Source organism: Pelecanus crispus, chromosome 4 (assembly GCF_030463565.1).
Source record: "Pelecanus crispus isolate bPelCri1 chromosome 4, bPelCri1.pri, whole genome shotgun sequence".
NCBI classification, from domain to species: Eukaryota; Metazoa; Chordata; class Aves; order Pelecaniformes; family Pelecanidae; genus Pelecanus; species Pelecanus crispus.
Window position 1 is genome coordinate 56,285,139 of NC_134646.1, and position 71,903 is coordinate 56,357,041.

Genomic DNA, 71,903 nt, shown 5'->3' on the forward strand with positions numbered 1-71,903 from the left:
GTACGGTTATGTATATATAAATATAAACAATCAAATCTCATGACATCACATCAGGTTTAACAATACAAGAATATTGTAAAATCATAATTTTTCAATATTTTAGCTGCTGCATGGCTACTTGATGTAAAACTCTAGCTAAAAAGAAGAATGGGTGGTTAGGGGAGTTGACAGGAGGGTCAGCTGTCAGCTGTTCAAATCCAGCCCAGGTTGCCAACAGCAATAATGGCAGTAATGGAACTACCACTGCTATTACCTTCCGGCAGGTGATAGACCTAAGTAAAAAGACTCAGTGGACTACTATGATATTTTTAGGTTACCCATCCCTCTGGTTTCTAGACAGTGCCATAAAAGCTCTCAGACTACCCCCTAGAAGAGAGGTGTCAATGCACAAAACTCAGCAAGGGTGTCTTGAGCAAAGGTAAGCACACCCAGAAGAAACTTCAAGCCGGAACCATGAAATCCTCTGAGCCCTAAAAGACCTTCCTTCAGTGCAGGGCTGGAGCAAAGTGGCAGCTTTTATGGTTTTCTGAAGTTCTCCTGGTGATTTCCTCAAGGTCAAATCCTTAATTATCCCTCGAGGTGGTCCAAGAGTGTCACCATTTTGGAGTTACTGGTCTTAGCCAGATACTTGCTCAGTGCTCCTGTGCGAATGGAAACAGAGGTGCTTTGTCCTGGACAATGGTGACTGGGTTTGATCCTTGCTAGAACTGTAGGGTGTGTTATACGATGACATTCACCCTGTTCTAGTGCTTACATGGTCCCATTCCCTCTTCCAACCCGTACAACTTTACGGGGGTCCTTCTACTTCCCTCACCAGCAGCTGATCCAGTGTTGTTGGAGAGGTGTCCTGCACCAGAGCTACTGTTCCCCCACGGCATGAGTCAGACACATTTCAGCAGCAGGGCCAGCAGTACATGTGTGGCTGGGGGACCTCAGCAGGAGCCTGAGGACAGCGTGGTGGACAAGCTGCTGGGGCGAGACACATAGTGTTGGAAGGAGGAGAAGACAGCGAGAGAGGTTTGCCATCAGCTACATCACCACCGTTCTGTAGATATGCAAGAAAACTCTTCCTTTCTGCTGACTTAGCACTCTCACAAGCCCTCTGCTCACCCTTCAGTGCAGAAGATGATGACCTAAGCAGCATTATGACAAAATTCAGCGCTGGCGCAGCAGAGCTCCCCTAGCTGAGATGGTTGCAAGATTAATGTGTGGCAGGTTCACAGACAGAGGTGACGTCTTTTACGAGCTGTAGTGGATTGACCTTTGCAGGACGCCAGGTGCCCACCAAGCCGCTCTATCACTCCCCTCCTCAGCAGGATGGTGGGGGAGAAAATAAGATGGAAAAAAACTTGTGAGTCAAGATAAAGGCAGTTTAATAAAGCAAAAGCAAAGGCTGCACGTGGAGGAAAAGGAAAACAAAAGATTTATTTTCTACTTCCCCTCAGCAGGTGATGTCCAGCCACTTCCCAGGAATTAGGGCTTCAGCACACATAGCGGTTGCTCCAGAAGACAAGCGTTGTAATAACAAATGCCCCCCCCCCCCCCATCCTTTCTCTTAGCTTTTATTGCTGAGCTGACATCATATGGTATGCAATATCCCTTTGGTCAGTTCAGGTCAGCTGTCCTGGCTATGTCCCCTCCCAAAATCTTGCCCACCCCCAGCCTGCTGGTGAGGGGGGAATGTTGGAGAGACAGCCTTGATGCTGTGCAAGCACTGCTCAGCAGTAGCCAAAACACTGGTGTGTTATCAACCTTTCCAGCTACCAATACAAAGCACAGCACTATGAAGGCTGCTATAAGGAAAATTAACTCCATCTCAGCCAGACCCAATACACAAGCCCTGCCCCAGTGGCTGGCAAAACCCAGGCAGCACTGGCAGCATCTCTGACCAGCGTGAAGTTGCAAGGCCATGGTGTGGTTCAGACCCCTCCTTTGCGTTGCTGCTGGGACATAAAGGTGAGTGTCCCGTGGGCAGGCGGGCGGGCAGGCATGTGCCCGCACACAAGCACCACTGTGTTCTCACTCACACATGTGAGCCTTTGCGTCAGCAGCGCTCCCAGGAAAGGAGGCTCTCACCAGCTCCCATAGCTGACTGCCACAGGGCAGAGCAGAGGAACAAAATGCATCTTTCATGCCAAGGCAGGTGCTGCTGCTCCCCTGCCCACAGCCTGAGCGGCACCCCAGCAGGGGCAGCTCTCGTGCCCCAATCCTCTGCAGGCATTTTTTTTTTGGAAGCTGCCAGGAAAAGAAATCTTGATAAATACTTCCCTGCAGTTGCAAGGCAACTTCTAACAGCTGTTCCTATGAAAGGTCCTCGTGGTGGCACAGTCTCGGTCTCAGCACAAGATGTCACAACACACGGGACGGGAAGGGAGGAGGTAAAAGTGGATTTCAACAGAGGAAAAAAAAAGAAAAGCTTGCTTTCTACATTTTCCATAGCGAACATGGCATTTCCAGGAGAAAATTTGAATACCAAAATATTCGAGCCAAAAAATAAAGTTTTTAATTTTTGGCAGCTCAGGACAGGTTTGGGCTGCTCAGTTTTTGACAGTGAAGCAACATATATTCGCACCATTTTTTTTTTCTTCTTCTTCTTTTACAGAATTCTGACATTTTCAAACGCATTTTCTCTCAAAATGCAGTTTCTCGTGAACATTTTCAACGCTTTTTCACGGTATTTAATTCTGAGGGTTTCTCACTGCCAGGGGAACAGCCGAGGATCCAGGGAGGAGCTGTGGAAACGCGTTAGCTGTGCAGACTTTCGGGAGTGACTTGGAGCAGTGCTGGACCCCTCCGACCCTGGCCTTTGGCAGTGGCTGGTGTCATCCAACTCAGAAGCGGGGCAGGGATACAGCAGAGCTCCCAGCCCGCTTGTCCGGGGGGGAAGATGAAAAGGGTGGGTGCGAGGAAAAAGAGCCAAGTCAAATGCACCTTTGAACAAATCGTGCAGTCTTAGCAAGACAGCAGAAAAAAGCAGAGTATGCCATGCCCCAGCATCGTCTCACTACTCGTGCCAAGCCTTGCAGCCAGGGCGAGCATCTCCCGACCAGCCCACAGCTGCAACAGAGTGTGGACAGTCCCCTGTGCTTGCAGCCAAAGGCAGTGGCCCAAACTTCTGTGTTGCTACATTATGTCATAGCTGGGATTGGTATAGAGGGTCCTCTGTCCATTCCTGCTTTTGCATACATAAAAGCCAAGCGCAGGCAGCTCTGACCAAAGCCCTGGCGGGGGGGCAGCAGTGGCACTCCTCCTGCTCAGCTTACAGCAATATCCCTGGGCCATCCAACTGGGAGGCACAGCTTGGAAAAGCATGAGAAGGTCTTGGGACAGAGAGTGAACACGCTCACGTTTAACTAAATTCACCCACATTTTCTTACTAAGTAGAAAAGTTATACCATTTTTTGGGGCAACAGCCATCTTTCCTCTTTCAGGCCAGTCCACCTCCGCCTCCAGCCAGAGGAACTCCTGTTTCATACACAGAGCTTCAGAGTACTGTACACACCTAACCAAAACTGCCAAAGGCAGCCACCAGAAACTACACTGAAAGTGATTGAAATATGTTGATGAAATCCACTCCCCTGCTCATCCAGCCGATCAGACTAGAAATGATGGCTAACAGGTTTCTGAGCTCGTCTGAGCAAACAGTGTGGAAATAGAAGTCTTGGTTTGGTGCATGCCCAGAGTGTTGAACTAATAACACTTGTCTCACATGTAAGCAGCTGCAAAACCTGATATTTACACAAGGATTCACAGAGATGAGAAAAGACTGCTTTTTTTCTAGATGACAGGCTCTGGTTCAAATGGGAATTAATTTGGGAAAACCCTCTGGTCTGTGTCATACAGCATGCCAGGTTAAATGACGGCAGTAGACTCTTTTTATAACTGAAGATTGGCTTTAAAGCATTGACATCGTTCCCACATCAATACAGCAGCATTTTTACCTACCAAAGCACCCATCATTTTGCATGTCAAATAGATTGTGAGCAAAACAAAACTCTACTTTTGAAAGCAATCAATCAATGAGCTCACAAATGCACTTGGTATAATTACAAATATACCCAAATACACTTGCTGGTGGGAGCCACTTTTTTGCAGAGCTGTTGCTGGTAGTGCACACCTGCTTGGCTTACCTTTGACAAGGTGGCTCCAAGCTTAGACACACCTTTAAATAGGCATTTCTAAGACTCGGGCATCGGCTGGCACATGCTACTGCTGACAACACAATGACTGTTGTCTCAGCCACCCAGAAGTAATATGCAGAAGATGTCTTTTGTGAGGCCAATTAGTAGAGCTGGAAAACACAACCCACTTTTTAGATACCCAAGCCCTACCTTAAGTCTTGATGTGAGTTACTTCTCATTCTTTTTCAGCTGTATCAGCTGGTGCAATAAATCACATCCCTCTTCTTATAAACCTTGCATCACTTTTACGAAGAAATGATAAAGCAGGCGATGCTTCTGCTGGCAGAGTGCAGCAGTGCTAATGGCAGGGTGGATATGGCAATGTCTGATACATCAGATTGCTGCAGGATTCGGAATAGCTTACAAACTCAAACTAACCCTCGAACCTGTATGCCTTCTGAGGGCTAGAGTTTGGGGGTCTGGCTACATACATTAGACTGGTCCCAACTCTTTGTTTTTTTGAATACCACAAAGGCACATGGATCTGGTCCTCAGCTCAGGAGTGCTTCTGGCTCCTCATCTATCAGCACAACACCAAAGCAACAAAAGCATGAACACAGAGGAGACAGATGCAGTCTCAGATGAGTATGGGATATCTCAGGTCTAACTCCTCGCCATGTTTAAAATCATATTTTATTCTAAATTTCTCCCTCTCTCCACTAGAGGTAAGTTTTTTGAGGCAAAAGGCAGTGTCCTTCAGTGACACCAGGGATAGCATGGCAGTTGCCAGTGAAGTTTCCAGCTTTGCAGAATTTGGACTGTATGCTGTAACACAAAATGGATAACTGTGGCCTAGAAAAATCCCAGGCAACTTCCTTGACTTCCATGACACTGTTTCAGTTTTCCCTTTGGTAAGAGTAGACTTGAGTACATGTTTCATTCTTAAGGAGTGTCTATGGCAGGTCTCATCCTATGGAAAACTATGGTTATCGTAACAGGTTCAAAGTTCTTCCAAACAAAACATTTGGAGCTGATGGACACCATATGTATTCCTTTACCTCCTATTGTTGTAAAGGCTCCAGCTGCTCTGCCTCTGCAGTGGCAGCACATCTGTGCTGCTGTGGAAACAAAAACAGAAAAGAGATGAAGAAAAGAAGAACTATTTAACAGATTTTTGTCTGATGCTTCCATCTTGTGGCCAACTCTGAAAAGAAAAGTTTGGCTCTTTATTTCAGTAAAGGTCTTAATAAATGTAAGGTAACATTGGAATTTTTAAAGGTGTCCCAAATCCTTACCTCCAGGTATATGGATGGGGATGAATTCGGGTTGGAAGTTTGATGAGTTTTCCCTTTGAAAGGCATTGACCATCAGTGCTGGCAGAGGAAGGGGCTGGTGCCTCCTCTGCCGCCTGCTGTGTTTTGGTCTGACGCGAGCTGGCTGTGCCAAGGAGTGCAGGACAGAGACGGGCCCAGGTGGACAAGCCCACAAGTGCTGAGTTCAACCCTTTGCCTTGCTGTAGGCTCCAGTGGTGGGACTCCCACAGCGTATGGGCTCTGCTTCAGCTGCAGGGTTCATGGGCCAGCCTAGGTCCATGAGGAGATTTTCCCTCTTTTTTATTTTTGAGCATACAAAAGGCTTTCCTTTGCTTTCCTCTGATCTTTCCCCAGATTACACCAGCACACAGCTCCCGTACCACACAACCTCTAATGACAGGTATAAGGTGATGGGACTCGGCTGACTTGCTGAGACAGTTGCCAGGGCACCATGCCTGAGGTTCCCAGAGCCACCGGGAGCATCTTGGGATGGATGGATGACTTGCTCCCCTTTTGCACCACTCATAGCAATCCAGAAGCTTAGCCAATGGTCTGTTTACCTGCATAAACTGAAGCCTTCTGGATAGGGCCCATGTGGAAAGCCATTCCCTACCTTTCCCTTCTCCTCCTGGCCAGGACCCAGCCCCTCTCTGCTGCTCTGGGCACAGTGCCACTCTCCCCCCAGCTCCTCTCTCCTGGGCAGACTGCCTGTGCCATGTGCCAGTGTGCTCCCTTGGTACATTTCCAGCCAAATACTTGCAGAAGCCTTGAGACAGGGAGCAAGACAATGAGCGGGACTCCCGCTACTGGACACCTGGACTGTGGTTATTAGTGGAGTGAGAGATTAGGCTTTTGCCCCAAATGGATCTACTTCAGCAAGAGGGTGAGGCACTCACTGCCCATGCTCCCCAACGTGGACCCACACGCTCACAGGCACGCACAGCCATACCCTACACACAGGAGATTACATTCCCACTCTGCAAAGGGGAAGAAGAGGATAGAGAAACGAATCTGAGCTCTGTACCCAGCTGCAGGCTCTTGCATAGAGAGGAATTTTGCTGCCACCACCCTTTACCATGCACAGAAGGAATAACGAGTCCATCAGTCCTCATGTCTCACACAGCTGCTGAACTTCTAGAACAGCAGGCGCACGGCCAAACAGGACAGACATAAGGACACAAGTGCTGCCATGACTCTTCCCCGAACCCCTGGGGGGGCAGGAAATATTCTGTCTCTATGCAGTGTTGTAGGATAAAGACTCCTCTTCAGCAAGGACACAAAGGAGAGGGAAGCTGCTCTAACTCTTATCTAAGGCAAGGGTCCAGGCTGCTGCACCCTGTTTGAAGTGAGGAGGGGTTTTGCTTTGCAAGGAAGTGGTGAAGGAGAAAGTGATGTTAGATGGAGAGTTCATCTCCAAGCATGTTTTAACAAGTGACCACTCCATGGACAGGAGGTTGCTAACCTACCTGTTCACAGGGCCTTCCCACAGCCAGCCTTGCCTGGCTCCTGCTGGCAAACCAGGATAGGCTTCAGTGCAGGAAGTACAGCTGACAAGTTTAACTCTGTTTTCAGGTTGAAATCTTGCAATTCTTCTCAAATTCACATTCATTTACATCCACTGTGTAAAATTAATTACTGCAGGAGCACAGAACCATAGGACAAAATCTGGTTTGATTCATAAAGAATCATAGAATCATAGAATCATCTAGGTTGGAAAAGACCTTTAAGATCATCCAGTCCAACCATTAACCTACACTACAAGAAGGTGAGCTCAGCATAAGTTTAAAATAACCCTGCAGCCAGAGGCAGAGAAACCATGGCCATTTCAAGGTGGGACCACCTAATCCTCTGTAATCATCAAAAGCTTTAGGCTAAAGACTGACACAAGTCAATTCTAGTCTCTTGTTAAAAGCAATCTTGGCATAAAACCCGTTATTGTACACTGGTGCTAGAAGCAGCAGAGAGCATACACCTCAGCCATGTGGCGCAGCATGTCTGTTTGCGTCTCATGTCCCCCCTTGCCCCAGCGTGTGCAGAGCAGCAGGCATCGAACCCCCCAAGCACACACAGTGCCAAGGTCAAGAAGGGTTTCATCTCATGCAGGGAGCCCAGTGCCCACCTCGGGGCACATGCTCTGCTCCGGGCAGCAGTCGCTGGAGCACCGCATCTGCCATGTTTTGGGGGACAATATGGCTCCCCACAGATGTCACTCGCTAACCAGGTCATTTGCTGCAGGCACTTCCCACTATGCCCACTGGAAGGGCTCAGAGACCTGCTTGTCATTGCTGCCCGATGGCTTTGCAGAGCACTCAGTTGACCAAAAACCTTTTGGGAGAAAAAAAAACCCAGGCAAGACTGATTCTTTATAACCACCTTCCAATAAGTGAGTATAGACCCCTCACATATCCTTAAATTATATATCATTTATTGAAATATAGAGATCTTAATTTACAGGATTTTTTTCAAAGACAAAATATCAACAGGGGCATTTTTGAAATACATTTTGTGCCTACCATCACTCAGGCCAGTTTGCCCTTCTTCAAACATTTCACAACAGCCATCATTTTGGAAACACTTCCTTTTTTATTATTCTAAAATATAATTTTTGGACATTCAAAGTGCAACAGTTAACGTGCCTGTGGAATATATCACAGTAAAAAAAATATAAACAAAGGCAGTGATATAGCTGTCATAAATGTTTTGGCAGTATTCTAGAAGTCTATATAAAAATACTTATATACATATTGATGTATAACATCACCATATCTCACGTCCTTCATCATGTAATAGGACCATTTTGTACAAGTTGCAGATCACACTGTAAGGAATTGGTTGGCCATTCCAAATCAAAAGCTGTGTTTCATAGGCTAATGCTGATTGTCGTTATACAATTACTGTAGTGAAAGTTTTGGGAATATCTCTTCCAGTGGCTTCTCAAAAATTAAGCCATAAAAGAAAACGTCTGTAATACTGATAATATTTTAAAACTAAACAAATCATCCTCTCACACTTCTCCCTCTCTCTTCCTCTGCTTCTCATTCCAGTTTCCAGACCAGCTTATCTGATTCCAAGCCTGCACTGAGCTGGGTTTGGCCAGACCCCTGCTGCGGATGCCGTTCATCTACACCATACTCGTGACAGGATGGAGAATCAACATTACCATGCATGGGAAAGTGAGCCAGCTCTGGTTCACATCCACCATTTGGGTTTAGCCCCAAGATGCGCTGCGAGATACAGAATGAAACCCGTGAGGGGAAGGGGAGACCACATGAAAATGTCCTTGGATTCCAGTAACTGGTATAATAAAACATGCTGGGGCTGATTTTCAAACCCTGAAGAACACTAGGCCATGTGCAAAAATGCAGATGAAATTGCTTGCCTAATTTGAATGTGTAGTTGCAATGACTGCACATGCAAATTCAGGCATGTGTGGTCTCAAGTGGCCATTCAGATATCTGGGATATCCAACAGACAAGTTGTGTTTCCTCAATTCATAGATCATAGCTGGAGGGAGACTTCCATAGTCTCATCTGTCCTGGCTATATTGAGAGTCTTTGTGTTTCACAGTTGTCCCTGTACAGAGCTCAGCCACATACGTTTGGCTAAAGCGTGGCTCCCAGGAAGACACTCGGTCTTGATCTGTTGACTGCAAGAAGTGGAGGATACACCATCACTCACGGTTCCTTCTGATTGTCAGCCTCCATCAGGGTTGAAAAATGTGGGTGCCTCACTTCAGGTCCTGTTTTCACATCTACAGTACGCTTGTACGTGGCCTCAGCCAGGTGATATTTTGAAACCCAGACACAGAATTATTTGCCTGTAACATTGACAGTATTACACTTGCTTTCATTTGATCCACAACTGTCCACAAGTGAAGTCAAGAGGACTTGTGTAGCTTTTCTTAGGGCCATTTCAAGTTAAACTGTAGTTTAACATGGCAGCATGTTCTGTTGGTCACTGCTAGTTGGTCTTTCACACTTTTTAGGAAAAATACTGTAACACAGGGACGAGTTTGCACTGCATTTGCATTGGTTGTGTTGTGCCACAGGCTGAGCATGTCCTGTGAGGCACTCATCACACTAAATTAAGGTTACGTTTGAAAGTTGAGCACCAGAAAGGAGGGGGCCCTTCGCAGTGATGTACCTTTTTTCACATGTAAGTCTTCCAAAGCATCATATCGCAATAACACATTGTACAGTGATAGCAGTAATCATAATGTTTTGTTCATATAAGTGGTGTCAAAAAACAACTATTGCAGGCTGACAGCAGATTCATTTTCATGCACTTCTGAAAAGCACTCTTGGAAGGAATTACCATTTGTTGTTACAGTCTGCAAAGATAATAGTCAGAGCTTTCTGTTCCTGTTTAAACCTGAAAACTAGGACAGGAATATTTGCTGCAGAATTATTTCTGCTTATTTATTCTGGAGTTCCAGGCTGGGAGAGATGTCTTTGTTCCTTGAGCAGTTCAAATATCAAATTGATTCTTCACAGCTAACCCCAGGATAAAATTTCTCTTGAGTACCCATGAAATGCTAATAATGGGATGTTGCTGGTGGTTTATCATAATCTTCCATTCTCAAGCATCTTGGAAATCTGGCATAAATTTATTTTTTTTAAATTAAATTTTTAGAACCTCACTTAATCAGAGGACAATAATTGATTCTAGTATATCTGATTAGAAAAACTACTCAGCTCATGATAGGAAACTGAATCTTAAATTTTTCTCCATGTTAAAGTAGTTTTAGCTAACCAGAGCAGTTACCATACTGTGTACAGCCAAATAAAAGAATTGTTTCATAAAAATTTTCAGGTCATAAATTTTTTCCTTGTATTTAAAAAAGTTTCTTGAGACTGTGCTTTTACTGAAGGACAATGGATTATAAAATATACATTTAGTGTTACTGAAAACAGTAGTAGTATTATCTTGGAAAGAGCTATCTTCTATAGTTAATAAAGACTTACTAGGTTTCTAACACCTATTATAGACTGGTTTTTAATTATTATTATCATTATTATTATTATTCCCCTTTACTTGCATTAATGGTAAAAAGTAACATGTTTTGTAGTACCGGTCAGTCCCTTGTGGTTTTAGACCTTTTTGGTCCAAAAGTGGTTTTTGCATGTTCTTCAATTCACATGATAGTTCAACAGCAGCTGACATTGAGATTGAGATTGAGGGAGGAAGTACACAAAATTCAAGAATGATCTCTTCTTAAAATCCATAGCATATGTTCAATGTGCACCTCAAAAGATCCTTGAGTAGACAGTTATTTACATAATTACAATGGTGAAGTATTGCTGCAGTGGAAATTCGATCCGTTAAAGTCATATGAATGCCCTTGAAACACAAAACTGGTCTGTTTGTGGCCTTTTCCTTTGTCCTCCTACAAGTTCAAATGGCAAACAACACTGAGATGCTACTGAAGTACTGCAAGAAGCAACACTAAAAAAATCCATCTTCAACATGTCTCTCATTCATACTCAGGCTGATTCCTCTGCCCATCTCTGGGAGTTTCTCTGTACAAATCCTCCTCCTCTTCACATCCTTGACATTGCAATAAAGTGGTTTTCTCTGTGGAGCAAAAGTCTGTAGATGACACAGAAAGCTTCCCCGTGTGCAGAGCTGGAAGGTGTCCGTGGGGTTACAGGAAGCTGTCCTCCACCAGGTCTGAGGAGTCGATCCCAATGTCGTCCATCATGTCAATGTCCTCAATGGTCTCGTCCTCTCTCTTGATAAAAGTAGAGCTACTGGAGCCAGTTTCAATGGCACTTTCTTCAGATGTCTGGGAACTGGAAGAGACAAACATCTCAGATAAAATACATGGCAAATGTGGCTGGGTAAGTGCTCCAGTCTCTAGCAGAACTGAACACCATCTCCCCACATGCTTTCTGACCCACAGTGCAATCTTAGGTGACTCTGACCACCCATTTCTCAGGACATGACAAGTCTTATATCTCAAGAGTAATAAACAACCTTGGAATTCAAAGGAGCAGGTTGTTCATATGTCCCTCCAAGAACTTTATGCCAAAGACTTGTTAGAGAAATAGCTTTATGATACTGCTGTGACAATTAGGTCACTTAGGTGAATCTAAGGAGGTCAGGTGAAAATAAGATAACAATAACAGACAATAAGATAATAAGAATAATAACAGAGAGAGGTAATAAATCTTAATCTGCATAGTGCTTCTTAGAGATTTCATTCATCCCCCTCTTGAAAACAGCCCAAAAATATAAAAAAGAAGTGTCTAGGGTGCTAATTCTATATACTACGCATTAAGTGCTGAATTAAACCCCCACCATTCACAGTAAGGGTTATACTGTTGTGCTGTAGTGGAATCGGTCATGCAAACTGACAAGGGAGCAGTAAAAACTCCTGGATACCCTGCTGTCAATGAAAAGAATACTATGGAAGATATTAAAAACAACTCCTCCCAAATTTTGGAGCTGGTCTCACACAGAACAAATGAATCCCTTGAGATCTCATATGCAGCTCCAAGGCATTGAGCTGTAGGGGCAAGATGTGTTGAAAAATGTGCCCAGAGAGCCACCAGACAACTGCTGGCACTTGTCCAAGCTAACAAGGGAGTCCCAGTGACACACAGGAGCACCCTCCCAGCAGTCCCCTTCCCCTGGCAGTCACAAAAGAGGCAAAATTAGGTTTTTTTCCCACTGAAAACACCGTGGCCAGTCATACTACCATATTTACATGGGACCTTCCCAATAAGTAGTTTCAACAGAGCTAAGGAAACCATTTCTGGAGTAGGATGCTAAAAAGTGTTAATGCACATCACCAAACATGACCCTGAATGGTCACTATGGGCTACATGACCTATAAACTGTACCTACCTGTGCCTGTTCCTTTTGCCAAGCTCATCTTCAGAAACAGGGTCAATGTCAGGCAGGGGGATGATGTACCCGCTGTCAGCACTCAGCCTCTGCTCATCAAATCCACTCTCCCTGTCCTTTAACTTGTCTTCATTCTTGTAGGTGACACCAATGTAAGCATTGTCACAGTCTCCTCTCATGCGTGTGACAGCTGGGTGATCACTTTTCAGGAAGTCCAGGTGAATCTTCTCGTAGCTCTGAAAATATTCATTTCAAACCCCTCATTAGATGCTACTCACTAAGGCTGCCTTTCTTCAGGTGAGTAGCTGTGATTCATTAACCCAGCAAATATTCTGCCCCTATGAGCCAGCAGCACTGGATAGAGAAACCCAGCATCTTCCAATGATCTGAAGGGAGAACTGACGCATAAGATTTAGATGATGCAGGAGTGAGTGTGGCAGCACAGAGCAGACAAAAAGATGTGAAAGAGGGGTAGGGAGAGGGGGAAGGAAGTGAAAGTAGGTGGGGAAATGAAACACTGAATGATGGGGCAGGCAGAACTTGTCCAGAGGTATCAGAAGTATGAGGGGAAAACTTGCTAGTGTCAGGGTCCAGAGAGGGAGATAGGGAGATTATATACATGGGCCAAGCAGTCCCTTTTCTAGAAATCTTTCAATGCTAGAAAATCCTGTGAAAATATATAAAAAACCACTCTCCAGTAAAAAAATTGAGTTGGTAGGATTTAATAAGAAATGGAGAGTTCTGCTTTCCAGCTAATACTGCAGAACTGCTTCTCTCAGTAAGCTTGCATGCAGACACTGAACGTGCAATGTCCCTGTCCGAATCATGTAATTCACATAGGTTAGGATATGCCAGTTCAGTGCTTGTGGCTCTGATGGCTGGAACAACACTTACAATTCCCTCTAAAACAGTATATTGAAAACATGGAGAAAATTCCAAAGAGCAAACCTTTTTGTACTCTCCAGGCAACAAGCTCTCCACAATTTCACTCAGATGGTAAAAAGAAGGTCTTTTCTCTGGTTCACTGTTCCAGCACTTCACCATGATCTCATACCTGCAGATAAGATGGAAACTAATTTAACCAGCTGGTAAAGGAAAATGAGTAACCAAACAGAAACGAAAGCCAGAATTGTCTGGAGAACTGGCCAGGTGTGGAAAAGCCAAATGCACACATACACTTCATTGGTAGCATGATCGGGTTTGGCCATTCGGTATCCACTCTTGATCTTATTGTAGAAAGTAGAATCGACCATCATGCCAGGATATGGTGTGCCACCTGCAGAGAAAAGGGAAGAAAAAATACTCCTCTGTACTTGACTAACCTTGCAGAGTTCCCAAATACTGTCTTGTTGTTCATGTCAAAAATTGTTAAAGCTATAATTTGACATGCCATCAAAATTAACCTTTCCTAGCCAGTGTTTCACATCGGAGCTATTGCCTTGACCACATTAAACCCTGATATGAAACACTGGCTGGGAAAGATTGAAGTAGGTACTACTTAGAAAAGATCTCTTTACGGTGTTTGTAGAATGTATTGACTGGGCACAGAGGTTGGATGATACCTGGGTTGAGTCATCAGCCTGCATTGGGCAGATCTGAGGTCACGGCTCTGCTCTGCCACTGACTTTCTGCGTGACCTTAGGCAAGTCACTTGCTCTGTCTGGTTTTATTGGCTTTGGCACCTGCATGACAGCTAAGAGTGACATGGCCTGAGTTACTTGCCTCATCCCGGCTGTAAGGGCAAAGCCTCAGTGTGAGCCAGTCCCCTCCATACACAAGCCTTCCCACTTGGGCAGCTAGCTTTAGACAACAGCTAACATGTCGAGTTCATGGGTTGTCAAAAAGTTTGGACTCGGCCCCTGAACTGACACAGTTAAGCGATCATTTGGGGCCGCAGCATACAGACATTGCTGATGTGTAAAAGGATCATTCAGGCTGAAGTCAGTGTTGCAGCAAGATGTCAAAGTTGACCTTCTTAATAAACACCGCTGAGGATATGTTTTGCTTTCTGAGAAACATCATCTTTCTCAGGCGGAGGAGGCATACTATAATATTACACCAGAAAACTCAGCCCTTTCAAAAGCAGGATTTTCACCTACAACTGGGTTTCAGAACCTTCCTTACAGGTAGGGCAGTGAAGCACAGGCTTAGCTATGCCTCCATTCCCGAGCTATCCAACAGCACTCCCATACCTCCCAGGGATGCTGGTGAATGGAAATTTACAGGATCCTATGATGCTCAGAGATTACAGTAATCAATACCATCAATAGTGGCACAACTGCTGTTTTCTGAGAAGTAGCTGTAAGACAACTTATTCTAGAAAATAACATTAGGCTTGGGGTTGCCGTGGGGCAGTAGTAGATACCATACAGGCAGGATTAATTCTGCTCAGAGTAAATCTGGGCAATGCACTTTTACTGAAGCAGGCCAGCCACCCGCCTGGGAGGCTAATTAATCAGGCTGAGGAATGAGCCAGGCTGTTCCCAGCTGGGAACTGTACATTGTCTGTAACTGCTATACATTGTCATAACCACTTTACGCTGCCATAAACCAACTGTGTGAACAGTGCTGACCTGGAAATGAGAAATCAGTGTCCCAGAAGATTGACATTTGTTTTCATTCTGTAATGGGACTAAGACAGGATCTTTTGAAATTTATATGAAGAGACTGTTTCAAACCAGCCACTGGGCTGGGTTGCAGCCCCAGGCACCCCATTGCAAGGGGGAAGCATGTTCCTTCTCGTATTAGCCAGAAAATCCATCCTGGGCCAGCACACCTATACTTTCCCACAAAGGCTTTTCCAAAAGCTTTTCACTCAGTGCTTTCAGTTTTCTAGTAAGAAAAAAAAGTATCTCGGAAAAAAAAAATCTAAGGAGGATTTTGGGAGAGTATGGACATTTTACTACACACCTAATGGGATTCAAAACCCCATATAGAAGAATAACTAACAGTTGATTTCACACATATATTTTTACTGTAGAATTTGACATACTTTATGTAGAACAGCTTGAACTGAAAAAGCTTAATCACTACACATAAGAAGGTGTTCACAGTACATACCAAGAGAAAATATTTCCCACAGCAGAATGCCATAAGACCAGACATCACTTAATGTTGTGTACAGATTGTCAAAAATGCTTTCAGGTGCCATCCATTTTACGGGGAGGAAAGTCTGTAGCAAAAAGAAAGAAACCCCAAACCGCACAGATTAGTCATTAAAGAAATGCTTCCCATTGCACCTGTCATTTGATATCCAGGATTAACTTCTCTCTAACAAGAAAAGTTGTGTTAACCTGGCTAGTGTTTATTTGTAATTCCATATTATACCAGGATTATAAGGAAAGCTACTATTTGCTCCCCACAAAAACTAGTTAAGCCATAACTGTATTCATTTTATTACTAGCAAATGACCAGACTGGTTGAAGGTATGATACAAAAGCTGGCACTGCTGATCTAGGTCTGATACATCATTGACTGATGTATCACTACTCTACATATCACAGTGACGGTTCCTTAATAATTTATCCAGTCACAAAACTTGCCAGTTAAAATGTAAGCCTGTGAAGTACTAAGTGTGGCCAAGTACTTTTCAGCTTTAAAGCAGAATTAGGAAAGTTACAGGAATTAATGAACTGAAAAAAAAATTGTTCTCAGGAGCATTCATCCCAATGGTCAATTAGTGTAACCAACACTAAATGGCAAGAACATTAAACAGCATTTAAAACCAACACTTTTCATTTCAGTTAAAGCAGAGCTCAGGAGATTAAGAAGTACATACGCTGCCTTTGGAGACATAGTTGGAATCATGCATGATGTCTCTAGCCAGCCCAAAGTCACAGATCTTCACGATTTTTCCTTGAGCCAGGAGGACATTACGAGCTGCCAAGTCACGGTGCACACACTGTATGGAGAGAAATTAAGTTGTTCAAGGACGTGTTAATTCCATGAGGGCCATTTCCCTTGCAAAGATCCCTGAAAAAGGTCTGTTGGCTTTCTGGGCACAGTCTTAACAAGAGCTTCTACAGAACGGGCATCTGCACTAGACGGGCAGGGAGGCACCAGTCCTCAGAACCAGCGAGGGCTCATGCAAATGTACTGCAGTCAGGAGAAGGCAAATGTGATGCCACCCTTTCCCCTTCTACCCATCACGTACTAATGATATGTCTGTGCTTCTGACTATGCTGGCCTGTGGCTGTATGGACCCTCCCCACGGATCCTGCTTAGATCCACCACTGTCTCTGGCACAGTGCCTCCATGACTGCCACAGGCTGCGATGGGAGAAGGCAACTGCTGCTTTGATTTTTCCAACCATGGTGACCTCAGTTGCCAGGTAAGTGAGGAAGCCGTCTACAGCCCCAAAAAGAATATTATATTGTGTCATGTTTTCAGATTCTAAATTGAAACCTGTAGTTGGGGATGAAGATGTTTCTACACTTCCTTATATTTTACTTACATTTTTAGAAGCCAAAAATTCCATTCCCCGTGCAACCTGGTAGGTGAAGCTCAGCAAATCCAGTAGGCTGAGGCCCTCTGAACTGTCATCTGAAAGAAGGTTTTTGACTTCTGATTCTATTGAAAAAGAGAGAAAAATATATTTGTGCTGTGGAGTGTGAAAGCAACATCCATTTCCCCCTACCTATCATGATTCTGAGCTGATGACTTTAACAGAGTACCATGACCAAACCAGTCTTTTCATAATAACTAACCACTATTAATGTCTCCATCCATCACTGACACATACTGCATTCTTAAAAACGCCCAGTATTAAACATAGGTTTTGTTTTTTCTCCTGTCTGTATTTTTTCCCCAGAGAACTGCAGGAAAAGGTGAAGTTAAAAAGACCCACTGAAGTGTTTTACAGGTTGTTTACAATACTCAGTGTGTAGTACAAAAACATTTATTTAGAGGTGATGCCTTCATTAGGTTTTTGTGCATGCATGTACATTCTTATCTGTTTACTTTTGTTGAACACTCTTATGTTTCCCAGCAAGTATGCACTGGGACTAATCCAATACCAGCAAAAAGGGTCAGGAATTCTATGGCAACGGTTCTTATTTTTTTATGAAAGATGTCAGCAAAAAAACCAGTCAAAATTCAGTGATTCATTTACCTCGACTGTTCTAGAGCACAATATGAGTACATTAGTCTGCCATGTAGATCTGGGACTGGTTACCGTTCAGTTTCTGAGGCCTACAGGCAGAAGTGACGGTGCCTATTTTTAAAGCAAAGCATATTTGGTTTCTGAGAACAGAGCCGGGGAATGGGGTGCATTCCTTATCTTCGTTACATAATCCAGGAAAGTGTTTGGGAGTGTTCTGCATTTGGTAAGTGTCAGTTAATGTGAAATGTAAGTGGAAACAGAGCAATATAAATTTACTATTATTATTGTTCATTGCTATTGCTCAAAATGTTGCAAACTACAAGACTGATAAAATTGCTGCCTTCAAAGAGTGCCTACAGCCCCGTTGCAGAGCACAGCTGCTCAGTGCTTCAGCATGGAAGCAAATACATAACTGGACCACTTCTCTTATCCCCAGAGCGTAATGAAGAACACAAGCATACGCTTTTAGCTTATACTCACATGCCCGCAGAACACAGCTGAGTAGTTTATGTCCATATAGAGGGCAAAATAAGATAGGCATTTATGCAATAATTATTTGTATTAATGATGTATGCAGAAGGGACAATTCCGCATTACCTGACATAGATTTCTTCTTATATGAAGCAGGCCGATCATACACAGATCTCTGAATATCAGAGTATTTAGATCCCTCCTTCCTTTCCAGCATTGGCACATACTGAGTTGTATCAGCTTGTTTCATGTCCATGTATTCCCCAGTGTTTTCAAATGATAATATCACATAACTGAAATTGGAAAAAAATACAGGTGTGTCAGCTAGTATTGCCCAGGTGACTTTCCTGCAGATCTAACAGTTCTCTTATGGTGTACATTTGTATTGCTGTGAAATATAAGAGCTGTCTTCTTGATGGGGAATACATAAAGGTCATCTATTACAACATAACCACGTATTATCATATATTAGTACTGGTTACCATGTATCACTGTAGTCAAACACAAGTGTTTCTAACTTATCCTTTTGTCAATAGCCAGGTATGTAAACATACGTTGACTAACTTCCCCAAATCCCACTGAATTCAAGTATTACTGCCTAGGGCTTTTAGTTCAAGGTATTCCAAATGATAGATGTAATTTATTCACCCAGACAGTTTGCAACAAATCCAGTCCTGCTGAGCAAACCCGTGCTCAGATGAATAGTCCTGGCTGTACTCAGCTACCAAGTCAGTTGATCTATTTGCCTGGGTAATTTTATGACATTGCTTTATTGCTGAATATATGATGACAAGCTTCCTCTACCATCATCTGGAAAAAGCTATGGGATGAACATTAACCATGAAGAAACTCTTGAGATTGGCTAAACCATTGGTAGATAAAGGAGAGCGCTTGAGCTTAGAGAATGAATTCTGCCAGACTGTTTGAAGGGAAGGAGTTTTAGACAGTAGAAATTCCCCAAGTAGGGAAACAAGGAAACCAGGCAGTTGTGCTTTACTGTCTATGTTTTTGGAAAGCCCATGGTGGTCCTGAGACTGCAGGCATCTCTACACAGAGGAAACATGGATCTAAGACACATGTCAAGGAGACTGAACAAACAGTGCTGAAACCTTCCCAGAAGTATGGAACCTGCTAAATAAAAGTCTAATGAGTAGAATTAGGGAGGGCTCTAAACCAATGAATGAGAGGAATGGAGTAAGAGTTAGTAATGACATTTCCTTAAGTTGCAGGTCATATTTTTTTTTTCCTTTTTTCCCACCTTCTTGTGCTTTCATCAGCTGGGTTCATCCCAAAGATATCCAAATCTTTCTTTGGTTTCTCTGGGTGTCGGCTCAGGAAATTGTCCCTGTTCTTATGCAGATAGTTCACCAAATCACCATAAAAACAGTATTCAGTGATGATGTAAATAGGACCTGATGAAATAAAGCAAAATAATGCATTGATGAGTCTTTCAAAAAAAAAAAAAAAAAGACTCCAAAAATAGTATAAAATAGAATATAAAACATGAAAATTATTGTGGGTTAATAAATTTTTATTTACTAAGTTATGACTGCAACTACTACAAAATATCAAGTAAGTTTGTGAAACCTTTTATTTGTTTATATTTATTGCTAAATCCTTTACTTGAAATTTGTGTGCTTGTTAAACACTGAATGATGGCTCCACAGCAAACCCCCATTTTGTCAGCCAAACCCACCTGATTTTGTACAAGCTCCAAGCAGATTCACAATATTCAGGTGGGGGCCGAGATGTGTCATTATCTTCAGTTCAGACATGAGTGCCTGTTTTTCACTGGATCTAGCTGTAGCTGTTGAAAAAACACACCAGCCACTCAGTGAGAGCAATTGCCTTTTTCACAATAACAAATGATTTCTCCTTGCTTGCCTCATTAAAGCATTGCTACCATGATTTCTTGAAGAAGACTGTGTGCTTTACTTGACAAGGGGCTTTCTTAAGACTTGGAGAGGAGTCACAAATCACTAATAAAGGACTCATTTGATGCAGCTCAGTAGCTGACCCAGTCTGTTTGTCCCTCTCCAGGGGTACAGTGGATTGCCCAGGTGGCACAGAGGCACTTTACAAGCTGCTAGTTTCAACACAAGAAAGCTCCTCATGTTTCCTCCAGAATCACTGCCTCAGATTCTCAGCTCTCATGAACCTGGAAAACTTCAGTGAACTTAAGATTCTCACACGAGGCCTGTGTCTTTCTCCTTTGTTGTATTGCTTTCATCTGTTCACAAACATTCATGGTTATTTTATCTTTTCTGAGATACTGTGGCTGCTATGGTCCAAACAGCTAAAACCAAACTTGGGATGTTTTCAGAAGCCTGGATAATTCCAGTCTTGAAACGCCATGAAGCAATCTAAAGTATACTTTTAAATTTCAGTTGTTCCACAGTTCATTTCAGCTTCAGATATGGAGATTCTATTTATACACAAGCAATGCTTAAATAACCCTGTAGGAACATGCCCTACCTAGCTTGGGAAATGGAACAGCAACAACTTACGTTTCAGCATTTTCACAGCTACTTTCATCACTGGTTGAGAGCGACTCAATCCATATGCAGTCCCTTCAACTACTTTTCCAAATGCACCAGAACCAAGGATTCGACCTGAACACAAGGGAGAGCATTATTTATCTCAGAATGTATTAGCAATTTGCCTCATTTCCTGCTGCCATTCCTCTATGGGTTGTGATTCTTGTGTGGAAAGAGCACAGTCGCTTAGCCAGACCACTGGTAGTATTATTATTATTACTCTTGTTGTTAAGCAGAAAAGGCAAATATATTTTAAAGAAATGCTGTCATTAAGTACAATTCTTAAATAAAACCAAGCAAGCAAACACCAGGAGCACATCCGCACATGGGAGCTTGTAGAAAAGGGACTCTGAGGAACAACTCATTCAAATTTGTCTCCCACTCTGCCCTGTCTCCCTCACTTTATCCTTGCTAAACATTGATTCTTCCATGATTAAGTTGACTTCTCTGCCTCAGTCAGCACCTACAGTACACTTGTGCCCTTTACTTAAAAATCTGAACTGAACTCCTTTAGCTGTAGGTTTGTGCTGTTATATCAACGCTGGATACATATAGCAGTAGACAGACTGAAGCACATCAGCAGCACATTTAGAAATAGGCAGGACCATCAGTGATCTGCAAGAAGCTCAAATACATGTTGGTCACATATGAGGGGAAGCTTCTCTGAAGTTTAATGTACAAGTGTGTTTCATATGCTTGAATAAATTTTATTGCAAATTTCCAAGTGCTGTAATGAAATGGCTAATGTTTATACACACTTTACTCTTCCCACAAATCAATTTAGACAAAAATTTTGGATTATCATATCCTGTATCCTGATATGGATACAGTGTGCAGAAGAATTGCGTACAGATTGAGCAAGATTTTAGAGAAAAATGAACTACACAAACATACTCCAAAATACTGTATTTCATAGGTTCCATACTGAAAAGCAAGTTCATTAAGGTAACGCTTACTCAGTGAACAAACCTGTATATGAGTTCCAGATGCCAGGATATTTTCATATTCCTGACAATTGCTGTATTTTATTTTATGTTACTTTTTAACTTCCAGCACAGGAAGAATAAGAAGTGACTTCTACTATGGAGATATACAGCATTTTGTCTTAGACGTTCGTTTGGAGTTTGAACTTGCCACCTTTTATGCTTCTGAAGGTGTCATCTGGCATGCAATGCCATATGTTGCCGTTACCCTGCAGCTACAGCCCCCACTTTTATTGTATACACACTTTTAAAATTTCCAGCCAAATGCTATCTGCATCATTAACCAGCACAAGAAACAGTTAAAGTATGCTTAGCTGAGTTACCACTGAATAATCTCTCCAAGACTATGACAGTGTAGTTTGTCATGCATGCAAAAACTATGCGATTTATTTTCAAGATTCCTGTGCTCCAAAGGTTATTCTTCCTAGTCAGGATGTGAGAAAGCTTCCCACTAAATTTCAGACTAATTCAAACAACCTGAGTCTGAAATTTGGCCCCTAAAACTTTTCAGACTGAAGGTCTGGGAGCCACATGGCAGGATGCAGCCCTTCAGAATGTGATGGCATTTGCTAATGCTCCTTGATCTTCTTGTCTTCACAAGCCAATTCCTCCCCAAACCATATTGTCGGCTGAGCACGAGGCACACATCTCCCTCTCCATCACCTCTGCCAAGCCGGGGTGCATGTGGAGACGGTGAGAGCGCTTCCGGAGCGGCGGGGAGCGATCGCTGCTGTTTCCCCTTTTCACCCCTCTCCACAGACATAGCCCAAGCCCTATGTGTTTTACACTTGAAATTTGGAGCCAGGTGGGAGCTGTCTGCTTAAGAGCTGGAGGCATCTGTAATGCCATCACATTCTTGATGTCAAGGCCTTCAGTGGAGCCCAAAATTATAGCATGTTTGCTTTTCTTAGTATAAAGGCACCGCTGTGATTTGCCCACCAGAGGAGCCGTGCAGCTTCTCCACCACAGAGGGACTGTGCAGACACAGCAGCAGCTCAAGGCTCCTCAAACGAGCAGAGGAACAGTGCCTGGGGGTGAGAGCTATTGCACCCTCTGTTACCCATCCACAGCACTTATCTGCTGAGCCTGGCGGAGAGGTGCTGTTTTTCTGCTTGGGGGGGACACAAATACAAAGGTGAAGTCTGTGAGTTTGTTCCAGACATAACCTTCTCAACTGGATGTTTCTTTGGCTAAAATTGAACTGGCATGATCAGCCCACCCCAAATTAAACTATCATTCTCTTGAACTATAACAAAAGCCAAACAAGCAACAAGCTTTATAATCTACATCCAGTTTCTAGAAATTAGGTACAACATCCCTAAATGCTGTGTAACTGGAAACTTAACTAGCCTTTTGCAAATGGGGATGGGTCTGATCCTGTGTCAGACCAACATTTCATTTTATTAAGGTCACCAGGACAAATGGGTGGCTTGCTGGGAAGCAATGGGAGGAATTCTGTCACCTCTTTACAGCCACCCCAAGATCCTGAGAAACAGCAGCACTCGGACCCCGCTCCTCAAAAGGCCCTGCCCTCATCCATCTCAGCCAAAGGAGGAGGTCCAGGTCCTGCTGGAACCTCACCACTTCTAAGCAGAGCCAGGAGAAGGCAGTGGCATTCAAAAAGCTCACTGCATTATCACATTTCTCATTCTGTTATACACCTAGTCTTGTGCTGGCTGCTGAGTGCTTTAAACAGCAGTACACTACATACATTGTGGAGGGGTGATAGCAAAGGGAAATTTGCAGTGTAACCAAAATTTATCAACTGAAGCTTCATCCAGCCAACGTTCAGAGTTGGCTTTTAACGCAGCACTGCACTCCAGGCACTACTAGCTAGAAAAACAAATAAATGCCAGCTGGCTTACACAGCTAGGATGGGAAACACTTATCTGACTGAGCCAAAATTATTTTGTATCCTGCTTCAGAGCCTCCCTGAACTAAAGGTGTAATTGCTTTGCTGCCATCTCTCACTTTGATAAAAGAAAACCCACACAAACCAGAATTCTCAGCCCCAGAAACAAAAGAGGTCCCCACCAGCAAGCATTTGATATAGCAAAACTGCCAGTGGGTAGATGTTAACCGTGGCAAGAAGAATGCTTGTGCAATCCAGATTGTTACAAGGACATATAGCATTAGTTTTTAAAGCACTGACTGTCCTGAATATACTTGTAAACAGGAAGGCATTGAAGTAGGCTGGTGCTCATGAGTCAGAGGGAGACAAAGTCACAGTGGTGGTCTGTTAACAACTCAGATCTGACAAATCCTATTTAGGCATGTAATTAAAGTCTGGGTTGTAATAAAATAGTTCCATTAAATATCCACCCTCCTCTAGTTTTCAATTAGCAACATGAATTTAATTAAAGGATATCGTTCCTGAACCAGAAAATTTTGTGCTGTTCCTTTCAAGAATTAATATCAATTCTTTCTCCATGGTAGGGGAGGGAGAACTACACTAGGGGGGGGGGTGTGTTTCTTAAAATATATCAAACAAAAAGACATCTTTAGTATTGTTCTCCTGTATTGGGTGTATACAACTTGGTGCACAGATACCTCCAAGTGAGGGATGTCTTGTGGATTTAAAGCACTATCTGGATAGAACATTAAAATTGTCTATAAACATTACACTTTCAATCGATATGAATGACAGGTTGGGCCAGCCCTAAAGAAGTAATTACTAACTGAAATCTATATGAACTCTAATGCAGGGATAATAAAGCAAGAAAGCATAAGGGGAAGGAAGAAGGACAGTAGCCACAAAAATAAGTTATGCAGTTACTCAGCACTGATATATGCACATCATGGACTAGTACTTTAAAAAATAATAAAACTGCATAACTACTTGCAGATTTCCCTTGTCCTGTACACATAAGTGTATAAATGTCTTGCAAGTAAAAAATGCTAATGAGCTTCTTGTGGGTGTCTTAGCAGATGTGACTGTTGAAGAGGAAATTTAACACTGGGAGAGGCTGCCTAAGCCATGTGGAGGTGGGCACTGCATGCGGGGCACGCGGAGGAGAGCTGGAACGGAGGCGCCAGAGACGCTAACACAAGGAGCTCAAGGCTGACACCACTGTAGGGGAAGAAGAGGATGTGGTAGGAGAACTGAGGAGAACAGACAGGTACAGAGAGGCTCTCGACTTCATAGCCATGAGTTACATCACAAATATGGGTAGCAGAGACCTCAGAATTGTCCGTAACCATCCTTCTCCCCAGAGAAGGATTAGTCCCTTAGAGGAAACTTACCAAGCACTAACCCATCTCGAGGAAACTCCCATCTGGAGTCATAAGGCAGTTGCATTGGGTCCACATAAATGTATTCATGGCCATCGGGGCTGATAGACTCAATGACTCTCCATCTTATCTCATACCTCGGCTTCTGCAAAGAACATTGAATACAAAACCAACCATTAGTCTTGTGCCTGACTTCAGAGCAGATCAAAACCCAGCAGAGCTCAGCATCCACACTGAAATACTTTTCTACATTACCTGTTTCCATATGATGACCAGGACAATCAATGAAATTATCACAATCACTAACAGCACTAAGACTGCAGCAGCCACTGTTAGTTCTGATCGCAAGGCTGTGGAGTAAAAAGACAGATCATATTTTAATCCTGAGCCATGAGGAACATGACACACACATAAGACACCCACCTCCCCCACCATCGCAGTTCCTGTGTCCTGCAGATGTGACAGGAGTAGTTCCTGGGGCTGGTGACTGTAAAGTCTTTCCAAGCCCAGAGCTGCTCTGCCTTCCTGGTTCAAAACCAAATGCAGAGGTTGTCTACAAGAATATCCCATAACCAGTGGCCATAAAATTATAAAATGAATCATGGAACCACATAATAAGCAAAAAACAGATGCACCATAAAGACCTGTAGAATGCCTCATCCTCAGATGTCTTGGGGTGGAAAAAAATCCATTTAAATTTATTTTTATCTGTAACAATTCATATTTTTACCTATTAAGACTGAACTGGGGTGTGTGTTAGAGAGGGGTCAAACTGGCTGCTGTAATTTCACAGAAGGACAAAGCCAACTCACTGGGAGCCACAAGCTTCAGTTCCCGAGTAACAGCACCAAGGTCATTCCTTGCCACACATCGCACAGCCAGGGTTTCCTCTACCTTCTGGAAGGTCACCTGGCTTTCCACCATGTTTTGCTCATCCAGGTGGGCTTCCATGTGTATATCAGAGATATTGTTAGTCAAAAGAGTCCATGAGGTGTCATTGCTGCACCTGCAGAGAAGAATAACAAGGGAAACAGGAGTTGCGCACAGGTATGGATAAAGAAGAGTGAACAGAAGAGCAATGACCTTTCCCTGTTTCTTCTGACAACAATCATTTTAAAGACCAGAATGCTTAGGACCGCCTCTGTGAAAAGTCTACATCTTTCTTCCCTCAGAATAATTTGCCTTATCATCCTCATTGCTGCTGCCACTTTGAGGGCCTGACAATGCAGCCCAGCAGGCCTGGTATAGATAGACCGTGGTGTGGCTATGTATCTCATAGACTTATAGTAGGAAATAGGATCTCTAGTTCTCCCTGAATCCTTAGTGCTGTACAAGGCTCCCTGGGGCAGGGCTAGGAGGGCAATTGTCCCACCAGGCAGCAAGAGATTTTAGCACTATGAGAGCAGAACACACCTTGGAAGTGCCCAGGGCTCCCTAGCCTTCTTCCATGCATGGTCTTCCTCTCCCTGGTGGATAACCTCCCAGGGAAAACCCTGCCTCCCAGCAGCCACAGAAGAAGCCAGTCTAGAACTAGCAAAAAATGGGAGTAATTACTCCACTTGTCTAAAATACTTTGAAGGTGAAAATTATAACAAGGGGAGAAATAATTACAAGTGGAAATTTAGAAGAATGCAAGAGTGTTAATGAGGCGGACGGAGCTATCTGTGAAATTATAAGAACTCCCTGGCTGGATGGACAGCTACTCCTTGAGATCCTTACTCAAAGTGGGACTGTGAAATCTGCTGAGTTCTCTTACTGAACACAAAGCTTCGATGAGAGAAACTTCCTGAATCGATGCATTGCTCCTACAGGATTCAATAGGAAGGGCACTGACAACCTCTCTTAAAATATAAGCAACATGCCTCTAAAAAGAAAAAATGATATATAGCTTACTGGCCCTTGATAAGAAAAACATGGTATGGTAACTAATAATGCTAAGCTAGTCAAGGACACAACAAGTCATATTTTAGATAACAAAGCACATGCTTTTCTTACTTTTTAATGTCCTTGCAAACCAGCCATTCCACATCAGGAAGCGGGGTCCCCTCCGCTAAACACCTCACCGTCTGCCCCCCGGCAGAGCCGTGGTGATCATCCACAAGGTCTAAGATCAGGGCTGGAACTGGGAAGGAGACAGGAGTTTGTCAAAATACTTATCAGGGTCTACAAATGCAGCCTGAAATTTCAAATAAACCAGGACAGGTATTGTTTTGATGACAGCTTAGCAACAGCTAGAGACCCAGACTTGTCCAGGAGGTCCTTAACTCCTGTAGGACAGATCGGATCCTAGGCTAGAGCCATGAAAAGGAAGTGCTGCGGTTATGCCACGTCTTCATGTCATACTAAATGAGCTATCGTCCTCTCTGTCAGCTGGAATAACTTAGGCGGGAGGATAAAGTTTCTTTTTGGCTCAAGGCCAGAGTCGAAGTGAAAGCCAGGATCAGGGTATGATAGCTCCAAGGACTCGGCACGCACACACTCTTCCGGACACCCCGGTTCACGCCTTTCTCATCTCAATACTCCAGGGAATCTGATGTGTAAGTGGATCGAGTCTTTGCTGTGTGCCATCAGTTCTGGTGGGCAAGGCTTTGGGGCTCCGTACCTTGTATTAGCAAGGAGAAGGTGTATCTCTTAACCTCATCTTCATTTTCAGCAACCAAAGTATAGTATCCACTGTCTTCTTCCTTGGCCCGGATCAATTTTAATATACTCTGAAACCTGTAGAAATGAAAGTTTTTCTTGTATTTGTAGGGCAGGCAGAAAAAAAAAAAATCATTTTGGTCCAATATGTAATCTGGGTATGTGGAAATTATAATGTAGTGACATTTGGCATTTCTAGCATGCCTTTACACTAAAATCATTACTCAGACGGTAATGGTAAATAACTACCAAAATACGACTGAGAAAAAAGTGGGCATAATTATATTTTGTAGGGATCTGACAAAGTCCCTGATACTATTGGAAATAGCTAGAAATTATTGGCGTGAAGACATGTTAGAGGGACTGAAGATGCTTAGCACTCAGAAACCAAGATTTCTATGTTTTGGAGAGGTTGATGTTATGAAGGGAATAAGAAGAGGCAGATTAGGCATCACCCTTCAGAGTGGAAAACAAATAAATGAGTTTTAAATGCCACTGAGGAAGAAGCAACAAACTGTGGTGGAAAGATAGAGCAGGAGCAGTGGTTTCTGGGGAAGAAACTCAAGTCAACATGGCAAAGTAAGGGTCAGAAAAATGTTTTTACCTTGTCTCCTGGACTTTGTTTGAACTAGTAACAATCTCAGTAAGATTTTCAATCAGAGTCACGTTGTCCTTCAACCAGTACATTTTTGGAGCTGGGTATGCCTGCACATCAACGACAAAATTTTTGACTTCGTGTAGATTGACAGCTTCCAGAGGACTAAACTGAGGCTCCAGGTGAACGAACCCTTTGTCTGTAAATGAAAAAGCCTTGCGTAAACAACGCTGTGCAGCATTTTTCAAGAATGGTGTTTTCCAAGACGTTAATAATTTTTGGACACTAAAATCAGACTATACCATGAACTGTAATGACTACTTTCTTATTTTCCTTAACCTCCTTGGTTGCATGCCGAGCAGTACATTCATAATCCCCTGTGTCTTTCACTGATGCCTCAGGAATGGTCAAGGTGTAAACCAGCTTCTGCGATGGGACTTTGATATCATCAAGTTTTATCAGACCTTTTTCTTTCTGTAGTTTGGAGAAGGAAAAAAAACCTTACTTAAGTAACTGAGCTGAAAGCACACCATTGAGGATCTATGATGCCACTGGAGTGAGAGCAACCATCTAAACCCTGTATGGCAGAAGACTTGTTTACTCAGTCAGGGATGTATCTTTCAGCCACAGGCATGAAAGGTGTGTCTATAAACATACCCCTTTTGGGTGCAGGCATAGAAGAGTGAGGAGGTTGAGAGCTCATATTTTGTACACTTGAAACAAAATACCATTCAAAATTTGGGTGAGCAGCCCGAAAGAGTGCTTTACTGCTCACGCACTGCCTTGTCCTCAGACATAAAAGCTGAGGAGTTTTATTTTGAATTTTATTTGTTCAGTTCCCATGAAATAGTGTGAGTCTTTATCCCCTTCACCAGACAAAAAGTAACCAGTTGCTAGATGTTATGTTCTGCCTGCTCTCAAAACAAGAATAATTTATTGGCAAGGAGAAGACTGCTGTGAGTAAAAGGATGGTCAGAATGGCAGACCATGTTATCATGAGAGGCTGGAACAAAAAATATGCTGGGGATAGTTTTGAAAGGTGGCATATAGTAAAGATCATAACGTGTAACTTGGAAAATAGCACAAAACGTCAAATCATTTTTCCTCTTGGGCTCTTAACTTACTTACATAAAATATGGGCTCACAATTAGCTAGTCACTTCAACCACTCCACCCCTTCAGTGACCAGACTTTTTACATGGGATACTCTGAAATTCTCCATTGACTGGGACCAAGTTTCACTGAATAAAAATTTCCACTGCAGAAGGATGTTAAGCCAGTTTGAAAATTTCCAAGGTTCTCCAAAATTTTTAAGATTTTCTTACTAGGTGGTTCTCATTAGTAAGTAATTACATTGACTGCAAAAGTTGTTTTAATTAACACGTGCATAATGAGGAACAATTAAGTCTATGAACTTGATTCTTCATCATCCTCTATTATGCTCAAGAATCCAGGGTTTGAGAGCCATTTTAGAGGTCCAGACCTCCAGCAGCAGAGCTCTATGCAGATGTCTGACACATTCCTAGATGTCTCTATTTCCACAACATTTCTTTTTTTGAACCAGCACAAGACCTGAGAGGCAGCATTCCTCCCTCAGAGGATGGACTCCTAGTCACACCTCACCTTCCTCTCATGCTTTGCATACTTACTCTAACTTTTGGGACTGACTTTCTTTTGTGGTAACCTAAAAGTAAAAGAAATTACTTTGTTTTCTCTCCTCAGCTGTCCTCATTCAGAGAAGAGAAGACTATTTTATAACCCCACCTTCTTCCCCAATAAGTAACTACAAACATTAAAAAAAAAAAAAAAAAGAAAAATAAAAAGAAAAAAGATATATTTACCACTTTCCCAGGATAATTCCACTGCAAATTAACCACCTCATTGTCAAAGACCACACAAGTTACTACGATGGTCTCGCCTGTTTTGTAGACAGTTTTAAGAGCTTCAATTTCAACTGGCAGCTGTGAAGTAGCTAAGAGAAAAGAGAGAGAAAGAGAGCAGGTTTAGTTTAAAACAGTGTGCAGTTTTCACATGGTGCGATTTCAGGGGGAGATTTCCATTTCACTTCCTCTACTGAGGAATTACCTGGAAAATTCAGTGAAAGTACTACTGATTTATACTGACATAAACTTTGTGTATTTAAAGCGTGAAGTATACAGGCATTGAGTTCAATCCCACAAAGAATGATCTATGCTTAAAATGTCAATTAGAAGTTCCTATCTCAAATGCCCCTGTGAAAAGGCACTCAGTATAAAAGCAACTTCCTATTTTACTAACCAGCGACTGTCTTTGAGAATCCATTGCTGGCCAATAAAAATGTTGTTTTCAAAATATTTGAATCACACTGTTTTTCAGATTACCCGAGGTTCTATGATTTGAAGCCACTGGGAAACACCAGTCTTTTAAGCTATGTTTCAGCAAACAGGATGAAAATATATGGATTACAGAAGACTTTTCTTGCAACCATTTGGGAGAGAAGATAAAGTTAAGGACATTTTATTCCCATCAAAATTGTACATAACCACTAAGTAAACTAGCAACTGAATAACTAGCAATACTGCCACAGGAGCAAGGAGCTCATCGTCAGGGAAGTATCTGATATAACCCTGTGATGCTGGTGCTAATACGGCTCTTATCTTACAGTGTGAGAGCTGGGATGAACATTATTATTTCTTTTTATTTTTTTTTTAAATGAATAGAAATAAATACCTCTTAAAATATAGATGAGGAACTCATCGGACTTGAACTCCACACCTTTAACCATTGTTTTGCATGTATATGAGCCCGCAGGGAAATTCCCTATGAAGCCTTGTTTGCTATCATAGAAAGCATAGACAGCCTTGTCTAAACTGTTAATTAAAGTCACTGGAGCATTTGGGTCACTTGTCCGACAAGGGATAACGGTGGGATCACCTTCTTCTACCAGGATGAACTGGTCTTCTGGTATAGAAGGAACAAAAGGCATGTCTGGGTCTGTAAAAAACAAGAGGTAATCAAACACTGTCTTGCTTGTAGTAAGTCCACGTACAAGAACTGGATATCAATGACCGCTTATAGATCATAAATGAAACTAGTACTGTTCATTACTCCACTTTTTCAGAGGTAGGGCATGGTAATGGCATGCAGTATCTCATTTTTGCTATTTGATGTGACATGTAGCAAGGGATTTGACCTAAGCACTGAACAGGAAAGGGCTTGGGCTCCTGTGACAATTCAGAATGCAGAATGAAAAATACAAAACATACCCCCCCACCAAAAAAAACCCCGAAAACCCCACTAAGCATTATTATTTCCCTTAGACCTGGTTCTGAGATATTCCTACAGTGAGGGCAAAAGGATATTAAGTGACAAAAAGCAAGAAAATCACTACGGGGTGTGAAAACATTCATGCAATTGCTGGGGACTAAAGTGAAGACAAATCCACTTTACCGTAGACAATTCTATCAAGATATATGTACAGTAAAGATCTTAGGGAATAATTTTAACTTAAACATTCTATTTTTATGACACAAGATTTTGCACTGAGGTGCAACATTCACTGCACACAAAAATGTATTAAAGATCCTGCCTTTTATTGGCACAAATCACTCATCTTCTTCAGTTAGATTTTTTTTTCCTTTGGTAATAGCTCTTCTCCCCTAACCAATACATAAGCAGCAGGGAAAAAAATAAAAAGCAGAAAAAAATCTAAACACTTTCAATGTCAAAAAGTAGAAATTAGTTTCATGTTGTTTATGTTGAACACCATTAAAGCCACATTTCATTAAAAATAGCACAAGGTACTTATCTTCATGCATTTCTAACATGTCCAACATTACAGTTATGAGACATAGTTAATTATGGTCACAGCATGTGGTTTTCAAAATATGGTATTCAACCAGAAGAAAGCAAACAAACACCTGGTAGCTTTATGTCTTTTACAGTCAACAAAACACATGCCAGGTTTCCTATCCAGCCAATCCAAAGTCTGAGTTTAAAACATAATTGCAAAACATATCCAACTTAAAAAGCACAGCCCTCAAATTATCTCTGTTTGGCCATTTGGAATAAGCAAATAATCCCTGCTAGCCTGAAGCTTCTGTGTGAAGCTTTATAATAAAATTTAACAAATAGCAATCCAAATCCCTCCAACAATAGACTTTCTGCTGCCCTGGCAGTCTCTTTGTAGCAATATTCCAAACACAGCACTCCGTCCCAAACACACTGCCAGGTCCATGTATTCATTTTCCCACTGTAATTCAAAACAGAAACAGGATTCACCTAGTTTGGTTTTCTGTGTGTTGTTAGTGAAAATAAGATATTGTGTGAAGTCGGAACATAATCCTTGTTGGCTAAAGTGGGTTGCTGCCACCCATTGCCCTCCTAATTCATTGCAGGAAAAACAATTGTAACGACAAAGTTTATAGTGGAAACAGAAACATTCCCTATAATTTTGAGAAAAGGATATGTTTCTGCATTTATGACATCTTGATGGTTAGCGAGTGGAAAAAATTACAGAGTGTCTCTGCCCTGCAAATCTGGTAGGCTGATGTCTACAGACATTTAAAAACCAAACCAAAAAGCACTCTTGAAGACATCTTCCGCTTCTTGCCTTTATATTCCTTCACTGACTAAGTTACAAGACAGCTTAACACCAACAAAATCTTCTGGTGATTTGGTTAGACCTGTTTGGAAATCGAGATACATGTGCCAAAGCCTGCAGCCTCTGTTGAAGCATCTTGTCTCTTCAGGAATGAATGCAAATGCTTTACGTTTGTTGTGGGAAATGGAGAAAAAGTCTTGGAAGAATCACTGTCCTTGAATCACACATTGTGAACTGCAAAATTGTCTTTAAAACAAGTCCCTTTAGTGCTTCCTGCTTTTTCCCCTTCCACAGTCTTCCCTGCAGTGTCAGACATCATCTCCTTTACAATATACTGCAGTTTTGCAGGATGATTTGCAATCTCTTCTCCCTTTCATTTCCTCTTCAAAATATTTACTGCAACTCTACTGGCTTGATCTTTTCTGGCCCTGCAGTTGTGCCACTCATCCCCTGAACCCCAGCCAACGCCAAGGAAACATTCAGACAGGGCTTTACAAAGGCAGTCAGACATTGCTCAGCCTCTGCTGCCTATCTCAGATATGATAATAAAGGTCTTCATCCCATGGATAGTGTGGAAAGCCTTTAAATGCATTTCAGGTTGGAACAAGGGGGTGGGAAGGCAAAGCTGGAGATAGGTACTTTAGAAAAGAAGGGATGCCTTTTCTTCTGGGTCCAACAGGTTTTCCACCACTAAAGAGAAAGGCAGCACAGAGCCTGGGAAGGCTGTGTTTGCTTTGCAAATTACAGAGCACTGCATGGCAGCACCATATTTTTAATCTTGCATCAGACTGGCCAGCAGTAACACTTCTCATTTCTCCCTCCCTGGTGAAAGCCACCCCCACCAAGACATCTCCGTTGCTTTACACTTCACAGGCCCTGTGCACACATGAGCGTTTTCCAGTTCTCAGTTCAAGCCTAATTCAGGTTAAGAATGAGATATGGCCTTCCTCATCTGGCAATGGCTTTAGTGCCAGACATGACACTGGTTTGTCAGTACACATCCCAAAACATCCATCCAAGTCACTCCTGAAAAGACCAAAATTGGTGTTAATCCCCTCCCAGGGCCAGGCAAACCTGAAGGCTGGACACGCTCCCACAGCTGAGCTGAGGCTTACTCTAACCACCAAGGTCTACTACCCAGCCCCTGGAGGTCAGAAGACCTCAGCTCTGAAGTTGTGAATTCATCCCTCTTCTTAAGAACTAAAACTCTTACCAAAAAAGTGGAAACCAATAGAAAGAAAGAGGAACATATCCATAGATTCACAGGGGCTGGTCTTGACTTACAGAAAAAAGCCCTGGGGTCATTTATTTTTCTCGGGCAGCAAATTGCCACCAACAATATGCTTCTTCTGAACATCCACGGTTCAGCCCTCCCATCCAAGCCGCTGGGTACAGCTGTGGCATCTGCCACTTACCAGGCACATAGATGTAGATGTCCTTCCCTTCCACTTCCCCATCCTCCACTTGAGTGTGGTTATAATAGCAAACATACAAGCCGGTATGAGCAGCTGAGGCATTTCCTACTTCGAGCACCGTCACGAAGAGGCCACTGTTGTTTTCTTCATGTCTAATGTCTATCCTGTGGCTTCCCTCAGTCACTGGGTACTGCCAGCTCACTTCGCTGTCTCCAGAGCATTTGAGCGTGAAATTGGAATTCAGCTGTACCACCATTTCATTCCTATTGGGAACAATAGTCGGCAGAGGAAGCTGGCAAAATGTTAGGAACGGTCCTGCAAAAAGACATGAATAAATAGCATATGAACACACAGAACAGCCTCAGTGCAGGGATGTGAAAGAAAGCAGAGGGGATCCAGAGCAGCTGTTTTTCTGACCATTTCAGACGTGCTGATGTCCCAGGAAATTTGCCCTTGTTAAAAGCCAGAGCTTTGCCCAATGGATGGCAAACGGCTTCCCTTTGAAATGCTAAGTGTTTGCTTGCTGACTTCTGTTTGTCAAATCAAGAGGTGAAAGACAGAGGTGAAGTTAGAGATGGCTCCCAATCCACGCCTCAGCTTCCCAGCCCCAAATGTGGGCACGGCTCTGCTGCAGACCAGTCAGTCCCACACCCTGGCTGCTGGGTCACAGGCATCTTACAGGTCCTTACAGCAATGGTCAGGAAACCAGCAGCTCTGTCAGCCTTCAAGTACTCTTGCAAATGAAAGTTAGAAACCTCTTCCCAAGACCAACACCTGCATTTTACATCTGGCTTCTATTTCTGCAAAGAGCCGGAGCAGGGGCTTAGATCCAAAATTTGTGCATCAGGTCTAACTTTAGCCAAAATGTACAGAAGGTTTATGGCCAAATAAAACTGTAATTCACTGAACTAGATGTTGTAGGTGGCACTGGTTTTCAGATGCAATCTACAGTTAGAGGCTCAGATTTGCAAGCATAGGTAATTTGTAGGTGGGCTGGTGCAAGTCCAACTCCCAGAAGGAAAATTAGAGGATCCACACCCTAAGCCCCACAGAAAAAAAACAGAGAATTCACCGGGGAAACAGATTTGCTGTTTCAGTCTATCCAGTAACCTGTACAAAACAGATAGGCTAGTCCACAACGAACAGGCATTTAGGCCCATGGCGTGAAAGTGGGCCCTGTGCAATAAACCAGCAGCAGGAATCCAGACTGTCTTTGAAACCAGTTTCTCGCTCCTGCACGTGTTATCTCAGTCTACAGACCCTTTCTATATTTGGCACCCTGTGGCAAACCCTGCCCTCCCCTCCCAGCACCATTCACTCAGCAGATGTTTGGAGGCTCGGCAGGCAGCCCCGGCGAGTGCGGTTCGGCGGTGTGGCGTGGGAGGATGCGGGGAGCCCACACAGGCAGCCTCGCCTGCCCCACGCTGCTGGAGACAGCTGGAGGTAGGCAGGCTCACTTTCCCTGCGCAGGCAGACAAGCCAGGCAGGGGGTTAGAGCAGCTGTAGGGGTGCCAAAGTGGCCGGCACAGGCTAACAAAAGTACCGTCTTCTAGGTAGTTCTTGCCTTAGCCTAATAAAGGGACGGCCAGAAAAATCGAGCCTGTAGCCAGCTGGCAACAATTTGGCATTTGTTATCGTGGGCACAATGAAAGCAAGCTTAAATAACGATTTATGAAGGAGTAGGGGTGGAGAGGCTTAGAGGACTGAGGAACATTACCTGTGAGAAAACATCCCAGGATCAGGAATGTCCATGGGGAAGTACCCATAGCTACCAACAACTGAAACAGAAAGGAGAAAGCAAGAGGGAGCCAGTTAATAGACTGAAAATTGTATGAGAGTTTGCAGGAGCCCTCTCCCGCAGTGCCCTAGCGCAGCTTCCTGGCACTCCACATGGTGCCACGGAGAGAAAAAGCCCAGGGACCCCTGCTCGCACCCACAGCCCGTTGAGATGAGGTACGTGGGGCCACAGCCACGTCACCGGCACGGGGAATGCAGCTAAGGCACCATAACCCCTTCTCTCCACTGGCAGGGTAAGGAGCCAGGTCCTGGCGCATCCCTCCCTCCAACAGCCTGCAACCAGCTCTGATGCCCACTGCAGGCTCCGGGACTGAGCCCACAGAACCCCCCTGCACAGAGACAGTACCCTCACATACATCGGTGAGGATGCAGTGGCTTTGTGCATTAGGTTCTGGCCTTTTAGCTGCAAGCAGGTTTTTGGGGGAGAAAAAGCTACTTTCACTACAAATAGTACAATCCTGAACGATATCTTTGTTTTGCCATTGTACATATGTATATATATAGCTTACTGAATACAATGCAATACAATAGTGTTTATTGCTTATTTAGCAAGAATTCCCTTGATCAAAAGACGTGCAATTTAAAACATATGCTGAAATTTTCTAATGGAATAAATCCACGACAGACTGTAGGCCAGCACTGCCATTCGCAGAGCATCTCTTCTCCTCAACCGTGTGGAGACTCACAGATCACATGCAATAATTTTAGCTTTCAAATACATAATCCTAAGGCATCAGTCTTGAAGAGGCAGCAGTGGCATTAAGCATCTATGTAATTTTTGTGCCATCTAATGACATTTCCGCTTAAAATCCTCAAGCAGCCTGCTAGATAATTTCCAAAGGAGGAGCTCCTACAACCCCTGCTCCCATTGAAATGAATGGACGTTTTGTTGGTGACTTTAATAGCAACTGGATTTGGCCCAAAGCCAATATAGATTAAAAAACTTCGGCACGGAAGAGCCCCTAATCTGAAACACAGACCAAGGAGTAAAATAAAGGATGATGTGCCAAGAGAGGGACTACTTTTCAAAGGTTCTGGAGCATTTCTATTCACCCTCTGGTATTCAGCTCCTGGTGCTGAGATAGGAAAGCACGTAGGTACATCCAGTTATTACGACTATGCCAGTGCCATATGGGAGTTAAACGCTTACAACATGCCAAGGAGCATTTCTGAACCAGTCCCTCTTTCCTCCCGCAACGTGTGAAGCAGACAACATGCTTTTGCAAAGTAAAAAGTATTTGATACATGAATCAAACGTAAAGGTCTCAGAAGCAGGATTAGAAGACTTATAAACTACCAACCCCCAAAAACATGTACAAACAACTTAGGAAATTCAGCTGACAACGTTCCAGCAGAGACAAGACATTTTGCCTGATTCTTCAATTAGCAATAATTGCCATGTGTTTATGTATCTGTCTCCCATTGATAACAGACTCTTGGACATCAAAGAAGTCCCTTGGTCTCAGCCTCCTTACTCACTTTTATCACATTTATATCCTACAATTTTTTTGTGATAAAGTAACTCACTCTAAATCTTGAAAGACTTACCATGGTCTGCTTTATTGATCTGACTCCTAATCTCCCAAGATCCACAAGACAATGTTACCCCACTGTCTGCCAAGTTTCCTTCTGCCTTTTCTCTCTGAAAAGGCAGATCTCTCCCCCTTTTGTGTTGTATTTGCAGACTATTCAGTGCAAGTGATGCAGCACAGAAGGAGAAAACACAAAGCTAGCTCAGCTCTTGCACACCAGTCTGCAGAAGCTCTGCTGAAGTGGCCTCACCCTGTTGCAGAGCTGTGTGTGTGAAGAGTGAAGCCCCATGACTATACTGATGTAAATATGGGTGATGGCATTTGCAAAGTGCTACTTCGAATTTGCTGTCTTGGTTGGGCTGCCATAGAAATCAATAAGAGCTGAATGTCTCAACCTACTGTTGCAGTTTAAAAACACAAGGACTTAACTAAATTTGCATTTTCCAGCTGGCTATTCTTTCACAACCCAGAGCTTTGATCTTTCCTGAATGACCCATTAATCTCATCAAGAGCCAGAGCAACACCTCCTCACTGTGAAAGACAGAATAACGTACTAAGGATTCATCATCATCTGTACTCAAAATCTATTTGAATTGGATTAAATTACATTGTGCATCCAACTTGAGCGTGCTGGAGTCCCATCTCCAACATACCCTCACACATCAGTGCTGGAGTCAAGGATTAATGCAGGTACAATTTCACACAGACAGAGCAGCCGCCTTTGTCCTAAATCACCCAAATCTCAGCCTTGAATAAATAGACCAGGTTCAGTTTCTAACACCACTCCATCAACAATAAATTGGTGTAACTTCCCTGAAGCCAGTAGATTTATGCAAGCTGAAGCCCAGTATTGACAGCACACATACAATGCAAATTTGAGACAACCTTAATTCCTTGCATACCTTGAACACTGCTAGCTAAAATAGAAACATGGGCGTGTATAGTGGAAGTTACACGATGCCATGAAGGGTTTGCCAAACTCCCTGCAGGAGAGACTGATTGCCCAAGGTAAAACAGTCATTGCATCTACTTTAACCACTGGGTTTTGGAAGGATCTGACTGAAATTTTGATCTGTCTCTTGTATGCTTTAGTGACAAAAAAATCAGGAGAAGAACATCTGAAGAACTGTTATCAGCAAGGAGTCAATCTTCTAAACACTCACTGCCAAGCACTGGCTTTCTACCAAGAAGGGTTTCACTGACTGCACTGTAGAAGGCAAAGTAAAAATCAATATCCAGAAAGCCGATGGGAATATGCGTTTAGAAAATTATGCTATTCCTAGGTGATTGCGCTACATGACCGAGAGAGAAAGCACCATGGTCGACCAAGAAGAGCCAGCGGTATATATTTCTGATACTGCTGTAAATCAAACAAAGACCTCTTTCAAGACTGAAAACTAGCCCATCTACCAGAAGACTGGAGACTAACAGGCTTCTCTCCTGCCAGCTACCCAGTCACTACAGTTCATCTTCTTGGCCACAGGATGGCAATGTTGATCCACATTAATGAGCCAAACGTCTTGTCGAGCAGAAGGACGCACTAGTCTCCAACGTAGCTGATGGAACCTAAACTGGGTCTCCTGGATCAACTTAAAGTTCAAATTTCTTATATTTTAATATTTCGTGCGAGTTCGCTAATTAAAAAAAAAAAAAACACAACCAAACTGGTCCCTTTTGCTCTGTATTTACATAAGGGATACAACAGTAGTTGGGTTGCAACTCTTGGCACGTAATGATGTGATTATCCTTGTTATGAGAGGGCTGGATAATTTCAGTGGTGATTTTGTAAGAGTGGCAGTCTGTCCTTCTGGGAAGATTGATCTTTTCCAGGAAGAGCTAAGGCCAGCCCAAGAAAAGAGGGGAACATTTCCTCCTTGTGGTATATGTCACTAGCTGAATGTAAATGTTCAGACAGGACCTCCTGAAACATTTCTTGGTTCTCAGTTCCCAAATTACAAACTCAATTCTCCACAAGAGCAGAGCTGCCCTGCAGTGCTAACAGGCGGGTCTGAAGGTTTCACTGGGTAAAGGCTCAAACGACACAAGAAAATTTCTTCAATGAAAAAGACTGGCATAAATGTTCTCCTAAAATGATGCTTGTTCCACATGCCTTTCCAAGTATTTGCACCCAGCATAGCCTGTATGCAGGAGTAACTACACACCAAGACTAGCCCAGTGTTGGGCTCCTGCAGTGCACTATGGGCTCTGCAGGACACACAGTGATGGCCGCTACCCAAGGAACCTTCCAGGCAGCCCCGATTCTTCAGCTTAACCCTCAAGGACAGAGTCCACCAGTTTAGAAGCTAAAGGTGGGGGAAATTTGCAAAGTCTAAATTCCACCACTCAGTCCAAAGAGGATTTTGCAGACTGTCTCAGGAAACAGACAAAAAGACTGGCACTTCCAAGGAATACATCTCACTTAGGTTCTCAGGATCAGATCAAAGAACACCTCAGAGCCCAACTCAAGTGCTCAGAAGCATTGCATGGAAAAACCAATCCATCTCTGTTGACTTCAGGAGCTAGGAAGCCTAGCTGTTGCAAACTTTTTCCTCGGCTGCCCATGCAAAGCTTTATTGACTTGAAAGAGATGAGTCAAGCAGGAGAGCAAGGCAAGAGGGAGAGAAAGGATTGTTTGCTTACTTGCTTGCTTTTTTAAAATTATCAGCAGTTCTTGCCACCACCAGGAAAAACAACCTCTCAGAAGACATTCCCTGGTCTTTAAATCAAGTGAAGCAAACAACTTCTATTAAAACTTTCAGAGTTCACATGCAGAAGCAGTGCCGTTGTGGCCACGACGGTCTCAGGATGGAAGCGAGGCGAGGATTGTATAAGGTTATACATTTCACCCTCGTTTGTAGACCAACTGGTATAGCTGGAAATAACCAGCAAGGTCTGGGGTATGCAAGACTTTTTCTGTCTATATACATTGTACTCAAATCCTAGCTCGATACTGTATTACTGTGGAGAGGTATTTTATTAAAATATTTATTACTTCCTGCTGTCTTGAAACCTAATACCTATATATTACTCTCACAGACGCATGAAGATTTCCCATACATCAACAAGCAAATAAGAGCAAAGGTGGCCCCGGTGGCTGGTGGCAGACCGACTGGCACACCTCCTGCCCCTTGGTGCCTGCAGAGGAGTACCAGAACAAGGGGTCTCATTTTAAAGCAGCGGGAGAGCGCCTGCAGGCTGGGAGAGCTGGTTTGCTTGTGGACCTCTAAATCCCAGTGCTTTGTGCGGTCTCATTTTTCTTCAAACTTTTTTTTTTCCCCCCAAGCTTTGAGGTTGGCTAAACCACTGTTTAGCTGAGCGCCTTTCTAAAATGTTCTTTGTTAACTAGAAGCTAAAACCGAAGTCCCTTGCTGGGAGATCTTTCCCTAGCATTTCTAGACCCAGAGTTAAAAGTGGCATCTCCACAGTTTGTATTTTGATCAGCCGATGACAGAGGAACCTTTGATGCCTGTCTCCTTGCTTTCATCCCGTCTCTTGCCCCATCCAGGGACACGGAGTTAAGGCAGCCGAGCTGGGACCCCAGCTGGGCTCTGCATCGGCCCTGGGAGATGCCGAGGGCGTAACAAGCCGCCCCAATTCCCCCGGCGCGCCCCGTCGGGGAGAGAGCGGGCCGCCCGCAGCCGGCCGGGACCGGGGTGGGGATGGTGGGAGGGGGTCACGTTCACACCCGCCAGCCCCACCAGGCTGCAGGCGCTCGCCAGCCCCTGCCTGCCCGCGGGGAGCCCGAGCGGCAGCCCTCGGGCAGAGGGGAGCGGCGCTGCCGGGGGTCCCCCGCGGTCCGCGGGCCCTCGGCGGGGCCCGACGGCCGGAGCCGCTGCCGATCAAAGGCTGCCCGGGACACCGAGCAAACCTAGCGGAGATGGCAACTCCCAGCCACTTCGCTGTTTGTCTGGGAAACAATAGGAAAGCCTTTGCCAAGCTGGAGCGACTTTTTTTTTTTTTTTTTTAAATGCGAGGTAGCCAGGAAAAAGAGAAGCCGGGTAGGGGAGACGGAGAGGGGCAGAGCGAAGCCGTGTTTCCCTCCGGGGCTGGCTAATTCTGCTGGCGCTGCGACCCGGGGCTTCTTCTCCAGCCCTCTCCCTCGGGCGAGGCACGGACCCCGAGGGCGCGGGGCCCGGAGAGGGGGTGGGAGTCTTGGCGGGGGGGGCAGGCGTTGGGGACCGGTCTGTCGGTCCCCACCCGGGCCGAGGCGATGCCCTGTCCGCCCCGGGCGTGCAGCCTTGGGCCCCGGAGGAGCGCCAGGCAGCTGGAGCATTTGCAAGAGACGCGCCGAAAATGCCGTCGAGGGGTGCTGGAAACGTGCCCCCGGCGCGGGCGGGAGCCAGGGCATCGCCCCCGCCGCTGCCCCGCAGCCGCCCGCCGGGGTGCGGACAAGCCCCGGGGGCTTGCGACTGCGCCCCGGGGCTGCTGCTGCCTCGCTAGATCTGCTGCTGCTGGCTCCAGAAAAAGCTGTCCAACTCCTGTTCTCTGGAACGGCTCCTGGGCTGCGGGATGCGCGTCCAAAAATGTTGAGCAATGCCGCGGACAGCCAAAAAGCCATTTCCTACTTGCTCTTAGGACTTTTCCAGGGGACTCCAGCCTGGCAGAGGCTGGCAAGTTTGCAACCTCCGCGCTTGACAAAATCCAAACGGTGGCCGCGAAGACTTTGCCTTGCCCCGGGGTAGGAGGCGGTGGGCTCCAGCAGTCCGGCGGGGCATGCGGCAGGGCTGGCGTTCCCGCTGCGAGAGGGGGCTGTAAGCTGGAAAGGCTCCAGGTACCAAGTCCTGCCTAAATTCAGCATCTTCTCTTCCGCTGAGACGTGTTAAAAAAAAAAAAAAAAAAAAAGACGGGGCGCGCAGGGATGGAGATCGGGTTGCCTTGGGGGGGCGGGAGGGGGGGGTGCCTGTGCCCCCGCCCGGGATCTCGGGGCAATTTAGGCTACCCGGTCAGGGGGAGTGAGGTGGGGAAGGGGGATCTGAAGAGGGGAAGGAGGTGAAAAACAAAGGGTGGGGGAAGGGACGGGAGAGCAGCGGGGTGAAGGCAGCAAGAGATGCGAGAAGAGGGGGAGCCACCGGGTGCGACCCTACCTCACTTTGTCGGTGCGCGTCCCCCCGTCCCCCCGGGCGGGCACCGCCGCTGCCAGCGGAGCCCCGGCGGGTCGCCCCCGCCCCCGCGGCAGGAATGCGGCGCGGTGGCCCCCGCCGTCCCAATGTGTTTGTCATTAGCGCTGCCCGCGCTGCTCGCCGCCGCGCCCCGACGGCCCGCGGAGCGCCGGCTCCCCGCTCCCCTCCGCGGGGGCCGCCAGCCCCCGCCGCCCCCCGCGCCCCGGGGGAAGGAGCCCCGCCGCCCGGCTGAGAGCGTCGGGAAAAAAGGGGGAAAGGAAAAAAAAAAGACCCGACAACAAATAAATAAAGGCGAAAAAAAAAAAGAAAAGAAAAAAAAAAGGGGGGGAGAAAAGGTGAAAAAAGAAAAAGGTGGGGAAACTGCCCCTCACCTCTTACCTTCTCCTTTATAATCCGCAGCCCCAATCCTGCAGATTGTAAAATATCCAAAATAGGTCCACGTCTTTTGTGACTTTCCCCGCTCAGCCGCGCTCTTTCCCTCCCGCTCGCCCTCCCTCCCGATCCGACTGTAATGGTCTCACAAACCGCGTCCCGTAATTGATTCAATGTTATAGTCCATCCTTCCAAAACTAATCATTTGCTTTAAGTAAATAGCTGTCAGGAAATGAAGCCCCCCTCCGGCCCCTTCAGAATAAGAGCCGCCCTGGCTCGCCCGGCGCCCCCAGCCCCGCGGCCGGAGGCGGGCGCGCCGGCGGGAGGCTCTTACGCAGGCAGGGGGGCCAGTCTCTGCCTCCAGATTTCACCAGCCTTGCAGGGGAGGGGGGAGGTTAGCCATATGGCAGGGGCGAGGGGGAGGAAAGGGGGAAGCGGAGAGTTTTGCACTGCAGGGGGAGAAAATAAAAAAAAAAAAAAAAAACCCAACTACCCAAAAAAACTTTCATGAAAACTCCGAGTGCTCCCAATTTCATGAATGAGCCTTCCCTCCTCAGACCCTCCAGGACTGTGGGTCGAGCGCCGGGCTCGGTGTCCACGCTCACAGTGTGAGTTTATGGATGGGAGTTTGATCTGGAAACGAATTTGCGGCTTCCTCGTGTCCTTTGTACACCACTGAGCTCGGGCTCGGGCTAGAGAGCTGGATGGACGGCCGTGAGCCAGCCAGGAGCCGGAGGACAGGAGAGAGGGGGAGAGGCGAGTCACTAGCGTTTATGAATGAAAGACACAACGAAAGGTAACCTTCGCCCAGGAGCCAGCCCCCCCAACCCCGCTGCTCCGACGGGACCGGGAAAGCTCTGCTCTTCCTCTCCGCCTTCCCTTTGCCCAGCGCAAGCCGACCCCCGTAACAACCAAGCCGGGGGGCACGGCGAGGGCCGGGGGTGCCTGCGGAGGCGAGGGACACGTCCGAGTCCGTCCTGTTTGAACACGCTCCGGACGGAGCTTTGATCCCCGCCGGGGAGCCAGCACCGGGTATCTCCGCTTTGTTGGCCGTCGCTATCTGCTGGCGATAAGGGGTGGCCGGGGGAGCTGCCGGGGAGCTGCCCTCGCAGCCCTTCTGCCGCAGGCTCCGTGCGGGAAGAGGCGAGCGGGGCCGGCGGGGCGATGCGGTGGCCGCGGGAGAGGGGGCACTGCAGCCCCAGGAAAGCGGCGGCGCGGCAGGCCCCTGCCTGCCTGCCTGTCCTGCTGCCTGCCCGTCCTCCTGCCTGTCTGTCCTCCTGCCTGTCCTCCTGCCCGTCCTCCTGCCCAGGGCACCGGCCCGAGGGCCGCGCCGCGGGGCTTCTCCCGCTTCCTCCCCTCCCGAGTCTGCCCCCGCACCTCTTTTTTTTCCTTTTAGTATGAAACAAAAGAAAATTTGTCCTCAAAGTCAAGCGCCAGGATCCGGTGGTTTTTCTCTTTCCTAAGCGAAGGAGAATTAAGCCTCTGAACCGAAGATGCCCCGAAGGGAACAGGGGCAGAAAGGAGAAGCGGCTCCCGTGAAAAGCGCGCTGGGGCTGAGTGCCCCCGGCTGGGTCCCCGGCCGTGCTGCCGGCCCCTTGCACACCCCTCCACTAGTGCATCCTCGGCCCGGGTGAGTGCACAACCCCGCTATTGCTTCCACATGTTCCTCCAGGAAATCATCGGAGTCAGATCTGCGAGCAGCCCCTGGTCGGAATGCTAACAGGATACCGTAATGCTTGTGAATAAACAACAGGCTCCCAGTGACTCAAAAACGTGGCCAAAAATAAAAAAAAAGGGAAAAAAAAAAAAAAGAAAAGAACCCACAACGACCAAAAACAGCCCAGGAAAAAAACCCACTGCACCCTGGAACTCTCCACCTGGGGAGGGCGAGAGCACCCAGCAGCCTGAACCCCTCAATTTGTGGAGGGAAAAGTCCTGTCGTGACTTGGGTGGGAGCGGCGGGCTCTGGCAGATTTAAGCCCCACGAAGATGTGCTGTTCAGAGCGGCGGCAGCAGCCGCCTGCGAGCCCCGAGGGATCCCGGCCGGCCCTGCGGGTTAACCTGCGGCGGGGTGGAGGTGATTCCCGGCGAAGCACCGCCGGGATGGGATGCGATGCGATGCAGGAGTTACTCCTGCAAAAAGAAAGGAGCAAAAGGAAGGGGAGGAGGCGCCTTCTGGTTGCAATTACCTGCCTCATTTGAATAATGCCTTTGTCATGATCATTATCGAGCGGTCGTTAACGGCTTCCACGTGGGATCTCACAAGACCCAGCGAAAAAATAAAAATTGCAAACGCGGGGACTGGCAAAGCTGCCCGCCAGGCCAGCCTGGCGCTGCGGGCGGGGAGCGGGGACCGGCGCCGGGGCGGCGGTGACACTGGCCCCGACGTGGCTTCCCCCTTCCCCACGCTAAGGGCCGGGCCCCGCCGGCCCCACGCCCGCCGCCCCGGGGGGGACCCGGCCGCGGGACCCCCTTGCGGGCTCTGCCCCCGGGGCCGGGGCTGGGGCCGGGCAGCTGCCGCTGGGCCGGTCCCCCTCGGCGGTGCCTACGGGCTGGCCCCGCGCAGAGGAGGTGGTAGCTAAAATAAACCCTCCAGGACGGCTGCTGAGCTCTACCCCCCGCCCCGTGTGGCGCAGGGGGGGTCCCGTCCAGGGAGGCGCGGGGGAGTGGGGGTTAGCGAGAGGACAGGCGGGGGGTGGGGGGCGATTTTCACCACCGCAGCCCCCTTCCCCTCCCCCCGAAGGGCCGGAGCATAAGGCGTCCCGCTAGCGTGTGTTTATGCGGCAACAGATGGAAGCCGCACATCTTAGAACTGCGGGCTAGGGCTGCTCTCGCCTGTTTATGCTCCCAACCTGCCCCCCCGGGGCGGGGGGGGGGGGAGGTCCCTGGGGGGTCCCTCCTCGGGCCCGCAGCGCCGGCAGGGTCCTGGCAGCGGGCACCGACGGGGCGGGATTTTGCAGGGCGGCTCGCTCCGCTCTCGGACGCTCCCAGGGGGGCTGGGAGCCTGCGAGCCGCCCCGCTCAGCATCCCCCCACCCGGGAGGAGTCCCAGTTTGCTGCAATTAATGAGCCCTTTCCTGCGGCTCTCCCCCAGGGGTGAGCCGGGCAGCCTTTAGCTGGCTGGGGCTATTAGGCAGCCTCAGAGGTGGCTCATGTGGGGTCCGAGAGATCTCCTGCAGCGCAGGGGCGGCTGAGAGGGGGTGCCCCGGCTCGGGGCCCGCGGGAAGCCCCGCCATGGGGCCGCAGCCTTTTGTCGCGGTGTGAAGGCAGGTCTGGGTTTGATTATCGTTACCCACGCTGCAGCAATGCACGGTGCGGGGGTCAGCCGCAGCCTTGCTCACCCTTTTTACCTTTTAGAGCAGAAACCCCTGTGTGGTGAAGAGCAGCTCCAGCCTGGAGCAGACCCCTTCAAACCCCTGAGAGAGGGAGAAAGCGGAGCGGCCTCTCATCGCTCGTCGCTATAAATCTGTGCTTGTATCTATCGTGGAGGGAGGAGAACACAGCGGTGAGGGCTTCCGGAGACAGAAGGGGAGCAAGTCAGGGGACCGCCAAGCCACCCCCCAGCCCCCCGGGAAATGTGCGCTGCCCGCAGGAGGGCCCTGCGTGCATTTACAGTCCTACCCGTCTGGGTTTTTCCTTCCCCTCTTTCCACAACACCAGATTCCCTCATTTTGTTTGTTCAACAGACTTTGGCTCCGAATAGCAGGGATCCCGTGTCACCGGCAGCGCAGGGAGCCAGACAAAAGAAATTAATGTTGCCCAGTCTGCCCTCCCCAACCTTTATTTTGCTTCCCCACATGGCTGGCTAAGGTAGTTCCCCGTGCCCGTCGTTTTTCCCACTGCCACAGCGTCGAGCTGTTTTGCTTTCATTGTTGCATCTGGCTCTTGACATTAAAAGATGCCAAAACAGCCGTGGAAGCCTTATTCTTTGAAAAACAGGCTTTGTTTTTCCTTCTGCTCCCGCCCTGACTTTTTGACTGGGGCAGGATAAACACGCCGCTCTGGTCCAGAAGCGGCCCAAACCCAGTTTGGGGGTGAGGCAGGGCAGCCCAGGAGGAGAGGGGAATAGGGGTTGTTCCTCCAGCTAGCCCTTCACCGGCGCCTGACTTCGCGCTTTGCCCTGCCCCGGCCCCCCCAGCCCCCGGGGCGGGGGAGCCCCGGCCCCCCCACCGAGAGCCGCTCTCGGTGCCGGCGGCTCCGGAGGTGCCCGGTCCCCGGGTGCCCGGGCAGGGCCGGCGCCGCCGCCGCCCGCGACACTAGAGGGCACCGGAGCCCGCCGGGCCGGCCCCGCCAACCTGTGGCCGCCCTGTTGCTGCTGAAGGCATCGCCCGGGTTTGGATAGGATGGGGAAGCGGGGCATCCCTCCCATCCCCGGGAATCGGGGGGCTGCGTCCCCGCAGGTCCAGCCCTGCGCAGCCCCGGGCTGCCCGTGGGCCGGGCTCGGCAGCTCGGGGGATGTGGCGTGCTGCAAGTAAAGCAGGGAGAGCAACTCCTCCCGCGCCACAGATGAGATTTCCCTCTGAAATCAAAGGACCTCCTCTGCTGATTCAGCCCAGGTTTGATTTCGGTTCGTAACTCCCGAAACCGTTATCTCTGCCTTTGTTCTTCCAAGCTGCAGCAATTAATGGATTACAGCAGGACAAAACCGCAGCCAGACCAGGCTGCTTTGGTTCTGTGTGTGCTGACTATTAGTACCAGCTTTGCCCCCTCGGGCTGCTGTGCTCGGGGACCCAGCCCTGAGATCTGCACGGGGGAGCTGGCTGGTGCGCAGACCACCCCGGACATAGTGGTGACGGCCACCCTCGACGGGATGGGCATAGCCCAGCCCTCATCTGTGTCCGCACTGGTCCCCGCACGTGCCTGGGCTGACCACGTCCACTACACATCCCTCCCACGGGCACAGAAGGGCCAAGGTAGGCTGAGCATCACGAGGGGGCAAACTCAGGAGCGACTCAACATGTCTGTTTACTGACTACCCTGAATTGCCCAGGCTCCAGACACGGGATGTCATTTTTCTGCTTCATCCCACAGTAGGTTTTCTTCTGATGCTTAGTGCTTAACAATAAATTCCTTTGGGATGATTTGCTGTAGAATAACTGGAGCTATGGCCAAGGTTTCTGAATTGTAATTGGCTTCTAAAAGGATCCCTCTCCTTCCTGGATGTTTCATGCTCAGAAATACCATGACAAACAAAACACTACCCCTCTGTTTCTGTGGCACGGAGAGATTCTCGGCGTGGATCTCACTAACCCCAAGGATAAAAAGGAGGGAAGGCCATCAATGCCTCCTAAGAGCCTGCAGAATTGGGAGGGGGGGTGGGTGGTGGTGTGGTGTGGAGACAGTGGAGGTTACAAGTTTCACCCAATACTTTCCAGAACAGGTCAACCCCTAGTCCACCATTAGGAATTGCAAGACTCAGCATCCATGTTAACACAGTTGGCAAAAAGCTCCAGACCTGGAAATTAATTTAGTCAATTTTCTTAGTCATTGAATTCAGTCATCCGTTTTACATTTACTTAGCAGGACTGTGCTGGAGGTGCGTTAGCAGGAGGTGTGAATCACGTTGTCATTCTTCTTGCAGCACGGTGTTTCCTCTGCTCAAGCACAAACTTGAGGTTAATCCTATAAACCCTAATCTGTGATGGAAGAAATCAAGCCGGTGCCAATCGCACCCAGGGCCATTCCAAGAGGTACCAGTGACTGAAGCCCCCACATTCAGTTTTCTTTCTTTATCTGGGAGACAGGAGGGACTGACGCACTGAAAAGTCAGGGGAAACCATTCCTCTTTTTTCTGTCACTTCTAGAAAAGACTGCTTGGGCTTTTCCGTTTGTCTGAGGTAACCAGGTTGTAGTCTATACCTCATCTAATTCTGCAGGGAGCACTTCCTGCTTGTAACATGTTTATGTGCCTGTCTGTTGTTGATAGTCCTTTAGAGTACTGGGTTATACGTACTTCACTTGGGTGAGGTGATTGCAGAGGGAGAAATGAAAAAGTGAGATGAGAGGAAAATGCAGGGACAGGTCCCCTCCCTGCAGCCACAGATGTGAAGCTACAGCTCGGGCTTCATTCAGGCAGGGGAGCTCTGGCATGGCTCAAGAACAGGGGATACAGGAGCATGGAGGTAGGTTTTGATCCTTGGTCTGCTAGCTGTTTTAGTTAGATATGCCAGTTTTTAACCTAAATTATCTTTTGAGAAAGTGTCTAATGTGGAAACTGGGCCAGATTCTGCTTTGTGTAAATCTGGTGTAACTCTAACTTCAAGGGAAATATTCCAGATTGAATCTGGTATAATTAAGATTAAAAATTGGCTCTGGAAGTCTTTTCTTTGGCAATAAAGTTAGAGAAGCACTGTGAAGAAAAATAATTCAAACCAGAACATTGTTTCAGCGCTCTTTTAAATAACATATGCTATAGGAGCTTTGAAGGCATTTGTTCTCCATGGCAGCAGTATTTTAAAACTTTCGCTTTGGTTCCACTAACCAAGTTAACCCTTGATAACCAACTGTGTTTAAAATATGTTACATACATAAACTTATCATTTTGCAGGACATTGTCCAAATAACAAAAGATAATATTCTATTAAAATTATATGATTGCTGCTGTGGCAGTAGCAAGTTTCCTCTTGCTGGTGAACATTTCACTGTTCTAGCCACAACACAGGCATTGCAATGAATCTGAATTTATACCTCACTTGTCAACAGTTTTTTTTTCATGGTGAAAACCTTGTTATCTGAATGCTACACTCAGCACACTGAGAAGGAGCAATTTTCAGAAGGTGGTAGCTTAGTATCCCTGGGAAGCAAACTCTGAAAGGAGTCCCTGAAGTGATGCTAAGATACTGAAGACCCATAAATTACTAGACATTTTTCTAGCTCCCATGAATCATATGACAAGATGTCCTTTAATAGTTTCTGTGTTGGATATCACTTCATTTTTTAGGCCCATGTCCCTAATAGAAACTATTTCACTATAATTTGATTGCAATTGGTGAGAAGATGCTGGCCGATTTTTTCCAGGTCTGGCATTCAGCCATTCTCTTTAGTGGTCCCAGACTTTCACCACAGGTTAATCAGATCTTTCTTTAGGGTGTGTAGGAAAAGAGCGGGGAAAAAAGAATCAGCTGTCTTTGATTCCATGTGCTGTATGAAGAATACAGACTTGGAAAATGTGTTTTGCTCTTTTTAAGTGGGGTTGGGATGTAGGAGGAGTCAAATCTTGTTTGTTATTTCAAAAGTACAGGGATATCAAGCCTTGCCTGCCTTCTTTTTGCTAAAGGGCTCCTTGCTGAATCAGTGAACAAAGACATCACGATGAAGCTGACTTTCACAGAGCAATCTTTTAAGCTGTTTGTTGAGCAGGTTTGTAGAGCTAGGGAGCAGTGAGACACACATCATGCCCCAGCGTCCAGCTGCGATGAGCTTATCCACCACCCTTCCACTGCCCTGCGCGAGTGCCTTGGAGGGATTCAGGAAGCAATGTGCGAGAGACTGCAGCTCTGAAAGGACCTGCACTGCCAGAGCCAGGAAGATGGGGCCCATTGTGATTTTACCTCTTTGAGGTTTCTTTCAGAGAAAGGGAATCCCTCACCTTCCTGGCCCCTATTCCCATCCATGTTTTGCTTCCTTTGTCCCACATTAACAGGCTAAGTGCTGAAGGAATAGCAGTAAGGATACAAAAAATGCCCAAATCGGAACAGTGCTCTTTGCTGGCATTCTTTGTCCATCAGTTAAGGACACCGCAAAGAAGGAATAGAGTAGGAACAGGTCACTTTATCCCTATTTTCTATTTTCATAGTCAAAGGGAATAGAAACCTGCTGTCCTTATTGTCAAGAGAATACAGAATTTCCTTTCCCTCTCTCTTTGTGATGGGAGAAAACATTTGTAGAGCCAAAGTAAATCCAAAAAAATTCTTGCAATTCCTATCCATCACCAAACTTATAATTTCTCTTCTCAGTTACTTTCTTCCCAATGTGCTTTATACTACTATAAGAAAAAGGTATTATTTAAATCCATACCTCTATGAAACTTTGTTGGGAATTTCTTATTAAGAAAGTTGCAAGCAGTCTCTGGTGGTCTGAATGAATCCATGAAGCCTGCTCCAATTATCTTTTTCCAAAACATAGTAGGATTTAGTCAACTTGACAAGATGAAGGGTTTGAGGAAATGCTTTACTCCAGAAACATCAGCAGCTGTACAGCTGGGGGCTGATCAAGACAGCACTCGGAAGTATAATTGTAGCCTCTGCCATTAACAGGGAAGTCGGAGGCACGCAGTTCTGCCTATGGGAGGCTAAAATATATAGGTAGCTAGACAGTTTGAGTGGACAGAAGCCATTGTAAATATCTGAAGACTTGAGTGGTTTTTTTTTTCTGGGAGACAAATGGTCCCCCAGCCCAATTAGCACCTGCCAGTGCCTCTCCGCTGCCCTTTGCCCTGTGGGGCTGCTTGTTCTGACGGCTTCTGAAGCTCTCCCGACTTCAAATTCCTTCTCCATATGTTGGCTTTTTTCATTGCTGCCTATCCCAATATTGACTTAGGAAAGAAGGAGAGTTAAAAATAGCTAGCTCCCGTACTGTCTACAGACCTTCTGCCTAGCTTTGCTTTAGGCCTGTGATTCACAAACATTGGTTTAAACCATCATTAGCATCTGAATGGAGATAAGGGGGACAAGAGGAGCTAGGGTAGGCAGTCACCTTGTGTAAGTATCACCCCTCAATTATTTTGAAGAGTAGGAGAGAAGCAGGATCACAGTAGAGGATGTTTGCATCCCATTTCAGCAGCAGGGATTACTTGGAATTAAGGATGTAACAAATTTGCTTTCAAAAAACCATGTTGGATCTCTTAAAGAGTCCACTGGAGCCTGAGTGAAGCCTGCTGTCACTCATGGGTAGCTTTCTTTCCTCCCTTCTCCTCGCTGCCATCCTTGCCTCTAAACTGCTCTGCCTGCCCAAACCCAGGAGAAGCAAGTGTGAAGTCCCAGGTCACTGGGGTACACAGTCCAAAGGGGGACGTGTGTGGCATGGAGGGGGATCTTACTGCAGCGGGTGGCACAATTTTATGAAGGTCAGTAAACCTGGGCTGTATCAGACCAGCAGAGAGAGTGGGTTTCCCAGCTGGAATCACTCAAACATGTGGCCCTGCACTGAAAAACACCCTCGCTCCCATCTCCAGGAATGCATCTCTGCCATCGTTAGTAAAAGTGTCCCAGAATATCTCAGTGTAGCAGTGTAACACAAGAAGAGAGCCAGACTCCGAGAGAGACACATTCAAATTGGGATTAAAACCAACTGTTGGCTTCCCACCCAGAAGCAAAAATAAAATGAGCAGTGGCTGTAAGCACAGGCACCACAGGCTCCCTCCACCCAGCTCCACAGCCTCACTGGCTCTGCAACTCCTGTGGCATCTCCAGGAGCTGCAGCAGAAAGGAAACCCCACAAAAATCAAACCCAGAGTAGGCTGTGGTGAGGTGTCCTTCACGGACAAAAGCTTTCAGATCTCTACAGAGGTTAAAATGTGCCGGGAGTGACTGTTTTGACCCTGTTTGGATTCTGAGAGCAGGTGGTGAATCCAAAATATCCCAGCACTGTGGTTTTCTTTGGTGTCATGCTTTAACCCCAGTCGCCAACCAAGCACCACACAGCCGCTTGCTCACTCTCCCCCAATGGGATGGAGGAGAGAATCAGAAAAGCAAAAGTAAGAAAACTTGTGGGTTGAGATAAGAACAGTTTAATAATTAATTTTTTTTTTTTTTCAAATGTAATGACAAGGAAAACAATGAGAGAGAGAGAGAACACCAAAACCCGGGAAAAACAAGTAATGCAACCGCTCATCACCTGCTGACCAATGCCCAGCCAGTCCCCGAGCAGCGATCGCTGCCCCCCCGGCCAACTCCCCCCAGTTTATATACTGAGCATGATGTCATATGGCATGGAATAGCCCTTTGGTCAGTCTGGATCAACTGTCCTGGCTGTGCCCCCTCCCAGCTTCTTGTGCACCTGGCAGAGCACAGGAAGCCAGGAAGCTGAAAAGTCCTTGACTAGTGTAAGCAGTACATAGCAACAACTAAAACATCAGCGTGTTATCAACATTCTTCTCCTACTAAATCCAAAACACAGCACTGTGCCTGCTACTAGGAAGAAAATTAACTCTATCCCAGCCAAAACCAGGACATTTGGTAAGGAGTCAATGCTGAGAAATCTGATGTCATCCTGATGTCAGGACTTGGATGTGACACATTGATATGGCAATGTAATGACTAACGCATGTGGACTTTGGTCTCTGCCATTTGCTGGGGAGGCCTGAGGACCAGTCCCACCACACAATGAGCCTGCAGATGTGGCCAGAGGGGCAGGACAGTAACACACTCAAGGTCACGCTTGCTGGCACACCCTGGCAGCAACCTGGCAATCCTTGAGGCAGAATGCAGATGGAAGGCATGCAACCGCCAACCACACTGGCCACGGGCTGCTCGTGAGGCCACTCTTTCCTTGTCATGTCTTTGTGGCTTTGGAGCCTGGAAAAGAACATCTCTGTGGCTCCAATTCTGGAGCATCAGGAAGGTTCAGCTCTGGGGACCACGGGAAGGAGGGAGGAAGGAAGAGGGATTGTACAGAAGCTCTAAAATAGCCAAGAAAATGTTTTATATTTATGCTTTGAGTCATTCTTCAGTGGAGGCAGAGCCGAGACAAGGTAAGGTTGGGTGGTTTTACACATGTATGATGCCTCCACAGCAGGATGCAATGCCACTGTTTCACATCTTCGACAGGAAGAGGGACTGAGTTTCCTCTGTGTGGTTAAGTGAAATGGAAGCACTAATGATAAAACGGTAAAAATCCACCCTCCCTCGTTCCTGTGTTCATTACCACCTGAAGCTTTGGCCACTTCCAACACCTGGTGGAATGCCCCTGATGCCAGAGGTGTCCTCTGGCCTGACAGGCATCTCCAAAGCTGAGCTCTGTTGGGAAAGATCTGGGCACAGTCTGTGGTCTCCTGAATCCAGGGATTATGCTGAGACCTGGAACCTGAACCAGCCCACAGTGCAAGAAATGCCACATGCAGAGGGTATAGGCAGAGCTTGCATCCTCCTAGTCTTTATGGTGGTGGTGACAGGTCTCCAGGCTTATCGAAATGTATTGATGCCAGTCCTTCAATTCTCCATTCGGATAGGCAGTGTTTTTGCTGATGATTAGAGCAGACATAGTGATTAGGTCCACATGAGTTTGTCTGGGGCAGGGAAAATTCAGGGTAGAAGGAACAGCTAAGCCTGTGGAGAAAGCATAGGCAGAGGCTTGTGCCCTCTTGCTGGGATTTAAGTTAATTATGCACTTAGCAATTCACTAAAGCAGCTACAAGACTACAATGGTGCAAGTTTAGACTGCCTACCATTTCTGTTCACATTATTTTGGAAACCTTTGGGCCCATGTATATCACACATGACATACCCGTCGGAGTTACAGTCCAGGAGACTGGGTTTGACCAAGTAAATGAAAAGGGTCAGCTTGCGTTTAGTGCTAGTTGTACAGGAGAAAAGGAGCAGTCACTTTGCGGATGCAGTGACTTCACTCGTGTAAATGAGGGATAACTCTTAAGATCCACAAAGTTACAATGAGCAAAGAACCGGATCAAGAAGGTGAGTCTGTTTTCTTTGCAGTCACAGTGTTCACCTGTGATGTTTTTCACTTTTGGAAAACTGAAATAGTAACAGAGAAAATCTGTGAGGACAACATTATGTGTAACAAACTATGTCTACAGGGGTCTGCTAGATGTTACTCAGAAAAAAATCAGTATCCTAAAGGTGGGGTTCTAAGAAGAGTTTCTAGTGTTTTCGTTTCACTCATTCGATCTATGTTAAGAATACCACGAAAAGGACTTTGTTTTGGAAACACATAAAAACCAGAGCCAACTTTCCACTTCCAGCATCTCCCATTCAGAAGGAATGTGCAGAAGACCTTGATATGATATGAATTAAAAGGATTCTGTCTTTGCCAGCCCTAAATTCCAGGAAGTGAAACACAGCATCCTCATCTGCTCTTGCAGGGAACATTTGTTTTTACTCTAGCCTAAATACCAGACTGTTTCCTAAATCTCAAGAAGCTGACCGTTTGCTTAGATTCCTCAACCTCTCACAACAGAGCAGCAGGCTCTAACCAGGCATTCATAGCGCTCTTGCATGCCGTCCAAAATCGGCTCCTGCCACTAGGGACTTAGAGGCGCCTCTGGAAGAAACACAATGGGATTCCACTGCCTGCAGAGCTGGTGGGTCAGAGCTAGTAGGACACAGGCTGCCCAGAGGCCCCGCGGTGGCAACACGTAGAGTGATGGGGCTGGGAGATCCTTTGCTATCTAAAGCCAGGCTCACATGCCAGCTCGCCACCCTGCAGGGGAGTAGGTTTCATAAAGTAGGTTCAGAGCTTCATTAAATCCTTCCATAGCCCTGCCAGGGCTGCTTTCAGTTATTGCTTCTTTCATTCCTCTCTGTAGTGTCTTCCATTATTCTACTTTCTGTGCGTAGGCAGTGGGCATCCTACCTGTCTAGCACACATACTCCCAAAAATGTGAAGAAATTCTCTGGCCCCAGCTTCTGAATTAGCAGATATTACCGAACCAGTCCCTCGCTCCCTGCAGAGCACTGGGCTGATGCTCTCCAAGTGTGGAGTGCATCATGCTAGCAACATCTGACGCTCTTCAAAGAGGTTATACATTGCATCTGGTGGAGGCACTGGATTTGCTGCTATCATGTAGAGGAAGGATGCAGATAAACAGGCTTCTGCAATCACCAGACAGCTATTAAAATTTAGAGGTCCTGATCCTGGGGACAATTGGGTCAAAAAAAATCTTAAATTTGTCAGGATGCCTATGCCTGCTCTATGCTCGTAAACCACCACCCTGCCTGCTTCCCCATCCTCTCACCAAATTCTGCTGATGGTGGCATCCCAGCAGCACAGGACTGGTGCAGCAGAACAAATAGTCAAGCATGTTGAAGTATGTGGGGTTTTCTCCTGCTTTACACTGGTGTAAGATAACAATAAAAAAAAAACCTCACAAAAAAGCTGTAACATACTAAATATTTTACTAAATATTTTCTGAGGTTGCTGAGGGATTTAAGTAGTGAGCAACATTACTCAGAGGTAGTATAGTAGCTTTTAATCTTGAAAAATAATGAATTAGACACAATGGCATATTTTGGCAAGCATTGCTCTTTCCCAAACATTAAAAAAAAAAAATTATCGTTGTATTATCTACATAAGAATTAATCAGGGATCCCATAAGCATTTGGTCAAACCCCATACCTCTGGATATTGCATATAAAAAGTCTTTCTGTTCAGCCATGCTACTTGGGGCCTGGGTTAAGACCAGTGTTCCCAAAACTCGCTATAACGTGGTTAAAAAACTTCACAACATGCTGTACACATATATAGATCACCTCACATCAGAGGTCCTCTTACAGCATCACTATGGAAGAAATTTGGGACAGTGAGTATAGCTCGGTAGGGCAGCTTCTATCCAAAATCCCTCTGTGGCTAACAGCGCAAAATCCCTGTTCCAAATGAGCTTCTGGCAGCTGCTAACGTAAATGAAAAAGCTTCAACTAGCCAAAACAGGTCACTGCTTTTTGCTGGAAATTTTTAACAGATGCTTGCGGGAGCTTTTTTAATTTGCTCCAAGAAATCTCTTCTTTTTTGACAAAATTAAGAAGGCCCAAATGCTAAGATAGCAAAATCCATTTAAAACACTGTCAGGTTCTCATCTTCTGCATTGCTTTATGTATGTCCCAGAGTGTATAAGAAAAAAAGGGGGGAAAAAGAGCGACGAATTACAAACGTCCCTGCTGCGTGGTGACTCTCCCCAGCTTGAGAGCTGACACTGAACACCCAGGGTATCTCAACTCCGTACTCCGGTTGGGCTTGTTTACTACTTTGTGCAATGATGCAGTCACGTTGGCTCGCTTTCAAGCTGTTGCAACAGACAGCCACATCCTGAGACTCTTCCTCCGTCTGTCTGTCTGCAGACTGAAGCACGTTCCCATTTACTGGACTGCGGACAGAGAAAAACTGGGTCAAGAGAACGACAGGTCGATGCTTGCTCCTCTGTGGCAAAATCAGCGCTGAGGCTTTGAGCCGTGCTGGTGGCACAGGCAGAGCAGATGCTTGCTGCACTTCTGGACTGAGTCAGGAGATACGCGCCCGAGAGAGGAGATTGTGATGGGTTTGGTTAATCTGGGGATCCAAGACTTCTCTAAACAATTCTGAGAACAGAGAGGGGTGAAAAACAGAACAGGACCATTTATAAATGCAAATAGCTCCTTTCTAGCTCCTTCTCCCTCTGCCACCAGAACCATCTGGTTAGAGCGGATGTGGCTGGGTATGGGTTCAACAGGCAGAGTGACTGTAATCCTAAGTGTTCCTATGGTACATCAAAAGACAGGAGAGTTTGAAAAAATATATAATTTTATTAAAATATTGAGAAATGTATGGTATCCTGCCTCAAGAAAATCAGATATGCAGTATTTTCAGTAAAGCAGATAACATTCATACAAGAAACACTTAGGAGAATGTGACTACACATTACATTTACACAGTTTTTAGGCTGATTTTTACTTTATTTGACAACTGCTTTGAACAGAAAATAGCATTTTAGAAAGATTTTTCATTTCCTACACTCATATCAAAAGGATTTTGAGATGCAAAGGTCACTCATTTTTCTGAAGGGTGTGGTGATGTAGATCAAAAAGTTATATCATGGCATTAAATTTGCTTCATTACAAACTTTGATCATTATCAGGGGGTTATGATTCCAACTGGAGAAAAACTTTTAAAAAATCAAGTCCCGATAGCACAGTTCTGAAATGCTATCTCTGGGATTTCTTTTGAAATGCCTTTGAAATATTTTTGTTGCATTATTTGTTCTTTCTAGATTGTTTTCTCAATCTTTGAGTTTTATATTTTCACACGGACTTTTTAGGAAAGAAAAAAATCTGAATATCTCCCTCATAAGAGTGTCAAGTTTGTTTAGTATATTATATATTACTTGTCATTTTGATAATTGCCTATTTTGCAGGCATGGGCATAATTTCAAGTTGGCAGTGTCACCTTAAACTTTGATTTCAAGGATGCTGTTTTATTAACATGACCTGACAGATTCCCATAAACTAGCAAAGTTGTGCAATGCTTCTCCTCTGTTTTCATCCCTTAGCACAGATGGTTTTTTTTCTCAGAAGAGGAGGGCATTGCAGCATTTCTGGAGCAATACAGATAACTTTACAAGACACCTCTTCTAGAGAAAGGTTACCGTAATCCATTATTTCCTCCTCTGACTAATCCAGGAAGTGTCAAAAGCAGCTTGATTTACTGTCTAGAATAAATGATGGAAAAATAAAACACAGGGAAACATATGAGCAAGCTACATACAGAAGCAATTTATTATTGTACTTTTCTATGCACTTGTATTGCAAGTGTACTTTTTTCCTGGCAACTTTCTTCTCTACATTTTCCCTTCACACTTGGGTTTGTTTCCAACAATTGTTTGTTTGCTCTTAGTATTTTGTCATTTTTTTTTTATTGCAGTAAGTACCAGCCAAGATCAGGGCTCTGCTGTGATGGATGCTTTATATACACACGCGTACACATTATATACACACACATATACACATAAATATATATATATAGCCTGTCCCAGAGCCTGCAGTCACATGAGTGTGACAGACCAAGACAGTGACAGTCCTTGTCCCCAGCTCCTGTCTCAGACCTCAGTGACAGGGGCAGTCAGCAAGGCTCAGCTTTAGCTCAGCCACCACATGGAGGTGAAGCTGTTCTGGTCCTGGTTTCAGCCAAGACAGAGGAGATACCAAGCAGTGAGTGGCACTGAACCACGAGCACTGAGGGGGTCTGCACACGAAGTGATGCTGGTTCTGCACCAGGGAACGCTTCAAACAGACACACCGGGTTTCACAAGGGGAGATTTCAGTTAAATGAGAAGCTTCTCAAAATGTTAAAGTTAAAAAGAAATCCGAAAAGGCAAAATCCAGGATTTCTGGCCAAGATAAGACTGTAAGAACAGCTGTACTGAGTCAGACCACAGGCCCATCTTGTCTCTGACCATAGCCAGTAGTGAGTAACACAGAAATAGAGGCAAATGCATAATGTTACTTTCTCAGAGTATCAATCTAGCCTGGAACAACTTGCATCTCAGAGGGTGTTCCTTCATATTTAATGGTTCCCAACGTTCATGAATTTTTCCAGTTGCACTTTGTACTACCCCAGCAGATTTTTAGCCTCTGCACATCCAGCATCAAGGAGTTCCTTGGAAAGAAGTGTCAGCAGGGCGTCAGGAGAGATGAGTACCACTGACAACAATATGGACACCAGCAAGGTTGGAGAGATTCAAAGACAAAGTCAAAATGGGGAAATCAGATTTTGGGGATGCCAATAAAGAAAAACATAAATCACAGCAGGCAAATAATAGGCAGAAAATTAATAGGAAGGGTCATCATAAATTTCATACAGAAAAGCACAAAAAGTTTAAAACAAACAGTAAAGGATTCTTTACCTACATTGGAAAGAGGGTCTCATGGAAAGAAGCCAGGGGCCCACTGCATCACTAAGGATAAAAGGAAAAACTCAAAATAAACACATTGCTAAGAAGCTAAGTGATTTCCCTTCACCTGTGTTTATCATTAGAAATATGGAAAGATGCCTGTCCTGAACATGGTCACCTACTTTAAGAAACATGAAGCTATCTTGAGGATGAAAATGTCAAAAGAAACCTGAGTTTACAGTGCAGTAAGTTGCCAGTTCCAGATGTCGTGTATCTAAAAGCTGTGACGAAGCTCAAGGTTGGAGGAGCTGAGCAGCCAGCAACAACATGCAGTCCCTGCGGAGACTCTTCCAGGAGGCCAAAAGACTGTGAAGGCCACAGCTGCTCTCCAAAAGCCTCTCCAGGGCAGCACAGCAAGGAAGAGTCTGCCAATAAAGTCTATTGACATCAAGTTGGGAAGCACCACTGGTAAGCAAGAGGACCAAGACAGCAGGCAAAAAAGAAGTTAAGGACTGAAGTGAGAGAAATCAGATGAAATTCAGTGTGAGAAAGTGCAAGATCATGTGCCAATGGGCTATGAACAGCTTTTGCTGTGGAATAAGGAAGACTGTAGACTGATGGGATAATTTTGATCTCCTAGATGTGTAATGGCCAAAATAAAAAAAAAAAATTTAAAAAAGCAAACAGATAACAGGATATATGAGGATAGGAACTGACATCAGAGAGAAGGAAGAATAAATGCCGTCGTAAAAGGCACTGGGTAAAATCTCAACAGGAATACCCTGTACAGCTATAGCCAAGCATACCCAGGAAAGGTAAATCTTTGGTAGAGGATACCTTGAAAGTGGGAGCATAAGAGGACACCTAAAGAGCTTGGCTATGTCAACCTGGCAAACTGAAAACTGAAGAAGTATAAATGTCCTGTAAATGTATCAACAGAGTAAACACCAGAAGGGAAAAGACCCATTTAAGAAAAAGCAAAAGAATAAATGTGTTAACAGATACTGGTAAATAAAATAACAGTAAAGAAGTAAATATTGATCATGCACATATTGAGGCTGGTAATCAAAATATTTCCAAGCACCAGAGTGATGAGGTTAGAGACGGTCCTCTAAAATGGTGGGCTGGTCACCAGGAGCCCTGCAGCAGCCTGAGACCAGTAAGGACAGAGCTGTGCCTAGCTTCACCTGGGAGGTGAAAGACCTCTCGTGGCCCTAGTCTCAGAGGACCATAGAATCATAGAATCCTAGAATGCTTTGGGTTGGAAGGGACCTTTAGAGGTCATCCAGCCCAACCCCCCTGCAGTGAGCAGGGACAGCTTTAACCAGATCAGGTTGCTCAGAGCCCCAGCCAGCCTGACCTTGAATGTTGCCAGGGATGGGGCCTCTACCACCTCTCTGGGCAACCTGTTCCAGTGCTTGACCACCCTCATTGTAAAAAACTTCTTATACAGACCAGGCTCTGTGTAATCCTGAAGAGCATTTATTTTGCCAGAAGGATGGGACAGCAAAGGCAAGTGGGCATTGAAACTGCTGTATCCTATCCCCCACTTGGGAACCAAGCTATGAGCCAGTGGCTCCTGTTATGGGGAGGAGGCATCTCCCTCACCAGTAACCTCCCCTGTATACACACTGGTTCTTCCCTTGCTGATGGCTGCAGTAACTGCAGTCTGATTTTCCGGAGCTTTTAGATACATAGAAGAGGCAGAGATTTGCCCGTGCTGAGAATTAGTGCTGAATTATGACACTCCACAAACTACTGCAGTGCAGAGAGGAATAAATCTCTTTATTATGATGTTTAAAGATCCTAAATAAAATGAAACCATTAATTGCACTCATAGTTCATTAATTGGCTTGTTAGAAGCTCAGTGTTTGCTCAGGATTTCCTAGGTTACTGGGCAGGTCATCAGAAAGATTACACTTTTCTGAAGCTTGCAGTAATTAGCTGGTAGTTATGGTCTCTCCCCAGTATTGAGTTAAAATGCTGGGGGAGGAAACAGAAAAAAAACTAGGACTGGAACCAAGACTGCAACCTGTTAACTTCACTGAGACCTGGCACGCTCCTCAGAGCAGCTCCGCACGTTGTTAGTGCATCGGTTTGTGAAGTCTCTCTTCTCACCACACAACCCTTCAGAAGTTGGCTGGAGATGACAGCGTATCGCAAAATACCTTGGCGATGTGCTGAATTGTCTTATTACACTACCACGAGTAAAGGAACGCTATTGAGTCAGGCATAGCTGGAAGCTGTATTTGCAGAGCGATCTGGACCTCATGTTATTTATATCTGTAAAACAATTAACCCTTGCACTCTTCTTTCAACACATCGGTTCTATTTTCTTTTTGAAATGATACAGGGAATGAAGTTTGTGGGTATTTCTTAAGTAACTCTGTATGTAGCTGCCATCATTGCTTGCTCTTGTGGGTTTCTCTCTTCAGCACTCACATCTAAGTTGCTCCAAATAATTGTATATAGGGGCTGGTACTGTGCCAATCTCCTCTCACTTGTGTATACGTGTTGCCTCTTGGTTGCTGAGAGACACAGAGTGGAGATTTCCTCAAGGTGGAGGGAAATATTTCCTTCTGCTTGAGCAGACTCACAGGGCAAATGCAACCCTTGATTTGTGAGTTTACCTTGTCATCTCTCTGTCTCTCCTTCTCTGCTGCTTCCAGAAACAAAAATGTTTTGCCTTGGACCAAACTTTCTGCTTTCCACTGTTATTTTTGTGAATGATTTTCTTTACTCTAGCAATCAGCCAGATTTTTTTTCCCAAAGCTTTGGGAGCATGTACCTGGACAGGGATGCTGGTTCACGTCAGTGGGTGTATGACTTACCCTCCACCTCTGTGGACATCACCTGTGGCTCAGGGGGCAGAGACCTGTATTCTGAAACTGAAGGATGACACTTCTGTTTCTATGCTCACAGGTCTTTGAGTTTTAGAAATAATTTATGTCAACCATGTCCTGAGTCTGTGCCACATGGCTCTGCTAACGTACCCACAAAACCTATTAGAAAAATACACTGGTTGACTGCATCGATTTAAAATGTTGCATGTTTCCTGCAGAGTGACAAATTCCAGCATTAACCAATGGAAAATGAGGTCTCTGTATCAGCACACATGGAGGCAGGAGGGGATTAGAGTCCTTTCAATAATCAAAAATGTATAAAGTTAAGGCTTGATTCAAAGCCTGAATCGGAACCCATTGAATTTGCTGGAATAATTCCAAAGGCTGCAGTAGGCTTTGGATTAGTTCCAGCCTGCAGAAAATAAATAGGTGAAATTTAATATCCTGAGATATATGGGAGCCCACATTAGATGAGCTAATAATTTCATTTTGGACTTCAGCTCTGTGCATCTTGTCAAGTCTGAGGCTTTTTTAGCCTCTTAAAAACAGTTGTAGCGTGAATGGTCTGAAGAAAACACAATGTAGACGTCTGCACTACACAGCAGGGCATGTTACAGAGATCCCAGAGCCACTGCTGACTGCACGTTGTCCCCTCAGCTGCATGGCACCATGCCCAGGCTAATAAGACCTGCTGAGCGACAGAGTTTGTTAGCATCATAGTAGCTTGGCTTTTAGAGCTTCTCATCCCCTCTCCTCCTTGCACCCATCCGCACATGGAGACTCTACCAGTTTCTGTCCTGTCTGCTCAGCTGCTTGTGGGATTGCTGCCCGATATGTTTCTCTCAAAATGGGTCGGGTTAGCAAAAATCTCCTCTTTAAACCCATTAAGTTAACCCGGTCCATCTCTGTTGTTTATAAAAAGGGAAAGGGTTTGTGGGAGCAGTGCCATGGGCAGATGCAAGTGGTAGGGAGCTGGTGGGAGGGTAAGGACAAACAGCTGTGCCAGGATGTCTTCCACCACCCAGCTGCCACCAAAGAATTTACCCCAAAGAGTTTTGCCCAGAACTATTACCATGGTCTGTCCTCTAAAAATGCCTGTACCTTTTTCTCTCTTAAAAACAGAATATTTTATTCTAGTGAATGTTTGCAGCCTTCTGTAACCCAGACTCTCAGACACTGACACAAATGTTTTGCCCTTAAGCAGAGCTGCAGCTCAGCTTGCGGTCAGGAGTTTGGGATTCACTATGATATTGATAAACAGGCATCAAGTGAATGTAGAACAGGTACAAAGAAAAACAGAAAAATCCTTCACTGATTTCTTTTGTCACACTTCAGTTCTTACAGGAGAGAAAGCAAATGTAGGAGAATGGTATTATTCCACCTGCTATTGGTTTTAAAAGAGAAAAAAACTTTTCTATCATCATAAACACACACACACTGACATGGTAGGATAATATTTTTCCCAGACTTTGGTTTCATCAAGTCTTATTCCCTCCTGAGAGAGTTGATTATATTTCTATGCAAGAAGGAAGACTATGATTGCAGGATTCTTCCTAGTGTTGCGCTTTCTAAATATTAAAAGGCAGCAGTGGCAATTTCACTGAAAGGAGATGTGGTATGTAACATTTTCCCATCATGCTTTAAAGCTGCTTTTAAAGTGGAGCGAATCAGCACTGTTTTCTAAATTATGCCAGGAAGAGGCTATAACTCTTAAGAACTCTGGAGGAATGGAAATAACAGTTGGTCGTTTTACTGCAAAAAGCAGTAATACTCTAATAATGAATCATTTGAAACCTTCACACAGCCCATTATAACAATATTTTAAATCAAACTGTAAGGGAGTTAACCCCATAAATCTGAAAATGGCCTAAGTCCTCTGGGAACCACATTACTTTCTTGATAGGACAGATTCTGCACCACTGAAATCAAGAAATATTTTGGCTTTCCTGGGAAAAGATAGGAGGAATTTATGTTGTCAAAGTTCAGCCCACTGTTTTAAATGACAGCAACGCCAACTGAACATATTGAGTGCTGTATTATAAGCATTTTGCCTCATCAGTCAAAACATTTTCCTGAGCTGTTTAACAAAATGTTCATCAGCTCAGCCTAAAGAGGTCCCACTCTTGCCTACATAGGTCTAAATCAGGAGGAGTCCCATTGCACTAACACCACATGACTACACGCCTTATGTATGAGAGGAGAATCAGATAAAAGAACGAAGCAGGTGTATGTTACCTGCCATTTAATATAAACTACTCCAGGAAATTTCTATTCACTTGAGACACTTCTCAAACTAAACACCTGTTCACATTAATTTTATTCAGCCATAAGTACTTGAAAAAAAATCTGTATACATATATACGTTTGGCATTTTAAAATATAGTTTCCTTTCCATTTAAAAAGGCATCAGTCTTTCTCACCCATCATAAGAAAGGTTCTTTCATCATCCCAGCCCTGATTTCTGGTATACAGTATAGGTTTCTCAACCTTGTGGTACGGCAGAAGTGTTCCATGAATTAGCGGTGTTTAGGAAGAGGAAGCAAAGAACGCCAAGAAATCCTTCCAGTTTGGAAAATATACCAGCCAATTAACTGTGGGCCCAATACGGAAACTTATAAAGATGACCTGAAACTGCAGCCACATTAATATAAAGAAGTAATGTCATTAATAAAAGCGTATCTAACTCTTTATGCTGTGTGTACTACCTCCATCTACCCTATATCATGTGTGAAGGTGCTTCTAGATAAAACCTCACAGAAGTTAATGTGTAGTTACCAATATCACATCATTCTGGTACTACTCCCTCTTTTTTTCTTATAAAGCTGTCAAAATAATACAGTAGATATAAATCAAACCTCTTTGGTTTTGGCCTAGTCTTTGCCAAGGCTGCAAGTCATTCCCTCAGCAGATCTTGACCTCGTAATGAGGACAGCAGAAAATCCTATCCACTACTCTTCCATCACATACTTGCCGTACAGCAACCAAGCACGAGCCACTCTATGAGCTCTCTCTGAAGCACACCTCATGCTCTGACAGCCATGGTGCAGGTTGGATGGGGATGGAAGAACTGGGAGGAGCAAGGGGCTTGACCCCACTTATCCCATGTTTCCTCACCCAGTGGGTTTCATTTCTTGCCTACCAAAGGGCTAATGTCAGGTTACTAGCCCAGACTGCCTATGCATCTGCCCATAATTGCTATTCCTAAGTCAAAGGTATTTCAGATTTCCTCTATTAGATCCCCCAATTCAAAATAAAACCCCTTTGAAAGGCTACTACTCACTCTAAGGAATAATCTTCCCCAGGAAGGACTATAAAAAGTTCACAAGCAGAGGTGAAGACAAAGTTATGGAGTGAGGAGAAGGCAGGACTGGAAATTAGACCTCTCACTCACAAGAGAAAAAAAATCACGTGAAAATTCTCCCACCTCTTAATACACTATCACCCTGTGCCCAAGTAAATCAGGAAAAATCTACAAAAATCTGGGAGAATGTAGGAAAATCTCATCTATGCCTTTGTATGTCCCTCTCAGAGACAGGAAAGTTCTGAACTGGCAGGGAATATGTCTACAGTGGTTTTTCTCCTAAACGTTAAGGGTTAACATTTAGTAGTAAGAAAACAAACAGGGGGGGCAGACAAACTTATGAGCAGAAGGCATCTGCTGAAGAAGCCTGCTGTAACCTTCAGAGCTATAATATAAAGAGCAGCAGAACTTGCCCGAGAGTCTAATGCCAGTTGGAATGAGCTTTTTTATGCTGCGAGTCAGACCTGGAGAAAAAGACACTGGCTGATGGAGCTTGACATATGGGACGGGGAAATGGGAAGCTGTCCGACCTTATTTTAGAGCTATATCCACCAAGAAGGAACTTAGAGCAGACAGCTCTAGTCATCTACATGCAGGTACCTAGGCCGAGCTGGTTGTCTCTGCATTCAGTAGAAAGAGAGAGGTGTCTCGAGAGAGTGATTCAGGAAAACACTTAACCACATACTTAACCTTTGAAGTGTGCTTAAACAATATTGAATTCTCTAATTAAAAGCCTGGGTACGTTTCGAGTGTATAGCCATAGTGATGAGAGATGAACCAATGGACGCAAAATACTGAGAGCATCAATCTACTGTTCCTTCCTGTTATAAACTATTTGCAAGATATCTCTTTAGACCACATGCCTGCAATGCCTTTAGCTAATCTGGCCTACTGCAGAAGTGGAAGCAGGGTCAGAAGTCATCAAATAGGAAAGTCTTCTGATTCAAAGGCTTGTTGGACTTGGTTCCGAAGAGGAAATCCCTGTACACTGATGAGTGGGATTAACAATAGCACTGTCAACTTGTCTTGTAAATCCACTACAGTACCTCTAAAATGATTCACTTGAAACACTATAAACAAGACGGCTCTTTGTGCTCCAAGCAAGAGAAGTGTTTGCTTATAGTGAAGTGTGTGTGTGTGTGTGTGTGTGTGTGTGTGTGTCTCTGACGATCTTGAGTATTTCAAGCTGAAATCCTCCATGCAGTATAATGACTATGTTTCTCAAAGAATTTGAGCACACTGTTGGGTATTCTAGGCACCTTAAAAAAATAAAAGTAGTCCCTTGAGAATGTTGTTGTATACTTAATTTCAGTAGCAAAGGATAAAAAAAAAGTATGTAAATGCCGAGGCATACTTACAACATTTTATAATCGTTATTTAGAGCAGAGGGTGGGAGTTTGTCTTGTCTTTGACAGTTCTCACATTTCTGCAGTCTGAGTAAATGTGAAACAACAGGAAGCTCTGACACCCTGTAAAATATATAGCATAGCCAATTCTTGTACTTTCATTTTCTTCCGGCCAGTGAAGGTTCATTTTGCCTTGCTTGAGACATCCAGTCTAAGAATTTATTTAAGCAGGCTGGGATACAGTCCACGGAGAAAAAATAAGTACGCTGAAGTGGCCTGAGCCTGTATTTTTTATATGTTATTTTATTTTTCCTTGGGTTGTCATGCTTACAGTAAAACAGTTTTCAAATGTGTTTTATCCAGCATTAACAGAAAATAATCTGTGTACATATTTCAGCTTAAAAAGCAAAACAAAACAAAACAGATAACAATGAAATTTCCACCCAAGGTGCCTTACAATCTAAAAGTGCATTTGTATTTCCTTTCTTTGCAATAAATAGCCAGTTGTTATAGAGCCTCACCATCTTCAGAGTGAAGATTCCAAGTTTTCACACCGAATACCAGAAATATATTTATCTTTCTGGATTTGCAGTAAGGTTTTGGTATTGTTCCTGGATCTCAAAGCCAACATTCTGATGGCCACAAAATGATAGTAAAACCTAGTGTGCACAGTAATTCAACGTAAAAATTCTCTCACTGAGCATTTAATAAAGCACATTCAATTTTGTTGTTTGAAAATGTAGGTATTTGGGGAATAATGTATGATTGAATGCATAGAAAATATCATAGGAATAACTGTCTTGTGTTATACTACAATTTAGGTTTTATATGTTGAAAGTTCTTATGTCAGTCAGTATTACCTTAGGAACTGACCCTGCAGTCAATGAAATCAGAGAGTACTTTGTCACTGATTTCAGAAAACCATACTCTAAAAGAGTAGGCACTTCTCAAAGTGAGACATGGTCATGATTTAACCCCAGCCAGCAACTAAGCACCATGCAGCCAATCGCTCACTCCCCCTGCCTCGGTGGGATGGGGGAGAGAATCAGAAGAGTAAGAGTGAGAAACACTCCTGGGTTGAGATAAGAACAGTTTAATAATTGAAATAAAGTAAAATAGTAATTATAATAATAAAAATATAATAATAATAATAACAACATACAAAGCAAATGATGCACAACGCAATTGCTCACCACTCGCCGACCGATACCCAGACAGTTCCCTGAGCAGCAATTGCTGCCCCCAGCCAACTCCCCTCAGTTTATATACTGGGCATGATGTCATATGGCATGGAATAGCCCTTTGGGCAGTTTGGATCAACTATTCTGGCTGTGCCCCCTCCCAGTTTCTTGTGCACCTGGCAGAGCACAGGAAGCTGAAAAGTCCTTGACTAGCATAAGCAGTACTTAGCAACAACTGAAACATCAGTGTGTTATCAACAGTATTCTCATGCTAAATCCAAAACACAGCACTATGCCAGCTACTAGGAAGAAAATTAACTCTATCCCAGCTGAAACCAGGACAGACACTTTCTTCTTCCAAACCTTTTAGGTAACCTATAGGAAGATGTGGAAGACTGGAATGGCAATCTGTTGAATGCAAAAGTGGAGGTGGCTCGAGGGTATAGACAAATTCACCAGCACTCACCAGCACTCCTTCATATTGGGCTGATCTTGACCAATGAGTAATATAGCCAACAGGATTTCCTAAATTTGGTCTTTGTCCAACAATCTGTACTCAGTGGTCCATTATTTTCATCCTCCTCGCTCAACATAAGAACAAGGAATGTCAATAATTGCTCTCTAAGAAACAGATCAGGGAAAGCTCTGACAAGCAATACTTTCTGTTATTGTAAGAAGCTGAGAAACTTAAATAAATAAACAAAACCAGCTAAAGCAGTGTAAAGGCAGTGATAGCTTTCCATTTGTTTTTAGCAGAGAACTATTTTGAATCAAGGTGCATTACTATCCTAAGGGTTTGCTCTGCGTTGTGAATGCAGCAAAGTATTTTGGTTCTTTGAGGCTTAACAATGGGCTAATAAAACCTTAGAAAAACAGAAAAAGGAAGCCGATGGAAAGTCTCCTGCACTGCTTTTACCTTTGGGTTGCCCACAGCATTGCTGATGACGTACTGCAATGGCTCTATAAAAGCGTTACCTCCTTTTCCTGCAGGTATCTAAAAGCAATACAAACATGAGTCTCTTCAGATTTGCATTTGAATATAAAACTTCAGAGAGAATCCATTTCATTTAGACAACAAATTAGCACCTCCTGCCATTTTATAACCTGCATATCTGGAAAATTATTTTGCCTTAACGTTGCTGAGATGCATGAATGCATTATGACCCTTTCAAATAAACAGTTGCATCTATTTCAGTGCATAGATCTTCAAGTCTACTCCTTTTGTTCAAAATCTATTCCTTTCACTCAGAATACTGATAATAAATTTAAGATGAGATCACTGACTATAGATACATGGTGGGTGCTTTCCAAATACCACAATAGCAGAAGGACAATAGGGTCCTAAAAAAGACAGCATTTTTAGATTATTAAGTACCAGAAAGTATTGAAAAATGCAAATGAGGGAAAATAGCTAATTCTTCTGGCATGGATAATTAAAACGCAATTATAAAAATATTTTTTGTGTTAGATGGAAAACCTAATTAAGCCCTAAATGTGAAGCCATCACCCATCCCATCCTCTTATCTGTACTATGAATCTTTTATTAAAAACAATGTAAAGTACATTATAAATTTAGCCTGGGTATATTTTCCTCCAAAAGTACCTCTCAAAGTTGTCATTTATTGCTAAATGACACATGAAGTTGGGATTTCCTGAGTGTTCTGATAAGGTGCCAAGTCTACATCTATATAGGAGTCACACATCTTTTAATCAGGTTAACAAATTCTGTTAACGAATTCAAGGGTTCTACAAAACATATACCATGAAGACTTAGAGGACCACCTAACTGGAGAGACTTGGCTTTCATCCTGGCCAATACTTACTCTCAGTCCGCCTCCAGCCCTGCTCCGACTTTGGCTTTAAGACTTAGCAGCTCTCTAACAGCCCCCAGGAGTTTTTCCTTAAGGACCTGTTTGACCCTCGCTGTCATTCACTCCTGAATTCCTGTCCCGCCTCTCTTCTAGCTGGATACAAACCCAGCAAGCTGTTCCTACAAGCCAGCAAAGCTTTCCCAGTGCTTTCCCAGGCGAGTAGGAAATGGCTAACAACATGAAGTGGCACAGGCAAATATCACCATCCTGCTGCACTTTCTAAAACAATTAAAGCAACATTTTCATGCTGTTTTCTGCTCCAGCTAGTTAGTGTGTGTGAGCAAACTTCCATTTACATATACATCCTGCTTTACATGTGCAAACGTATGCCTGGACAGACACCTCAAGGTTTCTTTGTGGGTCCAGTTGTGTTTGCATGTATCTGAGCCAGGTGCAACAGTTTGAAATGTTTGTCCCTTGACTTTTTCTGCTGAGAATAAGCACAGCTCATTTTAGACAAAAAACCTCTACTTTTGGAGTGTTCTAAGTGGCTGGAATAGGCTGATACAGCAAGTATTGCCTTAGTCACTGTAACATCACTTTCATGATGCTACAGAACAGTTCAAAGACATTTATTGATTAGCATTAATGTAATTAAAGTGCAAGCTTCTGTTCTTCAAAGATGAAAAAGTATTTGCTAATGCACTGCTCCAGGGCTACAAGCATGCAGTCGTTCTAGCAAAGAAACCAGCAAATTGCACAAAATAGCAAGCCAAAGGGTGTTAGGACCACACAAGTGTACCTTGTTAGGACTGAAACGGGTTACCTTTGTGCTATTCCCACTCTCATTTGCGATCGTTGCCCCTCGAATGGATTCATGTTGTGCCATTTTCTCCTCTGGCTACAATAGGAATGAAGTTTTCAAATCCCCATCCCCTCTTTTGTTTGGTGGTCATTCCTGTTCCCCCTTTTACACAGTCTGGCAGCTTGAACAGTAAAATTACCAATGAATCAAAATACTCCTTTTCGTAGGGAAAACTTTTGTTCTCCACTTTCTCTTTTCAACTTTCACTTTTTGCCTTCACCATACCTTCCAAAGAGGGCCCGGGGGGATCCACCACCCAGCTCCCCTGACCTGACCCCATACTGCAATCCTCTCTTCTGCTGCAGTGGTTCCCACTCTCCATTAGGTGGCATTAGTTCAAATTCCCTCTTGGAGCACGCTGCTCCAAGGACTGTGCTCCCCACCAAAGGCCCTCCTGGAGTTGGCTGGGCCATGTCTTCTTTCACTCCTTTTCTCAGGCCTGGATGTCGCCCATCCCCAGAGCTGTTAATTCTGTAGGCTTGCCAGCGTCCCCTGCCAAAAACATGCCTTTTGCAAATGTATAACATTTTTATGGGTAAATAATCTTTTAAAATACACGATTTATTATGAGTTTCTATAGCTCCTTTCAGTGTATAGAAAGAACTGCGCGTGCACTTATGTGTTTAATAGAAAGCATGTGTATAAAACCAACAAGTGAACCATAAACTGATATCCAATATTATTCTGCTTGCTTCCAGAGGGTAAAGATGTTAGAAGGTGAAAGGGAAGCAAATGCTTCCTTATCTCATTCCTAAGTGACCTCCAAAACAGAAGAAGGGAATTACACAAATCCAGCAAAACAAGTTGTTCTGTGTTGTTAGTTCTGTGAAAGACGGTGTTATATAGTAGAAAAACCAGGGTATAAGGCACCCTGCTTTCTTATGCAAAAAAAAAAAAAAAAAACCAAACAAAAAAATTCCTTTCTGCAAAAGATGAACTAGGAGATTCCCAAATTCCCTCAAGATAAGCTGAAGCCTGAATAAGATGAAATGGGAAGGCCAAGGTGAAGATACAGAGGGGGACATGCTGGCCGAGGACTGTGGCTTGCTGCAGAGCCTAGGGAAGCTGAAGCTGGCGGTGCTAAATTAAGGTAAAACAGAAATAGCTTTCGAACATTTGTATCTTCTATTTACTTTTTACACAAAAATTGCTCTTTAGTTTCAAATGTCAAATTTCTTCATATGCCCTTGTGCTTGTCTCAAGGGGGAAAACACTAACATAAGGAAAAAACAAGTAGATCTCTTCCACTTCCCTTTAGAGTTATGGGAAGAACTAAACACAAGACTAACAAGGGAAAAAACAGTTATGAAAACACCAGATCTGTGCTGTCCTTTGCTTTAAACATGTACTATGTTTACTCTCTCC

At 44.9% G+C, this 71,903-nt stretch overlaps 1 protein-coding gene across 1 annotated transcript; it reads right to left on the minus strand.

The window, feature by feature from the left end:
* Positions 1-11,078: 11,078 nt before the first annotated feature.
* Positions 11,079-42,385, minus strand: PDGFRA (platelet derived growth factor receptor alpha). Its single transcript, XM_075709076.1, has 23 exons — positions 42,251-42,385; positions 35,555-35,615; positions 33,838-34,152; positions 30,550-30,813; positions 29,682-29,812; positions 28,144-28,315; positions 27,851-28,040; positions 27,209-27,324; positions 26,602-26,728; positions 25,419-25,612; positions 24,862-24,956; positions 24,619-24,751; positions 20,363-20,467; positions 19,552-19,662; positions 19,114-19,267; positions 17,982-18,148; positions 16,737-16,852; positions 16,062-16,184; positions 15,344-15,455; positions 13,460-13,559; positions 13,232-13,337; positions 12,284-12,519; positions 11,079-11,226 (listed from the first exon to the last, which is right to left on the minus strand). Exons 1-23 carry the CDS (start codon positions 42,383-42,385, stop codon positions 11,079-11,081), a joined length of 3,411 nt encoding a protein of 1,136 aa, XP_075565191.1.
* Positions 42,386-71,903: the final 29,518 nt, after the last annotated feature.

What these genes read in the sequence shown, in the direction of transcription:
- PDGFRA (XM_075709076.1), bottom strand. Translation starts at nt 42,385, where the DNA reads ATGACAAACACATTGGGACGGCGGGGGCCACCGCGCCGCATTCCTGCC. An exon ending in GTTTGCAAGGACATTAAAAA is followed by an intron (nt 25,613 to 26,601) that starts GTAAGAAAAGCA and finishes TCTTCTCTGCAG; the next exon opens with GTGCAGCAATGACACCTCAT. An exon ending in GTGGGAAATATTTTCTCTTG is followed by an intron (nt 13,560 to 15,343) that starts GTATGTACTGTG and finishes TTTTCTCTGCAG; the next exon opens with GTGGCACACCATATCCTGGC.